We start from the raw sequence: 72,089 nt of genomic DNA on the forward strand, positions 1-72,089 counted from the left end.
ACTGGTTAACACCACCTAAATTTGTATGGGTTTTTTAACCAAATGCCCTCTCTTGCTTATAGCTTTGGATAGTCACTAGGTCTTTATGAGGCATGCTGTTCTGTTGGCGAGAGTGGATACCGTGAAGGAGAGGGAGTCTGAAGGTGGATGGAGCTGACTTGATGGTAGTGTGTGTAGAGTTTTGCTATGTGTTCATTTATGAGCAAACTACGGCAATTGTGCAAGGCCTGTCAATCCCTCCCCTGCACAAGTGCACTTTGACAGAGAACTTTAACTTAATTGCACTTTACGTCAAGCACATATACTAGTGTGTGTGTGTGTCTGTGTGTCTCTGTGTGTGTGAGTGAGAGAGAGAGAGAGAGAGAGAGAAAGAAAGAGAGAGAGAGAGAGAGAGAGAGAGAGGGAGGGGTTTGGAAATCATGGCTTGAACAAGGATTCCAATTAAGATGAGGATTTCTTTGGTTAGAAATTAATAGGCTTTGCACTTTCATTTCTGATGTAATGGGTGTGGGGCATATACCTCTGTTAACAAAGTTGCTATTACAAAAAGACAAAAGTGAAGAATACATTACTGTTAGAAATTCTTCTCTTGGCAATAATTTCTTTTGTGACCCCCCACCACATGAATGAAAAAAATGGCATTTCCGGGGGTAATAGTCTCTTGATGTCGTCTGGCCATAGGGGAAAACAAAAAACAAAAACCTGACTTCTCCTCAGGCACAGCTACTGTCACAAGGGTTCGATGGTTTAGTTCTTGTTTGTGTGTGCATGTTTCTGTTCTTCCCTCCCTTGCTCCTCACGTCTGGTGAGCTGCTGATTGTTTCAGGTGTGAGAATGTGCCAAGGTGCCAGCTGATTGGAAGAACAGAACATAAAGCAGCAACCAAGAATGTCGGGGGGTGGAGACATCGGAGAGACACGGGTGATGGTGGTAGCTGCCTAACTAACCTGAGGGTCCAGACTTTTGCAGTGACGACGAGGAGCCGGCGTTGTGAACAATGTGCGCACGCTATTTTTTTGTGCTGAGTACCGGCAATTTGTGGAACGTGTGCTCATGTGTAGTTAATGTGTGCTATTATTACCTGTACTTTTGTTTCTGTTCAATCGTGTCAAGCTGCCCAGGGGAGGAGGTCTCCCCCCACCCCCCAAACCAACGGAAGTTGGGTGTGCAGCAGACGTCCCCTTGGCCTGAGTGATTCTGCCTCGTATATCCCCTAGAATTCTTCAGACTCACGGACGACCGGCCATGATTGCATCCCCACCGCAAACTCGGGGTGACTGCAGGAAAAGTCCACGCTTTCTTCGGCTGGGACAGTGAAAGTTTGTTCCAGAATCACCTTGGATTTGAATTACATTCCCCAGACTCTCATGCACACCATTTGGTTTGTAACCGTGGATGCCAGCTGAAATTCGGATCCACAACCACGGTGACCTTTTTTTTTCTCCTTTTAATGTTGGTTAAATGTATGGGCATTCACTGGGTTTTTTTTGTCTCTAGAAAGGGGGGCTGGTCGGGACATTAGCTGTAAATTCTGCTCCTCAGGGTGGAGTGCTGTGAATATTCCGCTTGCTGTATAAAACTTGCCTTTAGCTAGGAAGCTTTCTTGTGTTTTGGGGGCAGGTCTGAGTGCACTGTTTATACTTTTGATTGGGGAACATTTAATTATTCCGCTTAAACCTCATCCTGAGACTTTTAGGCCCTGTTCACACCTGGCATTAACATGCGTCTTGGATGATCCATTCACAAACGGACAGCGCTAAGTACAGGTGTGAACACACCCAAGATGCATTGAGGACGCATTGAGATCCAATCTCTCAGACCACATTCGGAGGTGGTCTGGGCCGCATATGGCCACATTCTTTTAGCAGTGTGACTGCGAATAGAGTACCGAAGTGGATACATCATCACTGGTTCTTCGCTGGTGTCAGAAGTAAATTCCCTATGAAAAATTACGAAAAATTACTATTACTAAACACTATCCATCTTTACTCAGATTCATTTCAGGAGCTAGGAATTTCCTGAATTGACCTGTTCAGTGTGAGGACAAATTTGGACTCACCAAATGTTTTGATATTTTCCGAAAATGTTAAGATTTAAGACTTGCAGTTTGTTTTGTAGTCCACTTTTCAAACGATATATCCAATACAGCAATGTCCTGACAAATCACATACCACCCTCTCATCCGGGCATTCTGGGATCTTTGGTTTAGAAAACCGTTGGCTCCGAACCCGGCTAGGTTTGCTAGTGGAAGACACAGTAGCAAAGATGACGACAGTTGGTAGTTAGCTAGCTAATAAACAACCGTAATCGTTATAAAATGTTTATTCAATGCTTTGTCCCGGACTGCAGCCACCATAATTATGTGAATGACTGCAAATTTTTCAGGTTTCCAAAATTCCCCACAGCATAGTTTTACCTCATGGAAACCAAATATAGCTACCTGAATGTGCATTTTCACTCAAGTCGAGTGCCCAAATCTACATGCGTAAGCAGAATTATCTTTTTGCTTAAACATCAAGGTGTTTCTGACTCTGCAGATATGTCTCAAAGGCTTCGGGTGTTTTTCATGATTCAAAATCGTGGGCTAACAATCGGTCCACTTAGCTAGCTCGATGGATGATGATGCGGTCATAGGCACCAATTCCATGAGTGCTCCGGGGCCGTTTGAAAAGTGGACTACAAAACTACATCTTAAATCTTAACATTTTCTGAAAATATCGAAACATTTGGTGAGTCTAAATAATCCTCACACCAAACAGGTTAATTCAGGAAATTCCCAGCTCCTGAAATGAATCCGAACTTGAGTAAAGATGGATAGTGTGCGTAGCCCATTGTAATTTTCCATAGGGAATTTCAATCCGACACCAAGGAAGAACCAGTGATGACATACCCACCTTGGTACTCTATGGCTGTTTATCAATCTGCGTTTTTGTCTGTTCTTGCGTTCTCATGAACTCGTTTGACGTCATCTGTCATGGCCCAAGTACGGTTCCAATATGAAGAACGCAAGAAATCAAGACCGCTTAAAATTGTATGTATTCTTGATCCTTGATTCTTTTATCGAGGATGCATCGGTTGGTGACTTGGCCAGCGAGAACGCATCTGATATCCCAGACGTCATTGCAAGAATGATGGCAGGAGAGGCGAACGAGAAACTGCTCACCTGTAAGTTTTTACTTTTCTTATTTCAAGTAAATGGTACCTGTAAATCAGCCTCTGAAAAAAAATGTGACGGGAAACGGACAGTATAGTTGCAGAATATGTGCTTATTTTATATAAGAAATGGTTAATTTGTAAGTTTGCTCCGACTTTCATGGGGAGTAGGCTTCGGTTAGCTAGCATTATTCAGTTCAGTGGAGGTAACGTTAGTTAAGTTACAATGGGCTACAGAAAACGTAACTTGAGGGACCGCTTTTTAACTTTATAGTTTATCACACTTTTCAAATGTCATTGTAGTCTCCATACAGCTATAGTCTCCATACAGCCTTCTACCAGTCATCTTCACATAAATATTTTATTCAGGCACTGCTGAGGAGATTTTTTTTTTCAGAGGCTGATTCACAGGTACTGTATATTTGAAATAAGAAAAGTAACATCATAACACTTGTGATGTTAAATAACATTTTAGTACTCATCCTACCACATGAGTGAAATGACAAACATGAGTTTTGAGTTTGTCTTTAACTTTATTATATGAACAAAGTAGCAGCCTATACTATGGCAAAACCCAAATGTAATTCACAAACACAATAAAACAAAAGTTCATCAAATGTTGCGCTGATAATGCTAGTGTTGTCATATCACTGCTTAGATGAGCTGGGCCCAGGGTATTGCGCAATAGCAAGTACACATAGCATCTCAATCTCTGATAGGTGCGTTCTCCGTCCTCACAATCTTGCAAGACCGTTATCGGCAAGGACGCTTGGCAAGAACGTTCTTCGCAAGAACACAAGTATGTTCTTGCGTTCTTGGAATTGATCAACAGCCTATGTGTCCTGGGCCACACTGAAGTACCGCTTACGCAGAGGATGTCAGTTGAGTATGTATGTACTCATTCTAAAACGCTTAACACGTTAAGTCTTTTCCTTATAATGGGCGTCAATGGAGAGGAAAACACTTAGATAACATCCATACTCATTTGACTTCGGTTTTGATTTTTTTGACATGTGGAAGGGTTTATGACGAGATGTCCGAGAGAAATTTGGTGATCATTGGTCGCTGTTTTGGAACATTAAGCCACGTTAAGCCTTTTCACGTTAAGCGTTTTAGAATGTTCCTTCTTCCATAACAAGCACGCTTCAGTTTTAGAAAAGTAATTCATAAATGCATTCACAAAACTAGGAAACCAGCAAACACCCTTTGGTATTAAAGTACATTATGAAACATTTTCAATACAATGAATAATGTTAGAAACTTTGGATACATAATGTCTTGCTTAGCCTATTTAATTGTACCATACTGGCAAGGTGCCAGACAAATACAGCTCAATACAAAGTTCACAATGTTCTAATGTAGCATTTCTGCTTTTTCCAAAGATAAACAGAATTTAACAAAAGATCAGCTGCATCTGACTTTGGGGTATTTAATTTCAGTGATGAACGGAATATAGCTTGCTAGTCAACTAGGTTTTCATTTACAGATATAACACATATTATTTTATTGTGACAGTCATAACAAGATTCGTTCAAACAGACCTTTAAATGATGTGTAAACTTACATTTGCAATTGCACGGAAATGATGTATGTGGTTATTTGCGTATAGAGCGGGGAAGTGAGATCCGATCACAAGTGGTCACTCAAGATGCATGTGGAGACGCATTTTAATGCCAGGTGTGAACAGATGTACTTATCACCCAAGATGCATGTTAATTCCAGGTGTGAACAGGGCCTCTGACCTACCAGTGTTGCCTTTTAGTGTTTTATAGTGACGTATTTGTAATAAAGTCCTGTTTCACTGTTTGCTGTGTGTTGTCTGGGGTCCTTACTGCGTGGGGAGGCAGGGGGGTTTAGAGGCTGGGGATACTATTTATGTCGCCACTGAAGGGATCTGGCCAAGACACCCTCCCCCTCCCTGTGACACTACTTCACTTGTGCATTTGGGAATGGTGAGGATTTCGGCCTGGTCTTGATTGATTAAAGAGTCCTCTCAAACAGGCAGTGCTTTTCAAGACTGAATTGACAGAACAAGAACTCATTTCTGTCAAGCTTATCTGTCAGCAGTGACAGGTTACCAACTAAAGGTAGTTCATTTGTAACACTGTTTTGGTACATTTCAGTTCATTTGGCCTTTGGACTTGAATTTGACTTCCATTCTCACATCTCTTATCAATGTGTTCATATAATGGCTCACCAGGACATGAGCAGAGGAAAAAAGTCTGATCCAAGAAAAGAAAACAGTAACTTTATAATTCAGTTTAGTGTCACAAGATTTTGCAACACACTCATTAATCCTCAGTTTTTTGTGTGTTTTTTTTTAACTTTCAGGTAGTTGATTTTTTTCTCACCGGTCCGGTGTCCTGAAAGAATTTATTTTACCAGACAAATTTGAAACTTACCGGTCACGTTTCAATAAGTCTACCGTATGTTACAAATGCAAATATAATGTACACCTAGGCTGCTGAAAGAATGACAACACCCTCAAATCAGTTTGACTATTTAATGAACAGTAACAATTAAGCAAAATGAACAGTAATGATTGAGCAAAACCTCAACATTACCCGCTAAAATGTAGGCTATTACGAAAAAAGGCTAGGCCTACATGGCATCAAATGTAGTCTATAGGCTACCAGGTAACATTTTTTCTCTTTTTCCATTGTGGCAAAGTCCTCTGTTGCCAACTTCAAATCAAACGTGTCCAATGTGTCTTTGCAGCTTGCAATGCGTATAAGCTGCGTCACTCTCTCCTCCTCCTCCAGATGACTTTGCAGTGCCATCTTAATTCCATTTTGCAGAGAGAAACCCCTCTCTGCTGGCCTGGTAGCAAGTATCCAGAAGCAGATGGGCTCTCCCTCTGAGCTGGGTTCTGCTCAAGGTTTCTTCCCGTTAATTGGGGAGTTTTTCCTTGCCACCGTTGCCTCAGGCTTGCTCTCAGGGGGTCTCAGGCCTGCGATCAATGTAAAGCTGCTCTGTGACAACTTGTGTTGTAAAAAGCGGTATACAAATAAAATTGAATTGAATTGAATTGAATCGCATACTGTAGGCTGTTATTAGGCTGTTTCGATGTCAAAACACAAATGTCCTGTTTAGGGATGGCCTTCGTTATAGCTATGTTTTATATGAGCATTATTACCGGACATTCTGACCGGCAAGTTTTTAAGTTATCATTTTTTTAATAAATTTTACCAGGTAAAAATCGGTAATTAACGGAAACCCATATATATATATATATATATATATATATATATATATATATATATATATATATATATATATACATATATGGCAACATTCCATACAAGTAAATGAGGTTCTTACCTTACCTTTATCTGACATTTACCAATTTACATCATGTACATCAGGAGTTGTCCAAAGTGGAGATATATATTCATACTGTCAAGCCAAAAAAAGGCCCAATAAAAATGGCATGGTAGTCATAATTAATGGATGATGTGTTATCACAAGCCCCACACAGGGGAGGTAGGTAGCAAAAATCATATCTGATTCCACTACAGGTGAAGCCTGGGGGGATTAATTCTGAATCTGTCCTTTAGTCCACGGATTTCAAATCCTCCTCAAGCCTCCCTCTCAGACAGGCTTCCAATTTTGCCAACTTGAGTCTCGCTGATAATGAAACACATTTTTCTCCCCCGCCTGCTCGAGACAGCACTTTGACAGGAAAAAAAAGACGATGTGATTAGGCTTGTGGCTAGTCGTGTAATATAAATTGCACAGGTAAACTCTTAAAACAGGGCAGAAGTTGTTCTTTTTGGTTGATCCCGTGCCCTGGGGTGAGTCAGCCCATGGAGAACAGGCCTCGCCACTCAGGGAAAAGGCTTGTGCGTCCCTCCAGCAGTTTGCATTTGTACACACATCAAGGCTAAACTGATTGTCCTCACTGTATTTAATTGTTTATTTTGAAATGAGTGAGGAAATCCTTTCTGCAACATACAGTACATACAATACAAGGTAAAATGTGAAGGTAAAATGAGAGCGAAGTAGGATTTTTTATGAGGATATTGATGGCTTCTCCTCAGCTGACAGGAGTGAGAGGACGTGAGGAGGGAGAAGTGGTCGATGATGAAATCCCATCATTCCTGGGGTGCAGACTTGCTTCTTCACACAACTGACAGTGAAGTGAGACCCTGTGATTTAATGCCACAGATAAGCACGAGAATACAGCCATGTAATCCGCACTTTGTCTCTGTTGAGGGTGGCTGCAGGGAGTCTGGGAAGAATGTGGTTAAATCTGGGGGAATTGTAAAATGAGCACATCCGGATATTTCAAAGAATGTGCTTCCGCTAAGGTTTATCCCTCCCATTCAGAATAGTAAGGTGACAGGTGTTTGTCTTAAAGGGTAATGGAAGGCGTGATCACATGACAAACAATCATGTAGGCATCTTGGGTGACAACATCTTAACTTCTATGGTTTGAGCAAGCTAGCACTTCCATTTCAGCCAGCTGTGGTTTAACCTAATCCATAGACATCCATCATCTACACCATTAGATATTAGATATTAGATAGATAGAGTTCTTCAATATCTTTAAAATTTAAGTGATTCAGTGAAATGCATTACATGACAAGATGGCATAAACAAATGCTTTTTTCTTAGGGTGATGGAATTAGCCAATTAAAACACACCTGGCTGCCCTCTCCAGTATAAATCTGTCCCTCTTTATCTGCAACCCTGAAGAGAAATCAGTGTTTTGTTTCCACTGACTCATCTGAGTTGTACGTCAGCTAACCCTGAGGCGATCCAGACTGGGCCGACAGTATGTTGGCCAACTCCATATGCAATAGCAGGTTGGCATGCAGCCCAGGTGAGCCAAGCAGAGAATATTTGTCCTCTGTAGAACATCATGACCTTAAAGCATTACTGGTCTTGTTCTCATATCATAAATAGTTCATGCTAGAAAACAAACATTTTCCCCCTGGAAAAGTAAGCCAGATCCACATGTAATCATTTGTCTCAGTCTTTTTTGCTGTGATCTCTTTGCAACGGGGTAACAAAACCAAGGTACATCTCGTTTCCTCCCTCACAATCTGGCTGGCAACTGCACAGATTCAGTGAGGGATCTGGCCCATATTTTTGGTGGGAGTGTGTGTTAGCACTAGAGATGTTAAGTGCAAAAAAGATATTCTGGGATCAGCAGCTCTTCAGCAGTGGGTAAGACTCAATCAGCTGAAAATGTAATCTGCCATTTTGACTGAAAGTATAGTGAGGCGCATACAGCATACAGATGCAAGGCAGGTCAGTGAAAATCAGACTGACACCACTGATAGAGGTGTGTGATCCTCAAAAGCTTGATGTTAACAACCCAACAGTCATATTAATCATCATGAAAACCATCACAGCCTTAAAATGTTCTGCTGTCAAACATAAACAATCAGACTTAACCACACAGCCAATATGTTGTGAAATAATAAGACAGCTTCAGTTCAGTGGTGTACTTGATTATAAACGGTCATGGCTTGGAACTCGATGGGTGATCTTCGTAGTGGTGCGACTTTTGGCCCATTGGCTCATTTTTGGGTACAGTGAAGCTTCTGCTGCTGACTGAGCACAAATGGCTCTAATGCTCAGTAAAGCAGCTGGGGGTTTTAAAGCTGGCCCTGACAGAGAGAAATCAAATCTGTGCTGTTATCAGACCCTCAGGGAGTCTGGGCAGATGAGAGTTCCTCAGTGCCATGGCAATCAGACTGAATGGGTATACCGAAAAGCAGTGCACCTGCAAGTGTACCTGAGACACTAATAACAGCATGACCGGGTCCCGTTTGTCAGCCCTGAAGGGCATCTCACTCAGTCAGCGGCATCTTCTTCTGTTCAACAGAAATATGAGTGGCTTTGTACCAGAGCCGTGATGAAGCAGGTTAGAAGAGGGAAAAAAAATAATGTAGGGAGTTTTGTGATAACGTTAGTGATCCTGCACTGTGTTTTGTTGATCTCTCAGTATGTCAGCTATGGATGATAGCTACTGGTCTCTGGGGTCACAACCAGGATATGCACCTCAGAAAAGACTGCTGACCAGTCGAATTTGATACGGGAATGTCACTGTAGGAAGAACCCCATGTCCCTAGGATAGGGGGGACTATGGGATCTCCTTCCTCTTGTGCTGTGATTAAATCTTTAGCCATGACATCCATAGACATTGCAATTTCCAAACATTTTATAGCATGCACAGGCCTTTAATGGTTCCTCAGCAGTATGGTGTTCTAAAGATCTTTAGTGTCATTGCTCCTCCCCTTTGCCAGTGTTATCTCTCCTCCTCTGGGCCTCATGCCCCAACCAGGGCCACAGCCCCACCAAATGCCACAACCAGTAACCACATGCAATAAATCAAGCTAATTAAAAACAAGCGCGCCTTCCACTCATCTGTGACTCTGTAGAGTTATATATACCTGAAAAATGTGTGTGGTATGATATACGGGCACTGTCAGAGGGTTTTTATAGGGCCAGATTAAAGGGTTGCTGGGCCTGAGGTAAAGGGATCATTTTACCGCCTCAGCCTAAGAGCTGTTTTTGATGCAGGTACTAATTGCAGGCAACATATGTAATATATTGCATGTTAATGCAAAATGCTTGCAGAGGTGGATAGCTACCAGGGTAGTAGTTATTCACAAGTACAAATGTGCAAATAAAATGTGTATGCACCATTAACTTCGTACTGAGATGCAATGCTAGAAATGCTGCAGTGCATATTGCCTGTTGTTGTCTGTCATTAGCATACTGAGGCATGGTTGGACCCCACATCATCCATTTTAGGGGTGCTCAAGTACACCTAAATTTCATCTGAGCACCCCTAAATAAATAATAATAATATATATATATATAGCTGCAAGCAGCAATGAAGGGGCCAAGCACATCAGGGCCACCAGGTAGACAACTACTCAGATCAACCCCTGAACAAGACACCAGTCCATCACAGGGTGAACAGTCACATTGACACCCACTCTTACACTCACACCTATGGGCTAATTTTGATGAGTCAAAACTCATCAAAATTAGGCTGTTTCATGTCCACTTTAAATAAAATTTGATTTCAGGATATGTTGAATTCATGTTAAATGACGACCGCAAGCACAGTAAACCCATTAAACAGGTTTTTATTTTTGAAGATAACTCAGGGCTCCCGGTCGTTGACACAGCAGATTAACTGGGACGACCCAGCTAGTTACAACAGTCGTTTAAAAAGCACTGGGCTAAAAAAAAAACATTGAGTTCATGAAGTAACCGCCTTTGCAAATCAAGGACATAGGAAGTACTCTGGGCTACTCAGCGCACGTTATTTTTGGTATCAAATTGTCTATAGCCTACTACTGAACAGTATTCTGTTTGAGTATATCGAAATTTTTATATATAATGTTAGCTTGTTACTTATTTCGCTGATCATTAATGAACAAGCTAATGTTATCTTATAGATATGAGATGACCCACTTCCTGTTTTGGTGTCTTGACCATGGAATTTTATTGGATGACAGCGGCCGTATCATTTGCCCTAGTAAAATTCTTTGAACAACTTTTGGTCAGAACCCTCTGTAGATAATACGTACCAAATTTGGTAGTGATAGGATGCACGGTCTAGGACTAGTTCACAAAAGTAGGTTTTTTCGAAAAATTGAAAATATGAATTTTTTCCAAAATCCATTACAGTGGATTAGTCTATTCAATTCATCATGACCCAGGGATTCGGGAGAAATAAGGATCACAACTCTAGGACTAACAGTTCAAAGGTTATAAGCAAAAATGTACTCTGAAATTTGGCCTGTTGGTGGCGCTACAGGGATTGATGGATTGACTCCAAATTTGGTGCCTCAATACCTTGGACTGTCCTAAATGTGCCAAATTTCATAAAAATCTACCAAGGGCTTCTATGGGCTGCTATAGACTCCCATTGCGGAAAGTATAATAATAAATATAGCTGCAAGCAGTAATGAAGGGGCCAAGCACATCAGGGCCACCAGGTAGACAACTAATGAGAACAACCCCTGACCAAGACACCAATCCATCACAGGCTGAACAGACACATTGACACCCACTCTTACACTCACACCAATGGGCAATATAGCATGTCCAATTGACATTAGCTGAATGTGTTTGGACTGAGGTAGAAAAACCAGAATACCCAGAGGAAAGCCACATGAACACTGGGACAAGGTACAAACTGAATGTAGACGCACCCCGTACTAGAAACCTCCATAATGTTAGGCAGTACTGCTACCCATTTGCACCACCGCACTGCCCCCCACTACATATATGTCAAGCATAAACACAGTGCCATAAAATGCAGTGTGCCTTCTTGGGACATTGCAATGAGAAGTGCCAATGCTGTTGGAGGAGTGCAATTTTTGGGTATTTGAAAAAATCCAAAATCATGGGAAAAATGGCAGAGAACATACCATATAAGCTGAATATGAAAAACGTTCCTGATTAGAGAAGGACTCCTCATTTTTTAACACCTTTTTTGGCAAAAGACTTTTTGAAGATCAAATCTTATTTATTTAAAGAAATCATTTAAAGAAACCCCCCATGTCTAGAACTAGTTTGCAAAAGTAGGTTTTTCCAAAAATTCAAAATCCAAAATCCAAAATCCAATACAGTGGATTCAGTCAGTACAGCCTATTCAATTCATAATGATCCAGGGATTCAGGGGAAATGAGGGTCATAACTCTAGGACAAACGATTCAAAAGTTATAAGCAAAAATGTACCTTGAAGTTTAGCCTGTTGCTGGTGTTAGAGATGGATGGATTGACCCCAAATTTGAGGCTTGGATACCTTGGACTGTGCTCTTATGTGGGTGCCAGATTCCACCAACATCCACTACCAGTCATATAACATAGATCCTTCATATACCTTAGTAACCATCTAGCAATGCCCTAGTAACCACCTAGCAACACCCTAGCAACCACCTTATATACCTTAGCAACCACCTAGGAACACCCTAGCAACCACCTAGTAATGCTCTGGCAACCACCAAACAACAGCCTAGCAACCATCCAGCAACAACCTAGAAACTGCTTAGCAACATCCTAGCAACCACCTAGCAACCACCTAGCCACTGCCTGGCAACCACTTAGCCACTTCCTAGCAATTGTCTCATATACGTTACCACGTTTTCGCTGCCGGGTTGCAAGCACACTCTGCATTTTCTTCAGGAAATTCACTTTTCTAGTTCTTCTTCTTGACCGTGGAACAAAAAGCGTAACAATCTTAAGAGTGTTGCACTTCTGCAAACCATGTCTCCATTGCTGGTTGACCCTGTAGCACAAGGGTGCGATACCGGTTACGACCCTTTTCTGTGTCTCTCACCAGTGATGAAATGGAGAGAAAACCTGTCACTATTTTGAGAGATACGGGTGCAGCACAATCTTTTATTCATAACAGTGTGCTGCCCTTTTCTGATGTGTCGTTTTGTGGGTCACGTGTTAGCGCGGGGAATTGAGCTGGGTTGTGTCAAGGTTCCTCTCCATAGCATATACCTTGAGTCAGGGCTAGTGTCAGGTTCGGTAAAAATTGGAGTGTGTACACAGTTGCCCATGAATGGGGTGTCTCTCATCCTTAGCAATGATCTGGCTGGAGGTAAGGTATTTCCCCTGCCCAAGGTACTGTAACTGACCAGCCTGATGTAAACTCCGATGGGTTGGCTGAAAAGTTTCCCTCTGTATTTCCTGCATTTGTTGTGATGCGTGCTCAAACGCATAAATTTGGTAAGGATGTGGACCTTACCGATACTTTTATGAACATGTCCAATGTGCCCATGGAAGGTAATGGACCTGATCCTGGTAGGTCCCCAACTGAATTGCTGTTGTCTGTGACTGACGCTGACGGAGCGACGCCGCTGGGAATTGGAAGAGAGCAACTCATTGCCGCTCAGAAGGCCGATCCTTCCTTGGCCGGCTGTTTTTCCGTGGCTGTTAGTAGAAGTGAGTTGCCACAAAAAAAGGTGGCTTATTTCTCTGATGGGGGTGTGTTGATGCGCAAGTGGACGCCATCAACACAAGATGACCTGGGTTGGAATTCCTTTTACCAACTCGTAGTTCCCTTGGGTTATCGAACACCAGTTTTAACACTGGCACATGATACTGCATTGTCTGTTCATTTGGGGGTCAGAAAAACAGTTTATCATGTTTCACGTTATTTCTTTTGGCCAGGTTTAAAATCCTCTGTTGTCAAACACTGCCGTTCCTGTCATGTATGCCAGCTGGTGGGCAAACCTAACCAGGTAGTTCCCCAAGCTCCCCTCCATCTTATCCCAGTTATTGGAGGGCCATTCGAGCGCTTCATCCTCGACTGTGTGGGTCCTTTACAAAAAACAAAATCTGGTAATCAATATATTTTGACGGTGATGTGTGCTGCTACACGCTACCCTGAGGCAGTTCCAGTGTGCATTCTCAAGGCCAGGGCAGTAGTGAAAGCCTTGGTGAAATTTTTCTCGACCCACAGGTTGCCTAAAGTGATACAAACCTACGAAGGTACTAATTTCACCTCAAAATTGTTTGCTCAGGTCTTGTGACAACTGTCACAGACACATATTGCCTTGAGTCTGGCAGTGAGTGGGATGAGGGGCTTCCTCCGGTGTTGTTTGCTGCACGGGAGATGGTGCAAGAATCCCTTGGTTTCAGTCACATTGAATTGGTGTTCGGGTACACGATTTGTGGACCATTGAAACTGCTCTGGGAAACTAGTGTCCGATAAAACCAGTTGTGAGTTTAATGTGTTAGACTATATGCGCTCTTTTCGCGAACGCCTTCACAGGGCTTGCGCTGCCGTGTAAGAGTGTTTGGGGTTATCTCAGTCTAAAATGGAAGCCCACTTCGACAGAAGGGCTGCGCACCGAGATTTTGCTCCGGGTGCGCGAGTGCTTGTATTACTTCCAGTTCCCGGGTCGGCTTTGCAGTTCTCTGGTCCTTATGTAATCGCGTCAAAGCTCAGCGACACTGATTATATGATTGAGACACCAGACAGAAAGTGCAAAACTCGTGTGTGTCACATCAACATGTTGAAGCCTAATGTTGACCGCAGTGCTGATGAAAAAAACGTTTCTTTGCCTGTGAACTCTGAGGTGAAGGGTGTGGCCTCTGTTTCCCTAGTGCAGCCTTTCCCAAACCTCTCCTGGAGGACCACTTGTCCTGCATGTTTTAGATCTCTCCCTGCTCCAACACAGATGATTTAAATGATCAGTTTGTTATTAAGCAGCTTCAGGAGTTCATAATGAGTTGACCATTTGAATCCCTGCTTTGTAACACACCTGTGCTTGCTGCTCCTGATTTCACCCCAGCCGTTTAAAGTAGAGGTGGATGCAAGTGCTACTGGCGCTGGTGCCATTTTGCTGCAGGAGGATTCCTCTGGCATTGACCACCCTGTTAGTTTCTATTCTAAAAAGTTCAACAAACACAAAATCAATTATAGCACCATTCAGAAGGAAACCTTGGCCCTCCTGCTGGCGCTGCAGCAGTTTGAAGTATATCTTGGGTCAAGTACTCTCCCCATTGTGATTTACACAGACCACAACCTGCTGGTGTTTTTGAGCCGTATGTGCAACTCCAACCAGAGACTGATGAGATGGTCGTTGCTAGCGCAATCATTCCCATTTGAGATTCAACACAAAAAAGGTGGCAGGAGTCGGAGGACATCAGGTTTATGTTCACCCCACACTAGACGGGGTCGTAACACATATATAGAAAAATATTAATGTATTAATTGTTGTCCAGTGAAATGAGTGATTTAGCAGGGGATTGAACACTTTTGCAAGATACTGTATGCATGTCACATTCTCATTAGGGGCTGAGCCCCCCTTAAGGTCTGATCCTAGAATCACCCCTGGCTGAACCTGTGAAGTCCATACCACTTCAAGGTACAAAATATGTAATATGTGCATATAATAAGGTCACATGAACAGCTGTATACAGAATATTACTAATCACATCAGAACATGTGCCAGCTGTAATTAGCTGAGGTTCCATTTTTGTATATATAGCAGCTTCGTCAGGTATGGCAGTTCAAGTCCCCTGGTTCCTTGTTTTAACTTGTTTTAACTTAGGTCTGTGCTGCGAGATGCCGAGTAAGCACAGTATCGATCACGTTAATCGGAAGGCACGTAGAGTTAAAATTAAACTATGCTTGCCTTTTCCTGTATGTGTAGCTCATGGCAATTGGGAGTAATATGTGTGTTATGTACGTATATTGCCAATATGTGAATTTACAACTGTGGTTAATATTGTTTGACCTCTTTAGGAAGATTTGTCATTGCTGCTTTGCCTCCTATAAATTTAGCTTAGTTTTTGCCGTGCTGGGTTTTCTTTAATATATAAGTGGCCTGAATTTGTGTGATGACTGGCCACCTTTTGGTGTGGTTTTTAATTGTGGACAGACCATTGGCATGGTAGTGGCTGCCCCAGTGTTTTCTTCCTTTGTCTTGTTGCTTTTACTGTGACTTGCCCAGTATTCCCATTTATGAAGTTTATATTCAGTCCTTGACCAGATGGTTGGGGCTCAAATTATTTTCCCCTCTTTTCCCTCCTCCATAGAGTTAACACAGAGTGTTGCAGCTGTTCTGCGGGGCAGGTCGCAGGATCTGGGTACCCTCCTTCGCGCACTGCATGCGGTGTTTGTAGTGGTAAAGTGCACTTCACCATTTACTGTGGTCACCTTTTGCAGTACATTTGTATATGCATGTGTGTATGTGTAAACAGGCACCAGGATCAAGGGCACGCGTGGTGTATCAGTCTCTCTCCTCTCCCAGCAAAGGTAACCTCCCCAGCGGTCAGCCTACTCATCCCTTGCCAATTTCATTCCCTTTATTGTCTCTGGTGACACCCTCTTGCGGCATTGCTCGCCCCCCCCCCCCCCCCCCCCCCCCCGTACAGTCTAACCTGTTTTTTACTTCTTCTATTTTACTGAATTTATTTGTTCATGAAATTGTGTATCCAAACTGAAATACTATGTCTCTATCGTCACTTCTAAATTACCTGCGGGTGAGAACCCTCTTGTCTGTGCGCAAGATTTTCAGGGTCTAAATTAAAAGCATTTCTTGGGGTGAAAATCCCCAGATGACATAGTAGAGTACCCTAGAGCCAAGACCTTTACTATACGTCCTCCAGGTCACACATGCCAACTTCAACTCCAACCAAAGTCTCCAGGCCTGGATAGTACACTGAGTGAATAGAGCTCACCAGCCCACCAGCAAACTGGACTACATTAAACTCACCCTAGGGCAGACGAACAGAGCCAACTGCTCCGGTACATAAAATAAAAAAGTGATGGAATTGCTCTTTGTCACAGTATATGTAGTATAACTCTCTGAAGAGAATCTGACTAAATATATGTTGCTTGTGTAAAAATGAACCAGCATTTATCTTGTTTGAATGTTAGTTTGGTGGCAACAACCTGCTGCTTGAAATTCATCTATGGTTTCATCAAAAGAAAGCAGTCATGATGGCTCAAAGATCACAAATGCCATGTTGCTCTGTCTATTGAAATAACTGCTATCTTGCTACTGATAAATTGATATTATTTGGAATAACATCAGATTCCCATGAGTTGAGTTATGAAATTACGGTTAATTGTTCCATTAGTTTATTAGAACACCAAATGTGTATGTCTAATATTTGCCGGTCATATTGCTGTTTAATATTGTTGAAACCATTTCACCCGTCCACTAGGTTCAGGAGAATGTTGCTGTTGCAGTGGTGTGCTGGTCAGAACATAGGAGTCAAGATTCCAGTTCAGAGCTTTATTGAAGGGGTTACGTGTGTTTGGGACAACACAACAATCTGTCCCCAAGAGTTTGGTCTCCCCAGTTCTTCACCCCTCAAGAACTTGTGCAGCACTGAAGTGGGGAAGGTCACCACAACCTTTATATTGTCCAAACTCTTTGGCCCTGTTGGGGTTTCTATTGTGGCCAATGGATACAGACAGGTTAGAGGGAAAATGGTGGCCTGGGGGCTGTCCCTGTGCCTCAGGTTACCTGTGGGGGTGCTGCTGATAAGGGGAGCAGCAGGATCAGTTTGAGCAGGTTTCAGCTGGTTTTAAAACAAGAGTCTGTGAGAGGCGGGGGTGATGTGCACAAACAAAGACAAATGCATGTGGCCCTTAACAATTGTCTTATTTGGAACCCCTGAAGGTGGCTGGACCTAAATGGTAATCTGTTGTATATGACAGTATATTACTGCATTACGATAGTGTTATGGACAGGCCATTTCCTGTGAGATCTAAAATGACCCTTGAGAGTGCCAGGAGATCTTATTAGTCCCCAGATGAGCCTGTTATTATTATTGATACATGTTTTGTCAGATTTATGAGTACATTTCATTGTTAGTATTAGTGGGTCCCTAAAACACTTCGGCTTGCTTGGTATAATATGAAAAGAGGGTTGGCGTTGCTTAATTAATGAGTGGTTTGACCCTGTGACCCAGGGCGATACGTGGAATGAGGCTATTTCCGGTGGGGTTGCGCATGCACCGGTGTGGCTGCCACTGTGGATCGATGTGGACTGCTGAAGCTGGCCTCCCGCAGGAAAACTGAATACCCTACTGCAGTTTATGACCGGCCACTCTACCGCAACGTTGTTTTGCGTGATTTCCTTTTCTTTGTGTTAAGTCCTGGGAAGGCGACCAACCGAAGAGCGTCAACAAGCATAGCGCAACAGAAGTGAACGGGGACCTTTTAGATATTAAAACTGAACGATGCAAATGCAAGAAAGCCAGCGAACGCTACTCTCTCTTCGCTATGCCAAGGCCAGGCTGTCCGTCGCGGGGCGACTGATGCGGGCTGGCCACGGAAAGGGCGAAGAGAGAGTGGCGTCCTTGTCCCAAAACTGTAGGTAACGTCAATCTTTCATTTCTTTCTGTTGTATTTAAGCAAGCCGAATGTGTACTAGCTGCACGCCGTCCTGAGAGGTTTCGGGGATAGCGTGATAATCCCTTAAGACATCCCTTACGACATTGCCTGGCGTATCTGTAGGAAGGTAGACCGCCAAGGCTGACAGGCTTGCAATATCCCTGCTCAGGGAGGGCGTGACAATAGAGGAAAGTTATATTGACTCATGTTTTTTTGAGTGAGGTGATTGCTGGCATTCAGCTAATGGAGAGAGGGCTCATTGGTGTGCTTACAACATCAAGGACAAAATGATTGGCATGAGGGAAATACAAACATACTGTTTTATGCAACGGATTTATGTAACTGGTATCACCCTTTTTGAGAAATCTGATGCAAGTATAAAGTGAAAAACTCATGTTTAAACGACAATATGTGTTATGGACTTGTCGATGCAGAACCTTGCAAAGAGGCAAACTCCTCTCTGCTCAGAGGACAAAATAATTCTCTGTAAGGTGCACTAGTTCAACCTCCACATTATCTTGAGTGAAAACATTGTGACTCATGGCCGGATCTAGAGGTGGGCAGGGGTGGGCATTGCCCACCCAAATTTTAGCATTGCCCACCCAAATTTTCTGGCCAGAAGCATGTGTAGGCTATATCTGTCAGAGCAGTTACGCTCGTTTGGAATCCTGTAGACGAATCACTTTTTTCTGCCCCCCCCAGTGTCAGTATCATTGGCTAGCTGAGCGATTTCAAAATGTTCCAATTTCTGATTGGTTGGATGGACACTACAAAACTTGGTGACGGAAAAATTAACTGACAGTTCTACAGTGCATGGCTCTTGATAGAAGACTAGATCATAGCGACATTTTTCTCATATATGTAATTTAAAATTGACATTAAAAAAAATCATTGTACATTTATTTTTTGACAGTTTTACTATTATTGGTTTTGTGTTGTGCAGTATAAGGGGCGTTTCTGGTGGGGTTTAGGACATTGGCGACACCTAATTTAGGACACCTAAATTTCATCACAGCACCCCTAAATAACAATAATAATAATAATAACAATATAACTTATTAGTACTTTCTGAAATTATTTTTAGCCCTTTAACGTTAGATTTTGTGAACTTGTCTGTAGAGACGGGACACACAGTTGCAGGTTCAAATGGCTTTATTTAAACAGGTTTATACCACGGCTTGGTTAAATACTTGTTGCTGATTGGCTGGAGGGGTGTGCATTATTCCCTTCCCCATTATTTCACTTCAGGGTGGTTAACAGCCCCTTGGCCCTATGGGGCTGCATCACACCACCCCGTCGTGGTTTATATTCATAGAACTGCACCGCCAGTCGTGCTTTATTCCTTACTTAGAAAGTGTCTGGTTATATTTCCAAGGTGTGAATAGTGTCAAAGAACATTATCTGACGTAGTTCGCCAGAGATTATTGCCTAATGTTAGCTTTCTGAGTTAGTCTGCTTTCAATTTAAATAATTTCTTACCTGGCTAAATTACGTGGAGGACTTCTGATATCCTGCATAGTTACAGTCGAACAGCCAAGCAGCGATTTCTGGTTCCTATTAAACAACTTTCTGCTAATGCAGCGGCGGCTGCTCCAGAATCAAAGGCACTGGGTCCGACGCCTTCGCATGAAGTGCTGAGTTCAAGTAGTGCATTTTCTGTGCCCACTCCACATTGACACATGATGTTCATAGTTTATGTATCTATAGTTAGTTCATAATTACTTCAGGTAGCCTGGTATTTACAGTTTTTCTCAATTGCTCTGGCTAATGATATAATATTTTCAAAACAAGTGCAAAACTCACTTTTTGAAGGTTATGCCAAAGTAATTGTGAAAAACTGTAATAACACATCGACATTCCAACATTTTTTAATTTCTAAATGATTGGCTGTAGCAGATGACCTATCATCAACAAATATTGGCAGACAAGCCATGTTCAAACACCCTCAGTAGGATGCAACATGAAGCGGGATTTGAACCAGAAATCATTCAATTCCCTATTTGAGATACTACCACCCCTTATATCTTACATTTCTGTCAGGTTATAGGCTGTTGGTAGCCTATAGGCTGTACTATGCATTTTGATATGCTGTAAAAAGAAAATTATGCATTGGTGAATAAAAATTGCCCACCCTAAAATTATGCATTGGTCAATAAAAATTGCCCCCCCCCCCCGATTGGGGAAATCTAGAACCGGGCCTGTTGTGACTTGCGGAATTTTAGTCAAACCAATGACAGTAATCATTAAATACCAGTGAATACCCAGTGAAGAATAGTGGTGATTATTTAGTGATCATTATATCAGTAGACTGATTAGTTTGGTAGAATTAGTATGCGCAGTGTATAATGTGACTGTGTAGTTTTTAGGCTGCTCACAGAGTTGTGACCTGTGGCCTACATTCCAAGAGATGCTGCCATGTTGAACTAATCATGCACACAGGCATACTGAAAGTGTGTACGTGGCACAAGGCCGTCCCAACAGTGAGGCCTATGATTTCGAGCACTCATATAGCTGTAGTTCAGTATTAGGTTAGTCACGTCATATTTAACCATTTGGGATGATCAGCACAACCAAGATACCTCAGTTCTTAGAAGCTTCTTATAACTTATAATAAAGGTTTTGTTCTTAGGTGATATAGGGGTTCTCTACCCAGCTGAACTTTCTCCCACTCTGCCTCCCTTGTCAGTGTCTGTGACAAAGGGGAGTTGGGTCAGTGTGTACTCCTTATCAATCTAGAGATACCTTTTGAAGCAATGTTTTTCCAATTAGGCGCCAGACTCTAGGCAATGCAAGGACAGTTATAATTAACCATTCTGGACAGCTCAGGGATGGTATAAGATGTTCTTTGTTCTGCACGGCACAGCACAGCGCGGAGCAGAGTCGAGTCGTGTACGTGTGTACAGGTGCGGGTGCGAGAGTCACCTAGCCGCAGCAGAGACAGTGAGGATGAGTGTGTAAGGCGTAAAACTCTAAGTGAGACTTAGTGCGTGTAACATCTGAAGCTGACCATCGTGTGTGAAGCCTTGCTGTATTGAAGACCATCAATAAACCTGTTTCTACCTCATCTTCGACCACGCTCCAGACTGAAGTTCTTTGTGTAACAGTTTATTAGTTAGCCTGCGAGAGAATCAATTCACCGAAAGCCAACACCAGAATCACCACATTTATTCTCAGAAACAGCACCAACAATCAAGGTCTAATCAAGAGCGAGCACTGATCCTAATACCTTCCTTAATTAGATCGATAATAGTTGCAATAATGCATTCGGTACATGGTGCTAATTGCTGTTTAAAGGGCGTTGAACCATTCAGTTATTTTTAGACTTTGTTTTCTGTTAAATGACCCTCGGATTTCAGTCCCTAGCGCATCCTTTTTTAGCTGTTAGCAGCTGCTTACAGACGTCCAGATGAGTTGGGATTTTGACCTGAGCCGCTGGCTTCCTGTTTTTGTCTGTTTCAGCGGAGTGAGAGAGAGAGAGAGAGAGAGAGGGAGAGAGAGAGAGAGACTAACGCAGCAGGTGGAATTCAAATTCTATGCAAAGCACGATAATAAGTCTCATCCCTGACATTTCAGAAACGTCGCGTCAGAGATGAACGCGGTGTGTGTATTTCACAGAGCCATTGCGGCAAGCATCGCTATCTCCCCTAGAGAGTACGTCAAGCTATTTATGAAGAGCCAGCGGTCATACCTCAAAAAGGAACCCAGAGAATACTTGAGGGGGGGTCTCTGCGCAGGGACACATCTGCAGCACTACAAAAGCATATTTGCATGCCTTTTTTAAAAATGTTTTGCTTACTCCTGAATGTCATGCATAAACCATGAGACAGGCAGATGAAAACTTGGTAAGGCAATGTGAGATTAGTTAGGCCTAATTTTGACAGATTATGTCTGCTGCTAATTTATAACAATGTTTCACAGACTTACTATACCCTACTCTTCATCCTGACCCTTAACACTTGCTCTGTTTGTTGTAATGTGTGGAATTAAAATCAAGGGAAAGGGTTTGGCAGTACAGAGTTGCGTGCCTTTGTAAACATAGTCTTAAAAGGGTAGTTGGCAGGACCGACGACTAGTCACTTTCCATGTTTTGCTCAAGCATTTTTGAAAATAGACAGTCATTAGAGGTGGATATTTAAATCCAGTTATAAGGTAAACTACATGTTTGTGTGTCATTTAAACAGAAAGAACTCTAAGCCTAACCCTAATGTCAACAGCTAGAAGAACAGATGTGTCCTTACATTTACATTTATTCATTTGGCAGACACTTTTATCCAAAGCGACTTACAAGTGAGTTACAATACAACACAAGCGAAAAACCATACGGAGTCAACAGTATTAGAAGCACTGCACGACCAGGTTTCAATGGTTGGCCAGGCAAGGTACAAATTAGCAGGTAAAGCTAAGGAGTGCATTAAAGCATTAGATTACATTTTTTATATACTTTAGTAGGAGACAGTTTGAGAAATGAGAAGCTCCTTTAGGGGGTAGTGTTTCAGGTGCTCAGGTAGGAGTGGAAGAACTGTGTCTTCAGATGTTTCTTGAAGACAGAGAAGGACTCGGCACAGCGGATGAAGTCTGGAAGTTCATTCCACCATCGGGGGACAACAGCAGAGAAAGCCCTGGATGGTGATTTCACGCCATGATACGACGGAACCACCAGACACCGTTCGTTAGCAGAGCATAGTGGTCGGGAGGGAACATAGTGTTGAAGCAGTGAGTTCAGGTAGGTAGGTGCAGCTTTGTTGTTCACCCTGTATGCAAGCATCAAGACCTTGAACATGATGCGGGCAGCTACAGGGAGCCAGTGGAGCGAGACCAAGAGAGGTGTAATGTGAGCCCTTTTTAGTTGGTTGAAAATCAGATGTGCAGCCTGGAGGCAGCTCTCACCGCCCACAGGATGTCAACAACAGACAGGAGGGCCATTTCAGTGGAGTGGCTGGTTTTGAATCCAGATTGATTGGTGTCCAACAGGTCATTCTGGGAGAGAAGCACAGAAACCTGGGTGAAAACAACTCGTTTGAGGATTTTAGATAGGAGTGGGAGGAGAGAGACAGGTCTGTAGTTTTCTATTTGGGAGGGGCTAAGTGTAGGTTTTTTGACAAGTGGGGTTACCCGAGCCTGCTTAAACGTGGTGGGGAAGGTGCCAGTGGTGAGTGATGTGTTAATGATGTGTGCAAGTGTAGGTAAGAGTGTGGGAGAGAGAGCCTGTAGGAGATGGGAGTGGATTGAGCCCAGGGGGCAGGTAGTGGGTCAGTTGATAGGAGAGAATATGCACAATAGTGTGCTGCATGTGGATGGAGACTGGCTGTGAATGTGTGGAGTGGAGAACTGACTGCTGATGGCTTCCACCTTTCCAGTGAAAAAAGTGGCAAAGTTATCAGCAGCCAGAAAGGTGGGGGTGGAAGTGGTGGAGGGCAGAGGAGACTGGTGAATGTCATGAACAGTTTGCAAGTGTCTGAGGTGCTGTTGATTTTGTCCTGGTAGTAAACAGCCTTGGCAGTAGAGATGTGTGAGGAGAAAGAGGAGAGGAGAGATTGATACTTGGTCAGATCAGCGGGGTCTCTGGATTTTATGCTGTTTCATCTCAACCGTCCTAAGCCTGGTCCAGTATGCCCCTTTTCCACCAAGAAAGGAAAACTGGTTTGAGAGCAGCACCAATACTTTGCTGGTCTAGAACAAAGAACCTCTATGTCATGGGCTGGGGCGGGATTATCGTGACCAATAAGACCAACCAAAACTTTGTGACCGCCATTTAAAAAAAAAAAAAAAAAAAAAAACAGCTAGTGTAGTGTCTAGTCTGCCTAAAAAGAAGAAAAACCAGTTTTATTTTTCAAATGTTTCGCCTTGCTGCCAGCCAGCTATGTATTTCTTAGCTGTTTAGCGAGCTACTAAGTTCTCACATCTGTAGAGCTGCCCGTAGAGCTCTCACTCGAACACACCAATGACGGAAGTGCCCGAGTGGCGAGGATGGCGTGCCATCTTACCTTTGGCAGTTCGGGAACAGAATTCATTAAATATAAATGTTTTAATACATCTGACTCCAATTTTGTTATTGTTAACGTATTTTAATTCAGTAACCTGATTACTCCAATGCCTCTCTGCTAATCGCTAAAACAGAATACTTATATATGCAACCGAGGGACTGTAGCCTCTGGGCTCGCGTAGTGTTGCTCTATACGAGTTGCAGTTGCAGGCATACATGCCTGTGGCCTGAGCTCGACCTAAAATGACACTAGTTGTATAGGCGAGGGACTACGGAGTATACCAATAGCATAATGTTTCTATAAGTGCGTAAATAGCAGTTCTCTTACCGTACAGTGATCAGCTGCAGCAAGTAAGACGGACGATGAGCATCGAGTTACGATAAATGAATTTATTGTTACAATGTATGGTTATCGAAAAAAACAAACACTAGGCAATGTAATGGAAAGAACAGAGTACAACGGAGAGGCAAAAATAATGAATGGGCAACACACGAAAGTGCGCAGGAGGTCGTGCTAACGAGTCTCCCCGAACTATGCCAGTTTCCCCCTTATATAACTGAGGTATCCAGATAACTATTGCACCCTCCTGACCTCCTGCAAGCCCAGAGGTAAACACTTGCATTCCTTTGGGGGGTTTTGCAGGAGATGTGGTCCTGTATATTGCCCTACACACATTGATGGATAGCTCGCTGGTCAGCTAACATTACCCAAGCAAGCATAGCTACTAATTTCTCACATCAATGTTACATTTGACGTTCGTATCATTGATGTGAGAAATTAGTAGCTGTGCTTGCTTGGGTAATGTTAGCTGACCAACAGCTAGCTAGCCAGCTACCGTAACCTTGGTAACAGTAACGTTAGCATGCTACTTTCTAACATTGCCATTGACTCACCTACCAATTTCACTTTATATTTGGCTTCACAAAAGGCTAACACTGTATAGTAAGTGTGGTGGACAAGTCTGTTTTTTAAAGCACTGTTCTCTTGTTTTTGTTGTTGTTTGTTCCCACTAGCTTGCAGCTCGGGAAACTTGTCCAGCATGAGATTGTTTAATTAACAAGGATGGCAATTGACTAATTAAATGGCAAGTAATCCCAAAGCTTTCTCTAAAATGTGTCACATTATACCTTTCTTGTGTTACAAAATTCAAATTACAGAATGGAGCTAAATTTAGTTAAATCAATTTAAATTACTGAGAATAAACTTTTCGGTTAGGTTGAGTGCAATGAACAATAACGTTTAGAACACGGTTCTCACAAAAGCTGTGATGTGTCATGAGCATTTAACGTAATTTAAATCGATAAATACCTTCCTTGTTAAACAATCTCACGTTGTAGCTTTCGCAAGCACACAAATTACAGACAATCTACGGTGTTTCGCAAGCATAACCATTTACTCAATTTACGCAATTGGTGTCAATTATTCTGTGAATTATTTGTTTTATTGTTAATCAAGGAAGATAAAGGGGAACAGGTTGAAAGGAGTGATAGATTTAAAGGTAGTGTTTGGGCTTCCCCTGTTTCCAGCTCATCAGTCACCACTGCTAGCTTGGCGCTGGCGGGAAAGCGGAGACGTATACAATGACGTGGCTCTATGGTGGCTCTCTAGCCTGTGGAAAAGCAAACCAGTTCTTAGAAAGTTTGCAAGTTGAATCATCTCCAAACTGGCACTAGCACCAGCCCAGAACTAGCACCTAGTTCGCATTGGTGGAAAAGAGGCCATAGTCATGGAGTACCTCAGAGAGCCAGGGGTTTGAGCTTGTCGCGCATGCAGGCCTGGAGGAGAGAGGGCAGATGTCGTTAAGACAGGTGGTTAGGGTGGAGCAGAGAGTGTCAGTGGCATCATTTACATTAAGTGAGGTGAAGTGGTTGGGAGAGGGCAGAGGGGAGGATGGTGGACATGGAGGGAGACACAGTGTGAACTGAACTAAGTAGTGATCAGATATGTGCAGTGGCGTGACAAGGAGGTTGTTAGTGTTACAGTTATGTCAGGATGAGGTCCAGCTGGTTGCCTGCTTTGTGAGTAGTGGACACATTTCAGGTCAAACAAGGCCAAAAGAGTGAGAAGGTCTGCAGTTTAAGGTTTATCCGTAGATTTGTCTTTTTAGATTTATGACTTAATGCTGCTGTTACACTTTTTTAAATACAAACACAATTTTTTCTTTCATTTTGTTGATGGCCAAACTTGCAGCACTGTGTTAATGTATTAAAAATAATATTGAGGGCAGATGTCGATTTAATCCATGGTTACATGCTGAAAAATTATCATATAAACATCTTACCAATGTATATCATGTGCATTGTTTTACATTTAATTAGTGTACAGTCAAGACTTTGGAATCATTATCTTCTTTCAACTCAGTTTTATTTTTACACCATTATGACTACAAACAAGGTATAGATATATCTACAAAAGGGGTATAGGTATCTATACTTTATTTGTAGATATATCTACAAATATATCATGTTTAATGTTTAGCAGGGTACACAGGCTTGTGCAGGCTCAGGGATAAAAATCTAGAAACACATAGGCTTGAATAGCACTGAGAAATATGACACATCATCCCTAATTTATAGAGAGGCTCTATCAGCTATTAAACACCAAGCTGTAACTAGAAAAATGCATTTCCTGAAGAAAATGCAGAGTGTGATTGCGACCTGGCAGCGAAAACGTGCTAACGTATATGACATGATCGCTAGGATGTGGCTAAGTGATTTCTAGGGTGTTGCTTGGTCGTTGCCAGGGTGTTACTAGGTGGTTGCTTGGCTGTTGCTAGGTCATTGCTAAGGTATATAAGGTGGTTGCTATGGTGTTGCTAGGTGGTTGCTAGGGTGTTGCTAGGGTATATGTGGTGGGTGCTAGGGTGTTGTTGGGTGGTTGCCAGGGTGTTGCTAAGTGGTTGCTAGGTGGTTGCTAGGATGTTGCTTGGCGATTGCTAGGGTGTTGCTAAGTGGTTGCTAGGATAAACAATATGGTTGCTAGGGACACACCCACCTTTGGTGAGTGTTGGGTCACATGACCCAAAGCAGCATATCAGGTCCCGTGGCTATTGGTCAAATGGTGACTGAGTGGTTAGACTTTGAAAAATGAATTGAAGTGAATGGGAGGATGGAGGGATAAATAAACAAGTAAAAGACGAGTGTGGGTCAGTATGGGTTTCAGTGACTGTTGGGTGGCATGACCTGAGCCAGCATATGAGGTACTATGACTGTAGGCTGAAAGGTGACTGAGTGGTAAGACTCAGTTCATTTGATAAATGAATTGAAGTCAATGGGAGGATGGAGGGATGAGTGAACAACAAAAAGATGAGTGCGGGTCAGTATGTCTTAATAAATGTTTTTTGAACAAAATGGTGATGTTTAAATGAAGAGCACAGCAGTGCCTAAATGTCAAGTGAAGTGATAACTATCATCAGCCTGTGCTTTTTTTAACCATAAAGCAAGATATCTTGGCAAACTAAAATTGATCATTTAAGGAGCAATGGGTTTTGTCCAGCCACTATGATTGGTAGCCCCTGGTTACAGCCTATCCCAGTAGTTTTTTTTCATTTCTCAGTTACAGTAAGAGAGTGTCAGAAAGAATACTGTATACTTTAACATTACAGTTAAGCTTGAATTAAACAATTGAGTCTGCTCGTTACCTCTCTCACCTCTATGATAGAGCAGAAAAGTATATTAAATCACCAGATTCCATTTATTTTCTCTATGATTCCCCTCTAATGACATTGTGTCAGTTTTATTATTCATTTGCTTGACTTCTGCATCCAAGGAAATGTAGGGAGGATTTTGCACACAAGGAAGAATAAGGTTATTAAAATGTAACACACTGTGAAAATATTAATAAAATAAATACAAAATTCACAGATTTCAGTGTTTGATCTCTTGCAAAAACAAAAATGTTGATTACCTCCGATATAATTTTTTGTGTAGCAAATGTTACCCATGTATTCATAGTGGTAAATGTCAGATCATCCTGACATCAAGAAAGTTGTCGTAATGTCATGAGATCATCTAGTCAGTACACACATATATATATTTGTCACATGATTTGTGACCATTTTTGCGAGGCCAATCAGTGACCTATACCTATATTCTGTTTGAGACTGGTTGGCAACTGTGGGAAAAAGAACCTGAAAGCCTCCTCATCATCTTCTGAGGTAAATTTAATTAACAAAATTATATCTTTATTTTTAATTGTATTTGTAACACTGAAGAGATTTTTCATTTAAAGATTAGCTAGGGAAATGTTTCTAGTTTAACTTGCCTTTTTTGCCATGAGGGTGAGGTGGGGTTAAAGCCAGTGTCACATCCCTGTAAGAGACCCGCCCTGTGAAGGCACAGCAGAACTGTGGTGCTGCTCTTTTTTAACCTTCATCACATGCCCTTCTGGTGCTTCCCTTCCGCCGTTAGTGTGCATGGATTCTCAGTTGTGCAGAAAGGGTAGGACAGACTTAGCTCCATTTGAATTCTCTACCCCACCTACCCAACATTCCGTGATCAACACCTCATCTCCCTCATGGGCAACATATCCCCACGCTACAGTGCTTTTGATGTCCTCCCAAATGCTGCGCATCCTGGAGCCCCCTCTATTTGCATCACGTATGGCGACACCCACTCTGTTTAAGGGCTTTTCTCTCAATGTGGAAAATGAATGAATGCATAGATTATCAAAACTGTTTTAGCAGAATAATGAAATCACTGAGCCCCCTGCCTTCACTACAAAGTTTGTTTGTTTTGTTGAAAAGAAATTTTAGTTTGGAAGATAAGTTCAGGAAAATTACTTTGTGTTTGCCATCTCATTTGGGAAGAGCTGGTAGGTGGACCACAGTATAGGAGGACCAGACTGGCATTCAAAGGAAGAATGTTAAATTCATTGTAAAAGACAAATTGGATGGCTGCTACAGTAGATAGATTCAGAGCCATGATATTGACAGTATAAACCTGTGAAGAGCACTAAAGCTAAGTGCTTGAATAATGTAATGGACGTAGGGGTTTCTGATATTTACTGCCAGTTTTGTTTTAAATGGGGCCTTTCAGAGCTGCAGAAACAAGGAATGTGCAGAAAAACATTTCCCTTAAAACCATTATAAGCACTACAGACACAAATAAGCAAGCTGTATTTCACTGTGAAGTAAATTCCATTTTTCTGCACTAAAAGGAGATTCTGTTTAATGTGAAACAACAGACTGCAAATGTGACTAGCCTAACCCTCCTGAGTCATCAGTGGGTGCAGAGCTAAATGGATTAAATCAAGGCTTAAGGCAGAGGAAAGCTACCTGCTTGCTTTCATGCCTGAGTTGAAAGAGAGTGTTTTTCCCCCTGATTATCACACATATCCCCATGGTAGGCCATGTGGAAATTTCAGTGCACACCGATTATGCTCAGATTGCTCTATGGGGAAATATGCAGTACAGCAGAGGACAAAGAGTCCTGCAGCAGGGAGGCGCTGTTTTGAGTGGTTTAATATGTGGAGTTCAACAACACTGATAGACAAGTCCTTTCCTTTTATTTAAGCTTAAGTTTGTTGTCTAGACTGTTGCTTCTCAAATATATGGTTTACTATCATGCTGTAACTGCAGAAAAAATATGAAACTTCTGCCATATTTAAAAGGTGAGACAAGAATTGTCCTCATTATGCCCTCTCCTCTACCAAGCTTTGAGTTTATCATTTTACTTTCATATTGTCACGCCCTCCCTGAGCAGGGATATTGCAAGCCTGTCAGCCTTGGCGGTCTACCATCCTACAGATACGCCAGGCAATGTCGTAAGGGATGTCTTAAGGGATTATCACGCTATCCCCGAAACCTCTCAGGGCGGCGTGCAGCTAGTACACATTCGGCTTGCTTAAATACAACAGAAAGAAATATAAGATTGACGTTACCTACAGTTTCGGACACGGACGCCAAAGCTTCGCCCTTTCCGTGGCCAGCTCGCACCAGTAGCCCCGCGACGGACAGCCCGGCCTTGGTGTAGCGAAGAGAGAGTAGCGTTCGCTGGCTTTCTTGCGTTTGCGTCGTTCAGTTTTAATATCTAAAAGGTCCCAGTTCACTTCTGTTGCGCTATGCTTGTTAGCGTTCTTCGGTTGGTCGCCTTCCCAGGACTTAACACATAGAAAAGGAAATCGCGCAAAAACGTTGCGGTAGATTGGTCGGTCATAAATTGCAGTAGGGTATTCAGTTTTCCCACGGGAGGCCAGCTTCAGCAGTCCACATTGGTCCACAGTGGCAGCCACACCGGTGCATGCGCAACCCCACCGGAAATAGCCTCATTCCACGTATCGCCCCGGGTGATAGGGTCAAACCACTCATTAATTAAGCAACGCCAACCCTCTTTTCATATTGTACCAAGCAAGCCGAAGTGTTTTAGGGACCCACTAATACTAACAATGAAATGTACTCATAAATCTGACAAAACGGGTATCAATAATAATAACAGGCTCATCTGGGGACTAATAAGATCTCCTGGCACTCTCAAGGGTCATTTTAGATCTCACAGGAAATGGCCTGTCCGTAACAGTACCCCCCCCCCCCCCCCCCCCCATAAGCCAAAAATTATCGAAAAAAACAACTATAATTTTTTTTTTTTCCCTTTTTTTTTTTCCTTTTTTTTCATTTTTGGTAAAATGTAGGACGGACATTTCCATCTACCACCACTTTGAGGAACAAACACAGCACATCTAAGTAATAAAACTACATCTAAACAGTCACTGAAAATCAAGAAAAGTTTGCAGACACCAAATCTGCACATAGGCCCATAGCAGCAAAACCCCAGGCCAACACTGCACCTATTGAGCACCTAGCGGTGACTCACATCAACCAGAGCGGCTAGAAAACCCTAGAGAGGCTGCCATCTCAACTCATATTCCACTCCTGGAGAGAGCGTCCGCAATAACATTATCTCTACCAGCAATATGTTTCACCTTCAGACCATATGGCTGTAAGATCAAACTCCATCTAAAGACTCGCGCATTCGAGCTCTGAAACTTGGCAAGGAATGTGAGTGGATTATGATCGGAATAGACCACCACATCACCCGCTACACTGGACACATACACCTCAAAATGTTGTACCGCCAGTACCAAAGCCAAAGCCTCCTTCTCAATAGTGGAGTAGTTTCGCTGGTGGCGATTCAACTTTTTTGAAAAGTAAGCCACTGGCCTCTCGACACCATCGCTTCCCGCCTGAAGAAGGACACCACCTACTCCTACATCAGAGGCATCCGCCGCAAGGCAGAAAGGCTGGGAGAAATCTGGCGCCACTAGTACTGGTTCACATGAGAGCATGGCCTTCACAGCGTCCAAAGCTGACTGACACTCGGGGGACCACACCCACTTGACTCCCTTCTGCAACAAGTCAGTGAGTGGAGCGGTCACGGTAGCAAAATTAGGAACAAACTTACGGTAAAACCCACACATCCCTAAAATTCTCATTAGTTGTCGGCGATTCTGTGGAGCTGGAAAATCCAAGATAGCCTTAACCTTTGCTGACCGTGGGAGTACCTCACCACGCCCCACCCGGTCGCCTAGGTACGTAACCTGACCCTGGCCAAACTCGCACTTGGGTAGATTTACCACCAAAGAGGCCTCAGCAAGACGGGTAAAGAGCGCTCGAATATGCTCGACATGGCTCTCCCATGAGTCGCTAAACACAACCACATCATCAATATAGGTGACCACGTGGTCCAGGCCCCTGGTCACCTGATTCATTAACCTCTGAAAGGAGGCAGGGGCATTTTTCATGCCAAATGGCAAGACCCAGCATGCATACAAGGCATTGTGGGTAGTGAAAGCAGACACCTCCTTAGCATGTTCAGTAAGGGGCACCTGCCAATAGCCCTTAAGGAGGTCAAATTTGGACACCCACTGAGCCCTACCAATACGGTCGATACAGTCCTCCATTCGAGGAATGGGATATGCATCTGTACGTGTTACAGCGTTGACCTTTCTGTAGTCAATACACAGGCGAGGCACGCCACCTTCCTTCATTACCAAAACAACTGGGGAGCTCCATTCACTCACTGTGGGCTCAATAGCACCAATCTCGGGCATGTAGTCTAGCTCCTGCTGCACCAAAACACGTTTGTGGGGGGCCAGGCGATACGCATGCTGTTTTATTGGGGTAGCCATCCCAGTGTCAATGTCGTGAATTGCCAACTTTGTCAACCCCGGTGTGTCTTTGAACAGCTCCGGGTAAGACTCAACCAAACCCATAACATCCTCTGCTTGGGACACGGTCAAATGAGTTAACTGATTCCGGAGGTCTCGCCGAGCCTCAGTGTTCTGAAGGCGAGCACTAATTGGCTCACGAGGAATGAAGCCTGCCTCCAGATCACTATCTTCCACACCCTGTACCCTGTTAAAACACACTGGAGCCACAGTCTCCCGTCCCACAAATAGTTTGAGCAAATTCACGTGACACAGTCGCGTCTTCACACGGCGATCAGGAGTGCTGATGACGTAACTACAGGGTCCAGCCTGCCTTACAACTGAATAAGGCCCTTCGAATCGTACACCCAGTTTTCCACCCCCTGCTGGCAACAGGACTAACACCCGATCCCCAGCTGCAAAGCTGCGTGGCTGGGCTCGCTTGTCATATTGATGTTTCATTTTGACCTTTGACCCCGCAAGCTTCTGCTGGGCAATCTCGCAAGCAGCCTGGAGCCGGTCAGTAAAATGTGCAACATATGTAAGGGGATCCTCCGGAACACCTTCACCCACTAATCGTTCCTTCAGTAAGCGCAAGGGCCCACGCACCTCATGACCATAAACTAACTGAAAAGGTGTAAAACCGATGGATTCGTTTACGCTATCCCTAACCGCAAACATTAGGAAAGGCATTGCAGTATCCCATTCCCCCGGGAACTGATCACTATACGCCCGCACCATCTCTTTCAGGGTCCGATGGAAGCGCTCGATGGCTCCTTGAGACTGTGGGTGATAAGCTGATGATGTAACTTGCTTAATGCCTAGCTGATTCATAACGCCCTGAAAGACAGTAGAAGTAAAGTTCGACCCTCGATCGGACTGAATTTCCCGAGGAAGGCCATATCTGGAAAAAAACTGCATGAGAGTTTCAATTACCGTCTGAGCCCGGATGTTCCTGAGTGGGACTGCTTCAGGAAACCGGGTAGTAACATCTAGAATCGTTACAAGATACTCATTGCCCTTCTTAGTCTTCGGGAGGGGCCCCACACAGTCAACCATCACCCTTGTGAAGGGGGCAGAGAAAAGGGGGAGTGGCTTAAGAGGTACAGGTGGTGGCATATGCTGAGCCTTACCTGCACGCTGACAGGGTTCACATCACATGACCTGCAATACTCAAGTACACTCTTCCTCATGCCTGGCCACCAAAAATGGCGTCTGATTCGTTCAAATGTTCGATTCACACCAACATGACCAGCCATGGGTCCAGCATGACCCATTTTAAGCACACCCTCTCGATATCCGCAAGGCAACACCACCTGATGCAACACGTTCCATTCCTCGGCAGGCTCCCTTGGTGGCCGCCAACACCTCATAAGGACATCGTCCCGCAAATAATAGCCCTCGGACAACACAGCACCGCCATCTGGTTCCTCCACCAGACGGAAACACGGCGCCAAATCAGGGTCCGCTAACTGGGCCTCCACCAGGGCCTCCCGACCCAGGCGGGGATCCTCCTGTGTTTGCTTTAGGTGGGCCATAAAAGTATCAGACAAATCCACCTGATCATCTGGTTCCTCACAAGGAGTGGGACAAGCACGGGCCTTTGCTTGAGCACGCGTCACCAAACATGCAGTGAATACTTCAGGGAACTCTCTAGCCAACTTTTCAGTATCCACAACATTGCAGGCTTCAGGGGAAAGAACTGGAGGTTCTGTAACTATCACCAGCCAGGTCATTACCTAACAGCAACGACACACCTTGTACAGGGAGAGAGTCAATAACAGCCACCTTCACAGGACCATTAACTAACTCTGACCGCAAGTAGACCTCTCTCAACGGATAGGGCCCAAACTCCCCCCCCAAGCCAGCCAGAAGTACAACTGGACTCCCTGGTGCTGGGGGTGGCAAATCAAGAACACCAGTAGCCAGCAGGGACTGACTCGCTCCTGTATCTCTCAAAATCTGTATAGGAACTTCAGGGCTACTACTGGTCAAAGCTACAGAACCTAGGGAAATAAAACGGGTACAGCCTACCAAAGGCTCTTTTGTGATGCCACCAGGCACCTGATCGTCAGCTCCAAGCCCCTGTGTCCTAGCTGATACCAGAGCAACAACTTGGTCACGGTTTGCTCTGTCTCTGACGGCTGGGCAATTACTTCGAATATGCCCTGGCCGCCGACACTTGTGACAAATAATGTCCTGGCGGGAACCAGGTCCCCCACGACCATTCCCAAAAGAACGCTCAGGGAGCCGCTGGCCACTGACTCCCTGGTGGGCATTACTTCGGGGGGCCCTACCCCCATCAGAACCTCCACCCTGGCCAGGCTGGTCACTACCAAGCCGCTTCACCTCAGGCTTAGAACTCCCAAAAAACTTCCGCCTCTCCTGGCCCCTATCATGGTGTCCCCGCCCAATTCCACCATAATGGATAACCTCTCAAGTGTCTGCAAGCTCAGCCGCCTCCTTCACAGTTTGAACACCACGCTCAGCAATATAAACATCTATGTCACGTGACACGCAGCTTCTAAATTGCTCCATCAGAATGAGCTCTGTCAGGGCCTCCACTGTATCAGCCTTACAGGCAGTTAGCCAACGCGACATAAGGATCTGCTGCCTACGGTACAAGTCAAGGTGAGACTCACCACCCTTACGCCGGTGGGACCGAAACTTCAGACGGTATTCATCGGGAACACTGCCATAGGCGGTTAGCACAGCCTCCTTCACGGCATCATAATTGAGGGCGAGAGAGCCGTCTAACACAGCAAATGCATGTTGTGCCTTACCAATGAGGGCCCGCTGCACCAGCAGCGGCCATTTTGAACGCGGCCAAGCTAACTCAATTGCCACTCGCTCGAAGGCTTCAAAGAACACATCAACCTCCTCCTCATTAAACTGAGGCAGGAGCTTCTCAGCAGAACTGAGGTTAAAACTGGGTTCAGTCAGCACACCCTTTTCCCTAGCTACTCTCTCAACCTCCAATCTCATCTTCTCCAACTCAAACTTCTGCTCACTCTCCCTCCTCTCAAGTTCAAACTGGCGCTCACGCTCCTCCTTTGCCAAACTCTCCTGTCGCTCCTTCTCTTCTTTCTGCTCTGCCCACAGATCCTCCAAACTGAACAACTCCTTCACTAGTGCAACCAACTTTTTTTTGGTACCTCCATGCCATCCCGCTCAGCCAGTGCGGCTAGTTGCGCCCTAGTATAACTCCTAAACTGAGCAACAGTGGGCAGCTCAAACTCACTAACAGGGGATGTACTCCTCCCACTCATTGTACCACCGCTAGACATGGCACTACATCTCTATATAACACTGCCCACAACACCAAACTAGTTACAGCAACAGCCGGAACACAAAGCACTAGAAAAATATATCAAGAATACAGTTTATATTAGATAAGCACATGTGCCAATTGCAATCACCACCAGAGGGCATTCACCTCAAAAAGAAAACAGGAACCACGTGTGCATCCTCTAAAGCACCAGGTTCAAAAACAAGGGGAAGACCCACTCTTCAAGCAGGCTATAAACACCCCAGGGCAGGTTCTGGAGTGCCACCCACAGAACACTGTCACACCGCTCTTACAGAGCATACCACGTGGCTACAACAACTGGCACAGGCATACAATTATCACCAAAACAGTTTGCAAACTACCACATCATCTCACTAGTTAGAAAAAAAAGAAACGTTTAGCCAAGTTATACCTAGCCTAAACATAAGCTACGGCTAGTCTACAATATTACCTTTAACTAAACTAAGCTAAGCTTTACCCAACCTAGCTACCCCACCGGACTCACAATTCTTTGCTGCTCGGAGCGGTACAGCACGACTAATTCGCGCTTGGGTCTACGCACCCATACTAAACTAACTACCTACCCTTGCAATGCGTAGCCCTTTAACAGGCTCAAACAGCCCCGTGTACGTTACCCAGCACAAAGAATTGCTTATCCGAAACTAACTAGGGCACTACAAATCCAACTAGATTTTAATAATGATTTTGCAGACGAACCTTATAAGTACAGCAAACGAACACAAACACGCCAGTTATAATAATAAATCCGAATGTAGCTAGATAACGCTGTACGTAATTCAGCATCCCGAGACGAGCCCCCAATCTGTCACGCCCTCCCTGAGCAGGGATATTGCAAGCCTGTCAGCCTTGGCGGTCTACCTTCCTACAGATACGCCAGGCAATGTCGTAAGGGATGTTTTAAGGGATTATCACGCTATCCCCGAAACCTCTCAGGGCGGCGTGCAGCTAGTACACATTCGGCTTGCTTAAATACAACAGAAAGAAATATAAGATTGACGTTACCTACAGTTTCGGACACGGACGCCAAAGCTTTGCCCTTTCCGTGGCCAGCTCGCACCAGTAGCCCCGCGACGGACAGCCCGGCCTTGGTGTAGCGAAGAGAGAGTAGCGTTCGCTGGCTTTCTTGCGTTTGCGTCGTTCAGTTTTAATATCTAAAAGGTCCCAGTTCATTTCTGTTGCGCTATGCTTGTTAGCGTTCTTCGGTTGGTCGCCTTCCCAGGACTTAACACAAAGAAAAGGAAATCACGCAAAACAACGTTGCGGTAGAGTGGTCGGTCATAAATTGCAGTAGGGTATTCAGTTTTCCCACGGGAGGCCAGCTTCAGCAGTCCACATCGATCCACAGTGGCAGCCACACCGGTGCATGCGCAACCCCACCGGAAATAGCCTCATTCCACGTATCGCCCCGGGTGATAGGGTCAAACCACTCATTAATTAAGCAACGCCAACCCTCTTTTCATATTGTACCAAGCAAGCCGAAGTGTTTTAGGGACCCACTAATACTAACAATGAAATGTACTCATAAATCTGACAAAACGGGTATCAATAATAATAACAGGCTCATCTGGGGACTAATAAGATCTCTTGGCACTCTCAAGGGTCATTTTAGATCTCACAGGAAATGGCCTGTCCGTAACAATATCCAGTGTTGTATATACTATAACACTTTGTGTAATCGTATATCAAAGACTGTGTTAAATGTATTCAGTAATGCTGTATGTTATCCAGATTATGACCGGTCTTTGTTATTTCTTAAACTGTTTTAGGCTTTTTCAGAAATGCTTAGCCCTTTTTCATAATGGATCAAGTCAAATATGAAATGTGTTTCATTTTTTTCTTGAGAATTTCCATGGCAAAGAATAACCACATGAAATGGACTTTTATACTCTGTTTCTAAATTAAGCAATTTTTCCTACTATTCCTATACTATTTCCTACTATTTTAAGAGCAGATCTATCATATTGCTTTTCTTTGTCTTTTCGCTGATTCAAAATCAAGTTTATACTAATTGATTTTGCACACATTTTTACATTGTACATAAGATATCCCTGTGGGCACACATTGTAAACCTGTGTGAATATACTGTAATAACTAGTTATATGCAAACTTGTGAGTAATGAGAAATTCATGTGGAACAACATGTTGTACGGTATGGGGCTAAGTGGATTATGCAAAAACGCATTATCTTATTAACCTCCACCCTGAATCTAACCTGTTGCTCCGGTGACCAGTGAAAAGTGTGTGTATTCCTTCCAGAATGTCACAAAGCATTCAGATTAACACTGGTTTGAATCCAGCCCCTTAACAGAGGTGAATCCTATCAACACTCTCATTTTCCGCATGAACAAAACACAGTACATTGAACTGTAATTTAGCACCAAGCACCACAACTGTCTAATACTGGGTCTCACATATTTACAGGAGCTGATTCTACACATTGTGAGCTCAAATAGCTAATGTCACAGAAAGGGATTCCTTCCCAATACTGCAGAGTCAATTATTTCCTAGTCTTTTGGTAGACTTTTGTTCTAAATATCAACAATTCCCAACTACCCAACTGACTGCCAGTAATAATGATAAAAAAGCTCATAGCCAATTTTTTTGGTGCAGTGCACCAACTGTGAAGTGTTCAGGACGGTACTGTGTTCCTGATAAGTAAATGTACAAAGTGGATAAATAAATGCAAACTCCAATGAACCCAAGATCTCAACGGGAGCTGTCACAGGGGAATACTGGTGACAGGCATAGACATCCCTTTTCCTGTCACTTTTAGCTTATTAGATCATGATTGACTTGCTTTTGTTTGCAAAGATGTTTGGAATCAGATTATTCACAAAATGGATTTTTGTAGAAATACTAAAAATCATTAGCTGAATACATTTCACATTTGGTTTCTTTACTGCATGTTATAGTGTTAACTTACATCGAAAACCCAGGACAGAGTACCCAGATTTCAGCTTTCATTTACCTTATTAACCATTGCACACTCCATTGAGTATAGAATTTCGTGTTCTGAGTGAGCCCAAAATAATTCAACAAGATATGATTTTGTTCTAGTGTTTTTGTGGGCAATATGTAGTTGATTCTAATGCCAGTACTTCTTGAGTTGAGACAGGACGCTGACTATGATGTAAGACTGAGGAAGTGAGAGAGTTGTATTCAGTGATATTCGTGGCCATTCAGAGCTGCTGGTCAGAAGTGGAGATGCCATTGGAGCTTTGATATTCACAGTGAGTTTCCCACCTCATCCGAAAGACAGCTTCTCCTACAGCACAGTGTCCTACTCACTGCACTTAGGAAATGGTTTTGAAAACTTGACGTGTTTCAGCTTGAAGACTGAAGACACTATGGCCCATCACCATTACTATCTAAAGCCACCTTCCAAGGAGGCTACCTTTTGAAGTAGTGTTCAGGCCCAAAACTGCTTGGTTTTAGCTAATTGGCAAGAGAGGAAAAGAGTATTATCTCCAGTGTTATGTAGAACAGTGGGTAAAAAAAAATCCATGGTGTCTCAGATTCTTCTGAAATTTGCCATAATGAAACTTATGAAGTTTTGATGTGACTTTGTGTCAGAAACAGTCGTTGAGAAGAGCATAATTAAAAATTTTAAAATTAAAGTATTAGGTATAATGGAAGTATGAATTTTAATTTTTGAGCTGTGTGTACTACAGACAGAATCTTGGTGTTATTATAATCCCCATTGTATGCTTTAAGATGTGTTATTCTATGCAAGTTTTCCTATTGAACAACATACTTTAGGATTTCTCCATATCTTCCTTTGACATATGGCACAGTCTTCCTGTTGACTTTCTTCCACTTGCCAAATGTGAGAGATTCATGATTCATTGCAAACAGTTGACTGCTGCTTGGAAATAACATCATGTTTCCTCGTGTAAACACATCACCTGTCCTTGAAATATCCATTGCTTGAACGGGATTTCTAAAGTCAAATTCATGTTACTGCCTTGTAATGTTGCTGTCTTGCCACTGCATCCATTACATTCTCCCCAGAGGCATTTTGAAATAGCTGGGCTGAAAAGGATGGAACCAGTGCAGTGATGGTAGTTTTCACCACATACTAAAATATCAAAGTAATTATAATTGCTGTAGAGACTGCAGCACTACAGCAACTTGCAATGCTAACACCATCTGAGTGTGTACCATTCCTTTTGGCAAGACTCCAGCACTCTGCCTTAATTCAGCAGCATGTGAGCCCCTTCCTGTCGATCAAATAAAGATATTGAATCTTTTTCCTGGCATTATTCCGCATCTTCTCATCACTTTGGTGCCCATTTTCCACCATTGTCATTCTGTCATGTGAAATTCCACTGGCCCTTGTGTTTGGGAAAGATGACAACCCATATTTGTTAGTCAGTTCTGTGGCTTTTTCAGCTAAAACTCTCACTGTATATTCCAGATATCTTTCTTTGGCAGAAGAGTCAGTACCTGTATCTTGGCCATTTTCTGGCAGCAACATGTGGGTTTTACTTTTGACTGGGTAATCATTTTGGTGCTACTTTTGATAGTTGATATATTTTCCTTCTCATTGTGTGTTCAATCTTGCTGAACTTCATCTTGCTCTACTTTGCAAAGATTTCCAAAGGGCTTTTTAATTTTTTTTTTTTAACAAAGTGGAGATTCCCCACTGCAAGATAGGCATTTATTTAGCTTTCCTTACCTTTTCCTCCTAATGGCTTGCAGATGGTTCATTTCAGTGTGAAGGTGAATTTCGGAAAAGTTGTGCGGTCCGACCACTACCTGTGGGACATCAGCGCTTCCGAATGACATTTTGTATCATTTTATTTCAGCTAAATGTTATCGAGCTAGCTAGCTAGCTAATTACACTGGCTAATTCTAGCTAATCTAATGTTAGCTAGGCTTGCTAGCTAACGCTCACTGTTACCAAACGCTAAATATAATACTATATTGTATGGTTTACTAATTGACAAAAAATGATTCAGCCTCATAATTCGACAGTTTTGAAAACTAGCGTTACCTGTGCAATGTGGTCCAACAGAGTTACTGTATGTTACTATATCAACTAACTTACAGTATTCAAGGTTAGCTAGCTAAGATTGGCTAGCTACTGTCAGTCACCTTGGGCTGCTGTCTTTTTTAACCCATTCATGTCCATAACAGAAACATCTTTGCTCACAACAAGGGACTAGCCTACTGATTTTACAGAAATGGTTCAAATTGCCCTAAAAGTGCGTTTGTGGTAAGAAAGAATGTTTGCTTAGCCTACATTTTTGGTACACAATAGCCTATTAGAATTATGAATTTTCCTGGGAAAAGTTAAAGTACAAATGTACAGCTATAAAAGAAACCCGCTCTGCTTCTGGACCTCAGTTAAAATTTTGCCCCGGCTACTGCCCATCATGCAAGCACAGTCAGTCAGACTAACATTAGGTTACAGTCCGTGTGAATGATCAAGCATTGACAATAGTCAATAGTACTGGTGGCGCTGTGGCAGTGGGGGGCCCCAAAATCAAAGTCTGCATAGGGCCCCATAAAGGCTTGGCCCGGCCCTGAACTAGAGTTTCAAAAATGGAGGAATGTGCAAAAAAGAGAGAGCTTATTTGCTCCCCAGGCCAACCTATCAACTCACAGTACAAAAGAAGACTTTTGGAGGGCAATTTAGAGATGTCCTACTCTGAAGAGCTGCCAACCTTAGATGCTGTTTTTTGGTGAACTGACACTAATTGAGTTAGTCAGTGCTTTCGTATTGAGTTTAATCAGAACCAGGCTTACTGGCAGGAGAAACACGTTGAAGGTACGGCAAGCTGCTGAGGACCTAATTCCTCGAAGATAATGACACGCATCTGTCATGACAAAAAAATTTTGAAAGAATAATGGCCTCCTAATTGTGTTTCGGAGCAATTGCCTCGAATAAATTGATTCCTTGTGCCCCCACGGGGAATGCAAAATACGACGAAAACTACCCTGTGCTAATAAAGACAAATGACATCATCTGGAGAATATATTTTCCTAAATGGCTCCACATATTGTGAGTGTCAACACCCTGTCCGTTTACTTTTGAGGTCAGCAGCTCGGAGCGGCGACTAATGTTACGCATATTATCGGCAGCAGCAAAAAGGGGGAGATGTGAGCAAGATGGAACAGAAGTGCAGAGATACTGTGACCAGAGCCAAAATGGGCCCCGCAAAGCTGACCTCATCAGTCAAAGACAAGGTGCAGATTGCAACAAATTGCCCCGGGCAAAACAGATAGGAGGGAAATCGATACGGGGACAAACTACAGAGATGATGTATGGCTGCGCGAGAGCTGGGCAATGTGGCCAGGTCAGCGGCGTCCTCATCCGCAGTAATATCCACTCACTCGTCAGTTTAAAGGTGACCATTTAACACTGCTGTCAAAGTAAGTTCTCTGGTCTCCTCTTACAGAGGGAAAAAAATGCCACATCTGTAGGATGAAATTGAATTTGCATTTCAAAGACAGGTACACATCCAGACTGTTAATATTCTGGTATGCTCAGACTAATTAAAAAGCAATGTTTATGTATAAGGCTGGCCTCCATTGTTTTGGACCTTTGAGATAATAAAAACAGGCTGTCTATTACAGGTCTGTCTTGGCAAGAAGCAAACTGGTAAAAGAAAGCGTAAAGCAGGCAAAAGACACTGCAGGAACACTTTCCACCATCTTTGGTTTCAGGTGATTGATGTCTGTGGATTGTTTGACTCTTGAAAAATGAAACACATAAAATCTATTATTTTTTCTTACAACTAAACTTTTTATAATGTGAAACTCATGTTAATATCATTATATAGTGATAGTGTTTGATAACTATGCCCTGGTCTATCAAAACCACTGAGTCATCTAAAGGAAAAATGGTACTCAATGAAAGAAGATAAGGCTTTCCACATTCATATAGCATTATGGCTTTTTCTTTTATGATAGCTGGGAAGCTTTGCTTGAACACAGAGGTCACTGTATTGTAATGCAGATTTATGTGGGATGATTTTTTCTTGATTGAATAGCATTTTCCCTTAAGATATCTTGGCAGTAACTGGTAAAAGATAACTGCTCTTGTGAGGTCAGAAAGATCCTTTTTTACAGGTCAGAACATTTTTAACAATTTCATTTAGTGTTCACAAGATGAGCTAAGAGGGACTGCCAACAACCAATGGAATATGACATTATGAGTAATGTAAAGTGTCAGAAGGTGTGTTGGCACCAGCTGAACCCAAATAATTTTTCAGTTTGCCAAATAAATGTTAATTTTGCCTGTAACCCCACTTCCCGCAGAGCACAGTTCATACGCAGCTTGGGTAACCAAGTGACAGTATCCAGCAGAAATGAACAAAACCGGATTGACTTACTGAAATGGAGAATTTATTCAGGGTTTGGTAGCCGTTTACTACCTGAATCCAACAAAGATTATTGGACTGGAACGTATCCCTTTCTTACAATGTTTTACAATTTGGATTTATTTTATGAAACCTTTTTTCTGTTTTTTTTTCCAGTATAATCATGTATTAAACAAATAATGCACCAAAATAAAGACTTGTTCCACCTACAAAACAAAGTCTTCCTATAGTACCTCTGTTTATATTACACTCCTTTTGTTAAAAAAAAATAGATTCTTGCAAAATTTAAGTTCACGTCCAAATGTTACTTTAAACACTTCAGTTAAACACAAACTCAATTAACAGTTGTGGACAATATTTAAATCAATGTATAAACTTGTTACTTTGGCAACAGATTAAACTAGAAAAGTGCATTTCCTGAAGAAAATACAGAGTGTGATTGCGACTCGACAGCGAAAACGTGCTAACATATATGAGACGATCGCTAGGGTGTGGCTAAGTGGTTGCTAGGGTGTTGCTAGGTGGTTGCTAAGGTATATGAGTTGGTTGCTAGGGCGTTGTTGGGTGGTTGCCAGTGTGTTGCTAAGTGGTTGCTAGGGTGTTGGTAGGCGGTTACTAGGGTGTTGCTAAGTGGTTGCTGGGATGTTGCTAAGTGGTTGCTAGGGCATTGCTAGGGTGTTGCTAGGTGGTTGCCAAGGTAAGCAATATGGTCATTGGGTCATTGCTAGGGCGTTGCTGGGTGGTTGCCTGGGTAAACAATATAGTTGCTCGGCGTTGCTAGGTAGTTGGTAGGGTGTTGCTAAGTGGTTGCTAGGGTAAACAATGTGGTTGCTAGGGACACACCCACCTGTGGTGAGTGTTGGATCACATGACCCAAAGCAGCATATCAGGTCCCGTGGCTAATGGTCAAATGGCGACCGAATGGTAAGACCGTGAAAAAGGAACTGAAGTGAATGGGAGGATGGAGGGATGAATAAACAAGTAAAAGCGTGGGTCAGTATGGCTTTCAATGAGTGTTGGGTGGCATGACCTGAGCCAGCATATGAGATACTGCCACCGTAGGCCAAAAGGTGACTGCACGGTAAGACTTTGAAAAATGAATTAAAATGAAGGGGAGGATGGAGGGATGAGTGAACGACAAAAAGATGAGTGTGGGTCCGTATGGGTTTCAGTGAGCCAGCATATGGGGTACTGTATGATCACTGCAGGCTGAAAGGTAACTGAGCAGTAAGACTTTTAAAAATGAATTGAAGTCAATGGCAGGATGAAGGGATGAATAAATGAGTACAAAAAACTGATGAAAAAAATGACAAAAAGATGAGTGCAGGTCAAGACTTTCTTGGATTAGTGTCGGGTAATTTTCCTGGGGCAACATGTGAGGTATGGTGGCTATGGGGTGAAAAGTGACCAAGTGGGAAGGCCATGAAGTGTGAGGGGGGTGATTTTGAAAATGAATGGGAGTCTATGGGGAAAAAAAGATGAAAAAACGACAAAAACCAGAGAGCGAGTGCGGGTACGGCTTCGCTGTATACAAGCACTCAGGGTCAGACCGGACAGGTTACAGTTGGTTTGGGGTCAATATCTTGAAAATTGTGGGAGGAGAAACAGTACAAAATTTGGCAGAAGAAGAAGAAGAAGATAGACAACCACTATTGCTTCGCATTGCAGTCACACTAATGAGTCCGAATTGTGAGTGTCTTATCACCACATCAAACCAAAACATTTTAGAAATGAGAAAAAAATGGATACCCGAAAAAGTTGTATAGAGCTCTATGTGTATTTTTTTCTCTTTTATACTTATACTCCTTTATACTTTTGTCCCGGTGGGGTGACCAGTACAATTCCTGCTCCTCTCCGCAGCGTGTCCAGCATCCAGGACTACCAGAGACAGACAGTCCGTGTAGCAGGAGAATATTGGACAGTTAATAGATGGTAGTGATGCTCAGGCGAGGACCACAGGACTCCTCAGATCTGCTATTTGCCTTTGCATAGCCCATCTGAATAATTACTCTGTTAACTAGAGTTATTTATAACACTTAGCATAAAGCAACACATAGCTTAATGTGCTTTGAGTAATCAACTCATACTCAATTACCTAAACTTAGAATGCAACGTAATGCAACGTTTTACCATGTTGAAGATACTTTCACATTTTCTGGACGTACACCTTCTAACAAAAATGTATTTATTAGTTAGCTTAAACATTTAACATAAACCGCATGGAAAATGCGTGCTAAAACAATGAGGTAGCTCAAAAACCTGCATAAACGAGTCTGCTTAAAATAGCGACGAGTTAGCAATAGGCAGCCGGTTTAAATTTAGTTTATTATTACAATTCTCACATACTCATGTTCAAAGTTACTATACTTAATACATAGCATATTACACCACACACAAAAATAACCATGTTCACCTAGCAGGAGAATACTGGACAGTTAATAGACGGTAGTGAAGCTCAGGCGAGGACCACAGGACTCCTCAGACCTGCTATCTACCTTCGCATAGCCCATTTGAACCTGCGTGTTCTCCTGCCAATGTATTTGTTTGGGAGCTTCCTAATCTAACCGAAAAGCAGTTGCTACTGCCGTATACGTATATGACCCCATACGTCATTGTGTATTTAAGCAATATCACATGAGGTAGTGCTGATAACAGCACAACCTCGAGTGTGATATTGCTTTCATACAACAGTTCTACAAACAAGGCTGTTTATCAAGTAAGTTTGTTGCATACTTATCCTCCAGTCCTTTTTTAAACTGCATGTTTAAAAAGCATATCAAATTTGATAAATGCCCTGAGAGTGCCACATTATATAAGAAAGAACTAGAGGGGTGTGTCTGTTCAAACCTGTTCTATGGGCATCATGAGGCCCCTTATACTTCGACCTTGGGCCCCTCCTCCTCCAACAAACACTTTTGTTGTGATTCGTTCGAATTCAGCGCTTACCTATAAAGGAATTCAGAGTAACACAATGGTTCATTTGGAAGACATTATATACACTATATGGACAAAAGTGTTTGGCCACACCTGTTTTTCAGGGTTTGGGCTAGGCCCCTTATCTCCAGTGAAGGGCAATCTTAATGCTTCAGCATACCAAGACATTTTGGACAATGCTATGCTTCCAACTTTGTGGCAACAGTTTGGGGAAGGCCCTTTTCTATTCCAACATGACTGTGCCCCAGTGCACAAAGCAAGGACTATAAAGACATGGTTTGAAGAGTTTGGTGTGGAAGAACTTGACTGGCCCGCACAGAGCCCTGACCTCAACTCCATTGAGCACCTTTGGGATGAACTGGAACGGAGATTGCGAGCCAGGCCTTCTCGTCCAACATCAGTGCCTGACCTCATAAATGCTTTACAGAATGAATGGGCACACATTCCCACAGAAACACTCCAAAATCTTGTGGAAAGCCTTCCAAGAAGAGTGGAAGCTGCTATAGCTGCAAAAGGGGGACCAACTCCATATTGAAGTATATGTATTTGAATACATTGATGCCTGACAATGTAATGGTCAGGTGTCCAAATACTTTTGTCCATATAGTGTATAAGTTTAATGTAACTGAATGTTGTGTTTAATTTATGCCTCTTTTGAGCTTTTTAAGAAGTTGGGTATGATAAACAATAGCTACAGGGCCATGCAAAAGTTTGGGCACCCCTGGTCAAAATTTCTGTTTCTGTGAATAGTTAAGTGAGTAGAAGATGAACTGATCTCCAAAAGGCATGAAGTTAAAGATGAAACATTCTTTTCAACATTTTAAGCAAGATTAGTGTATAATTTTTGTTTTGTACAATTTTAGAGTGGAAAAAAGGAAAGGAGCACCATGCAAATGTTTGGGCACCCCAAGAGATTTGAGCTCTCAGATAACTTTTACCAAGGTCTCAGACCTTAATTAGCTTGTTAGGGCTATGGCTTGTTCACAATCATCGCTAGGAAAGGCCAGGTGATGCAAATTTCAAAGCTTTATAAATTATATAAACTCTGACTCCTCAAACCTTGTCCCAACAATCAGCAGCCATGGGTTCCTCTAAGCAGCTGCCTAGCACTCTGAAAATTAAAATAATTGATGCCCACAAAGCAGGAGAAGGCTATGAGAAGATAGCAAAGCGTTTTCAGGTAGCCGTTTCCTGAGTTCGTAATGTAATTAAGAAATGGCAGTTAACAGGATCAGTGGAGGTCAGGTTGAGGTATGGAAGACCGAGAAAACTTTCAGAGAGAACTGCTTGTAGGATTGCTAGAAAGGCAAATCAAAACCACGTTTGACTGCAAAAGACCTTGTGGTGGAAAATTTTTGATAAAGTGTATACCCCATATGTAAATTATGAGTATCGCCACTTTCACCGGATCACAGGATAATGATCCTAAACACACCTCAACATCCACAATGGACTACCTCAAGAGGCACAAGCTGAAGGTTTTGCCATGGCTCTCACAGTCTCCTGACCTAAACATCATCGAAAATCTGTGGATAGACCTCAAAAGAGCAGTGCATGCAAGACAGCCCAAGAATCTCACAGAACTAGAAGCCTTTTGCAAGGAAGAATGGGTGAAAATCCCCCAAACAAGAACTGAAAGACTCAAAAGCTACAAAAAGTGTTTACAAGCTGTGATACTTGCCAAAGGGGGTGTTACTAAGTACTGACCATGCAGGGTGCCCAAACCTGGCCCTTTTCCTTTTTTGTTATTTTGAAACTGTAAAAGATGGAAATAAAAAGTAATTTTGTCATAATAAAAAGAGAAGAGATGTGTCATATTTAACTTTATGTCTTTTGGAAATCTGGTCATCTTTTACTCGCTTAGCTATTCACAGTAACAAAAATTTTGACCAGGGGTGCCCAAACTTTTGCATGGCACTGTATATATAGTATATAATGTGGATCAGAGGTGTAAAGAGTACTAAATAATTTTACTCAAGTAAAAGTACTTTTACTATGGTGAAACTGTACTAAAGTAAAAGTAAAATTACTTGTGTAAAAATCCACTCAAATAAAAGTAACTTATTTAAAATTTACTTTGAGTAAGAGTTACTTAGTTACTTTTTTAAAAAACTATGTGGTTGGCGAGGTGCAGATAGATTGTCCTCTAGGACCTTTCCCAGGCAATGCAGACAGGGCAAAAGCATGTATGTATTTTTAATTTCATATCACCATTATAAAATAAAGTACATTAACAAATTAAATTAAAACTTAAAATAAATATTGTATAAATAAATTTAAAATGAAGTAAAAAATAAAAATGATATAAAATAAAGTGCATTAATAAAAAGTTAAATGAAATAAACATGAAATAAATACAATTAAAAACTGAAATAAAAAATAGACATGACATAAAATACTATACTAACAAATTAAAATCAATTGCCTCCTCAAGGACATTAATTCTTGTCATTGGATTTAAAACGTGTGGCAACAGACAGATGAGACCAGTCATTGAAGTTTCTAAAAGCCTGAGCGAGTCTCCTTGCTCAGCTTCAAAATCCTTCACAGCTACTTGGACCTCTGATAGAACTGACCTTAAAAATGTTAGATTCTGAGGGTCACTGTACATTACATAAAGTATCTCCGCCATGTAGCAACGCTCAGAAGACCAAAGTGCAGCTTCAGTTCATCCCACTGGTTCAGGATGTGGTCAACTGCGGGCTCAATGGACAGCCACCGTGTTGCACACACCTGAGTGATTTGCAGGGGCTTTTCTCCAATGTTTATTGTCTAGACTGCCATGTAAGCATACCTCCATTTAAAAGACACAGAAAACCAATTATATGTCTCCCTCACAGGGTACTCCACACTTCTTGGTATGGTATCATGTGATGCATGGCTGACAGCTAGCTGGAGAGAATGGCACACACATCTAATGAGCGCAAGACTGAACAGGCCGTACTCATCCTGAAGGACTTTGTAAACACCATTATTATTATTATTATTATTATTATTAATTATTATTATTATTATTACTATTTGAAGTGTACCCTCCTTCTCCTGGTTGCATCAAATTGTTTGCGCACTTCCTCACTGTCTATTTTCATTTCAGAATGAATGTTCATAAGGGTAAGTCCAGTGAGTCTGCCGTCTGTCATCGTGGTAGCGGTGACAACAGACCAGACATTGATCACATAGCCTGAAGAGCATTTAGCCGGAGGAGAATACATGAAGTGGACTTGCACATGATATGAGAATATCAGTAAATACTCAGTGGTGGTCACCATGTCATGCCTGGTACTTAAAGTCGCTGTATCACAGTTTGTTGTTTGTTTTATAGCTACTTTCCTCAGTGTGCCGAGAGCTAGCTGCAGGTGACTAGCAAGCTAACTTTAGCTAGCTAATTGATACACCTAGTTAGCAAGCTAATTTCTGCTTTAACAGAAATTGAAAAAAGCACAATAAATGCCAAATGTTAATAAATGCTCATGCTATTACGATCATACAATCCAAAAATAGTCTATATTTAATTCTGTCAGACACAATTGTATCGTCTTTTACATGCAATATTTAGCGTAAAAGCTGTCGCAATAATGCGCCGATCTCTATCAAAGACATTTATAGGACGTTAGTTTCTGTCTTGGCATAGGAGATCACATCATTTCCTGGCACGTAGTTCATGGAGACTTTTTTTTTTTTACTCTGTAACAGAGGCAATTTTATGTGCCTCAACATAAACATACTTAAGTAAAAGTAAAATTACAGTTTTTAAAAAATACTCAAAAAAGTATAAATACACAAAAAATCAACTTTGTTACAGTAACGAAAGTAATTGTTATTCGTTACTTCAATCCCTGATGTGGATACGTTTCGTGTATGATATAAAAGAACCTAGCAAGCCCGCAATTGGGTATGATAAACAATAGCTAGCTAGCAAGCCTACCATATATCTAGCCTGTCCATGTATGCTACAAAGTAGCTCGCTAGCTTGTAGTGGGCTATGATTAAAAGTGGCTTGCTTGTCTACCGTATAGCTAGCCTTTACGTGTAGCCTATGATAAAAAGTAGCTGGCGAGTTATCAGCACTACCACTCATGTGATATTGCTTAAATGCACAATGATGTATGGGGTCAAGGGGTATAATACAGTGCGATTAATCTGCGTTAATTTTTTGGACGCGTTATTTTTTCTATAATTAATTTATCAAAATTAACGCGTCATTTTGACAACCCTAAATATAAAACATCACAAAAAAAACATTTCAAGCTCTCTTGTGGGACATTTCAAGTGCTTGGGGGCCCCATGGTGGCCACGGGGCCCTAAGTAGCCGCTTAGTTCGCTTATGCACCGGGCCAGCCCTGTTTGAATAAATTCACCCCATTTGATAACCCTACATTATTAGTCTATCAATGAGAATTTGAGCATTTACATTCTCAAAACAAGACATTATAGTCATATTCTCTTTCATTCATGAACATTTGACTCAACCAGTGTGATAAATTAATTTTGCTACCCTAAAGCGCTCATTGGTCATACTTGCACACACACGTACATAAATACTTGCAAATAATGTCCTCTTTCATATGGTGTTCTATAAGAACAGACCACCTGTCATGCCCTGTACATGCTACAGTATGTGTTATTGAAGTTAGTGAATCAGGCTTAAAACCTCAGGTTTGCTCTGAAAAGTGTAACAAGCTAGCAAACACAAAAGGAAATAATTTTTTGTTACACATTGCAGTATAATACTGTCATTTAAAAGAGCGGATTGGCATGACACTTCAGACATCTGTTTGACAGCTAGATTCCCTTTGTTTAAATGCAAGCTAGACACTACAAAAAACTGTGAAACAGCTGAAACAGAACAGTCAGAAAATGTCTGTGACCACTTTGCCAGCTTGGTACCTAGTTAGCTATTTGTTACCATAGCTATTTCAACCCCCTCTCTGTGGCAACCGCAAAGGCGGCAGAGATCTGACACAGCTCCATACAGTGAGGGTGAGGTACGATTGAACCCCCAGGCCTCGTTTAGATGGGTTGGCAAAGGGAGTATATCCAGCGATTTGACTGAACAAAGTGGCGATTTATAATGCTGGCTCTATTCCAAAGACTTGGAAATCACATCAATTCACACTGTAGTCCTGGTACACAGTGGTGTTTTTCCTTATTTAAAAATAAAAAAATATATATTTGTTAGCCTGCGGACATTTTAAACCATTTTATGTATAATTATTGCAAAGGTTCTTATTGGTTCCAGAATTGCTTTATCATCTTGGGAGTATCTGCATTTCGCATTTATTCACAGTGCGCAACTTTGTACCACCCATTTTTAAGTGGGTGCTTAAGTCTGAACTCCAAAAACTGAAAAAACATATAAGAGAGGCTGGAAAAAAATCCTTAGCACCCTTAAATCTGAAATGTATCTTGTATGACTGCATAACCATTAATGTTATTATAAGAACTTAAATGGGTGCAAATGTAACAGGTGGGATCTTGCGTGGTGTTTTTTTAATTCGATGTTACGTGGGTCAGCGAGCAAGTGAGTTTTGAACCGAGGTTCTCACTGCTCACTGCCAACCACTTACAGCCAGTGTCGTTGCCAGTTGAGCTAAAGGCAAATTGCCCTTAGCCTGTTGGCAACAATGCTACTTAACCGGGTCTCGGGGTGTCAGGACTCAGGCACGGACTCAGACGCGGACCACGAGTGCTCCAATTAAAGGCGTTAATAGCAGAATCCTCAAACAAGCAGGCAGTCCAAAAACAGGCAGGGTCAAAATACCAGGTAAGCAGTCCAAGGGCAAAACAGGGATCAAAAACAGAAACAGGCAGGGTCAAACCTTGAAGGCAGGCAGATCAGGCAATCAGGACAGAAGGGCAGGCAAAGGGAGTCAAGGAACAGGCGAGGCAAAAACCAGCAAAATCCAAACAGGGTAAACAGGCGGGAAACGAGACAGGCAGAAACACTGAAACGATCTGGCAAACAACACAGAGACAAGCAGGGTAGATATAGGGCTGGGCTGATTAGGAGATGGGAAGCAGGTGTGCAGGCAGGCGGGTGGAGACAATCAGGTGGGCGGAGACAGGGCGGAGAGCGGGGCAGGGCTAGAACACAAGGAAAACAAAGGCACATGGACAGGGAAAAACAAAAACACAACAGCTAGGGGGCGGGAGCCCTGACACGGGGAGTGACGTAGCCGCTGCAACCACTTGGCTACCTGCTACCCGGAACCAAGGCTTTTACGCAGGACTCGCATGAACTATTAACTTCAGCTCTGCCACACAAAGAGCAGCACAATACACAGAATAGTGATTAGTGATGGTTCCTTGAAAGCTTCCAAGTTTTGAACCATGCATGTCTATTAACTTTTCAGAGCCTAAATGCACTCACATGTAATACAACTGAACATCAACATACTGACATTAGACAAAAGACTCAATTGACTGATCATTATGTCTAGCTGATTATTTCTACATATCATCCATCACTTACAGGAAAGCTTAAGCGTGACTTGTTCAAGGCAGTAATGTATTTGGTCCAACTGAGCAAACTTGCACTGCCTCAGCTTTACTCCTGGGCTGTGAGGGGAATAGGGATGGGGGTCATGCACAAGTATTATATGGGAAGGAACCTTAAAGTGAGCTTTGGGTAGTGGCACAATCCTAACGGAGACTGAAGGGTACAAAAAATGGATGCATGCGAGCCCAGTTCTGTGCACTGCTAACATAGCTGTGCAATCATGGGGGACTCGATTGCCTTCTTACATGAGGACTTCAATCAATCAAATAAAAAATTCTGCTCCCAGACAGATTGAAAACCAGACAGGCTGCAACCTTTGAAGATTGGACTTGCCAAAGCTTCCTTTATGGATTGCAGCTCTTTGCCCAGGGGTATGCCTGAGATGATGTTCTTTCATCCAGGAACAGGCAGTGCTCAGCTAAGAATCCTATAGGGCCAACAGCAATGTGATATTTTTGAAACAATATTTAAAGGGCTGTTCCCACTTCCCACATTGTCCACAGCCATAAGTAGAAGTTCAAATAAGGGTGCTTTTTCCACCCGCTGTGAAGAAAACATGAGTTGGGCATTAATGCAGTAAGCCGCCATGTTTTGCAGGGGTTGAGGTTCTCCCAGGTCACCAATTTACTCTCAACTGCATTTAAAAGGATGTTTTTTTCTGTGCAAAGGGGGAATTAAGGGGGAAATATTAAAAATCATTACTAAGGGATAACCCATAATTACATCATTGATGAAAATCTCGCCAGATATAATCACTGTCATGTAAGATTTTTCAATGCAATACAGCCCACCTCGCCACAGAGTTTCTTCCCAATCTACATGTCTTCCAGTCCATTAAAAAAATACATTACCTAACACAATAAACATTATATGAGTCATAGACTCACAGGAGATAGGAAAACTGTAGCATGAAGATGCATTCTAATGCAGTGCTTCCTCCTGTATTTTACCCACTACTTTACATTCCCAGCACCAAAACACCAGCTCCCCCAGGACGGACATCCCAACCGACAGAGTGTGAGCTACAGCAAGTAGAAAGTTTAGCTTTAAATTGAGCATTTCTGCAGACCTCTTTTCAGTAGATTTTGCTTTAAAAAGAAGCATAAAGAAATTGACATGCTAGTAGCCAGCCAGTTCCTATGCTCAAGCGTATCTTGCAGCAGCATTGTTTGGAGCTGCACTGGGCCCATGCTGTTGACAGAAATCAGATAATCTGCATGAACACCACATCATACATGTATGGGAATGCACTGGTTTTCTGAATGGAACTTGTTGGCTAGCTTTTGATTAACTTTGCGCTCAATGTTCATGTGACAGACCATCACACTCCGACTTACGTCTTTGTAGTTAATATACTTATTTTGTTCCATCATAATGTCTTGTTTGCATATTCTAATGTAACTTGAAGAAACAGAATGGTACCACACAACATGCGATTAAGAGCAAGGGGACTACTATGGTATGTGTTGTTTGTCTAATGAGCATGCTTGTTAATTAAGATTAAAAGAGTGAAAACAATATGACAGCAATGAACAGTCTGAAGGTGAGACTTCTGTCCCCAGATTCATGCTCCTGAGCGCTCAATGGTGCACATTGAGGGTGCGACTCTCATCCTCTCTCGAACAGTCAGCCACTATAAGGCAAAGGAAGGGAAGCCCAATAAGCAGGTCCAAATTCTTTATAGTGAGCGGTCTGGCCACGACTCCTTGCTGTTGTTAATCTACCTCCCAGGTCTGAAGACAGGTCAGCTGCCAGTTGCTGAGCCTTAAATAGTATGTAGAGTCAGGTTTATGACCGCGGGTCTCTCAAAAGTGTAGAACTCAGATTGAGGAAAGACACCGTGATCCGCTCACTGACACGCTCTGCCTTTGTGACAACCAGGAAATGTTGATTAAGCTCTTATAGCCCTTCTTATATCCAAAAAACAGAGCTGGATTTATGAGAAAGTGATACTTGCTTAGGATAAAACATCAGGAGCAATTTAGCCACAAAAGGCACTGTGCATAATAAATGTACCGGTGACAAAGTGTGTGTGTGGTGGGGGCTGGGGGGGTTGGGAGAGTAGAATTAATATTGTGCTTAATTCAAAGTGCTTGTCAGTAAGAATCTTCATCTAGTATGAAGACACAAACCCCTGTGTGTACGGTGCATTAGGGAGGTGGCATAAAACAGGAGAAAAGGCAGAGAAGACATTTTGCAGCACTGTGATACAGTAACACAATACATCTTGAAATGCAAACCCTCTCCCAGAAATATATTTCAAAATGGATAAAAGGGTGGTAATTTATTCTTTTGTTACTCTTCACTGTGCAGTGTCAAAGCTGAGCTGACTTTTTTTTTCCCCCCAGAGCGACAATCTCCCTTGAATTGTACTGTTTATTCCCTGTCGACTTCTGTGATCTTGCAGAAACTCATTATTGCGGGGGATTCAGACCAGAACTGAGATCCGACTGTTGGAAATGCAAATGCGACAATTAAATTGTGACTGGGGCGCTGTCTTGGGAAGGGCATCCTGTAAACAGACTGGGAGACTCAGCTGAGGCAGCTGTTTGTGAAGGACAGGACAGGCAGCACAGTGATACTTTACAGCGTGATGTACTGATTAAAGAGTCAGGCTTGAAACCTAAAGGTTGCTGGTTTGATTCCCAGAGAAGACATTGCTCCATTTGTACCCAATATATTTAAATTGACTTGCTTTGGATGTATGAGTGGATTATATATAGAAGTATATGCTATGCAATTCGGCGTTACATATTGTATTTTACGTACTTAAAATACAAAATATGAGTAACTATTTCGTTACAGTTACCATTTAAATTGATGGTAATCAAATTACAGTTACAGTTTAAAAATAGTTAGATTACTGAAGGGATTACATTGCATTTTGTTTTCATTTAATTTCATCTATTTTTTCCATTTAATGTTTATTCAGTTGGAAAATCTATCCAATGATAGGCAACTCCGGGGTGTGTCTCCCATATGCCCCTCACGAAAAAAAGAGAAAAAAGTGCGCAGCCTGCCTGACTCACAAGACAGTAGAATGGAGAGTGAGACAGAAAACAACCAGCACAACACGTTTATGTCATGGAAATACTGCGACGATTTTACTTTCAAATTTGGCAAAGGTCGCAACATAACAGTACAATGCAAGCTGTGTTTGCCAGCAACCAAACTGCTATCCGCTTCAAAAGAGTCGACATCTAACCTGAAGAAGCATCTTGCAGTGAGTTCTCTTTTTCATTATTTAAGCTAATATTGATCACTAGCTAGCTATCTTACATAGTTTGGCTGCACTGGTTTAGCTATTCACCTAGCTAGAAGGCTAGTAGGTATAGTATTAAAGCTAACTAGCTAACGAGTAGGTACAGTGACAAAACAAGTGAAATTTCACGTTCAAAACTGCAGTTGCTCCAACAATTTTACACTATGCATACATGTGTAATGTACAGTTTTTGAATCAACATTTGCAGTTCTGAAGAAACTGCAATGAAATGCCCATAGAGTTAACATGGGGGTGCCAAAATGTTAGCCACAACAATGCTAAGTGAACATTCTAAAAATAAGCGTACAGAACCTTAGTTGGATGAGCATTCTTAAAAAAATCATTAAGGACAGTTTCAATTGACAAAGAAATAATTTGAAAAATGGTACTTCAAATGGCTTATTTCAGTATTGAGAGAAGTTTTATTTAAAAAGTATATGAAAATATTTTGAAAACTACTTTTAATGTACTGTTGTGATCATTTCATGCACCTGTTTGTCTAAATGTGAAAAGTTCAGTAAAATAGACCTTTTAATTAGTCTTTTTACTTCATCATAAAACATATCGGTAATGAGAATTATACAGGTGCACGTCCTTGTAAAACTTTCATAAAATGCTTTAAATGTTTTGTTTTTTCCATGTGAAATGTTATCATAATTTAAAAAATATAGACTGTATTTTATGTATTGCAGTAAAAAAAAATCACTCAAGTTTAGATTTTGACATCACTTGGACATAGTTTGTGAGAATCACCCAACCAGCATATGCCACATTCACACTTTTACTTACATACTTTTAAAAATTAAAAACACAGTGTTCAGCAAGTAATCCAGAGTATTTAGGTTATGCTACTTACCTTGAGTAATCTAACAGAATACGTTACAAATTACATTTTAGGGCAAGTATTCTGTAAATCTGTAGTGGAATACATGTTAAAAGTAACCCTCCCAACCCTGGTAATGAGCAAGGACTTTTTGCTATGAGGAGTCACGACTGGCCCTCAGTCTTATCGTCATCATCATCTTCATTATCATCACCTGCCTTGTGGTGTCCAGTGTATAACTTGAAACATTTAAATGTCCTCTGTCAGGGCTCCCGCCCCCTAGCTGTTGTGTTTTTGTTTTTCCCTGTCCATGTGCCTTTGTTTTCCTTGTGTTCTAGCCCTGCCCCGCTCTCCGCCCTGTCTCCGCCCACCTGATTGTCTCCACCCGCCTGCCTGCACACCTGCTTCCCATCACCTAATCAGCCCAGCCCTATATCTACCCTGCTTGTCTCTGTGTTGTTTGCCAGATCGTTTCAGTGTTTCTGCCTGTCTCGTTTCCCGCCTGTTTACCCTGTTTGGATTTTGCTGGTTTTTGCCTCGCCTGTTCCTCGACTTCGTTTTTTGCCTGCCCTTCTGTCCTGATTGCCTGATCTGCCTGCCTTCAAGGTTTGACCCTGCCTGTTTCGGTTTTTGATCCCTGTTTTGCCCTTGGACTGCTTACCTGGTATTTTGACCCTGCCTGTTTTTGGACTGCCTGCTTGTTTGAGGATTTTGCTTATAAACGCCTGTAATTGGAGCACTCGTGGTCCGCGTCTGAGTCCGTGCCTGAGTCCTGACAGTACGATCTGGCCAGTATGGACTCAGCGGACCTTCCCCAGATGAAGGTGGCATTGGAGCTGCAAGGTGCGTTGCTGGGGAGCCATCAGAGCCAGCTGGAAGCCATCAGCAGTTCCCTGGAGAGCTTCGCTACCAACATGGCTGCTGTCACTGCTCAGCTACAGCAGCTGCAGCTGAGCCAGGAGAACTGCCCCGCACCTCCCGCAGCAGCCTCCTCATCTGTCACACCTGTACCATTGAGCTGGGAACCCCAATTGCCACCCCCTGAATCGTATGCAGGGGATCCAGGAACCTGCAGATCGTTCCTCTCCCAGTGCTCCCTTGTGTTTGAGCTCCAGTCCTCCACGTTTCCCACAGACCGGGCGAAGATCGCATATGTCATCACCCTGCTGACAGGCCGTGCCAGGGAGTGGGGCACCGCGGTCTGGGATGCCCGCGCCCCTTTCTGTCACTCATTCGGAGCCTTCGCCGAGGAGATGAAGAGGGTGTTTGACCGCTCCAGGCACGGTCATGAGGCCGCCAGGGAGATGCTGCTGATCCGCCAGGGGCGCCGGTCGGTCTCCGATCTCGCCATTGATTTCCGCACCCTGGCCGCCACTAGTGGGTGGAGTATGGAGGCGCAATACGACGCTTTCCTCCACAGTCTTTCGGAGCCCATCAAGGATGAGCTGGCCACCCGGGAACTGCCAGCTAGCTTTGACGCCTTGGTGGACCTGGCCATCCGAGTTGATCAGCGCCTGTCGCAGCGACGCCGGGAGAGAGGGGCCAGTGGACCGCTCAGCCTCACCCGAGAACATCCGCCCGCGCCGGCCGCACGGAACCCTGCACGTCCGCCACCTGCCTCCCCAGAGCCGATGCGGGTTGTCCGCACTTGTCTGTCTTCCGCCGAGCGTCAGAGGAGGATCAGCACCCGATCCTGCCTGTACTGCGGACAGCCTGGTCACTTCATCGCAACCTGCCCGGCAAAAGACCAGAACTCACCCACAGCCAGAGGGTTACAGGTGAGCGTCACCCCCTTACACCAGTCCCTTGAAGTCCGTCCTCTGTTCTCGGCCACGCTGCTCATCGGGGGTCAGCCTCACGCAGTCTCCGTCCTGATTGACTCAGGAGCCGACGGAAGCTTCATCGATGCCAACCTGGCGGCCCAGCTGAAACTGCCCCGTGTCCCGCTGCACTCGCCACTGGAAGCCCACGCCATCACTGGGGCCCCGCTGGTCCGGATCACCCACGCCACTCCTCCGGTGAGTTTCCTCGTCTCTGGTAACCATCGCGAGGAGATCGTGTTGCATATTATTAACACCCCACAAGCCTCCGTGGTCCTGGGTCACCCCTGGCTAGCCCAGCACAACCCCCACATTGATTGGATGGGCAATACGATCCTGGGCTGGAGCCCGTACTGCCACTCCCACTGCCTTCGGGATGCCTTGGTTCCTGTATCGCCGGTCTCTCCTGCCCCCGAGGACTTCCCAGACCTGTCGGCGGTGCCTCCTGAATACCTGGACCTGAAACCTGCGTTCAGCAAGTCCCGTGCCACGTCGCTACCTCCGCACCGTCCATACGACTGTGCCATCGACCTCCTGCCCGGCTCGTCACCTCCGAGGGGGCGTCTGTACTCCCTGTCACCCCCGGAGACCGAGGCCATGAACCGGTACATCCGGGAGTCCCTTGCTGCAGGCATCATCCGTCCATCCTCCTCACCCGCAGGGGCTGGGTTCTTCTTCGTGGGTAAGAAGGACGGCTCCCTCCGTCCCTGTATTGATTATCGGGGCCTCAACGCCATAACAGTTAAGAACCGCTACCCCCTGCCGCTTCTGTCCTCTGCGTTTGAGTCGTTACAGGGGGCCACCGTCTTCACCAAACTGGACCTCCGCAACGCTTACCACCTGGTCCGGATTCGTGAGGGAGATGAGTGGAAGACGGCCTTCAACACTCCGTCTGGGCACTATGAATATCTGGTCATGCCGTTCGGTTTGACTAATGCCCCGGCTGTCTTCCAGGCCCTGGTCAACGACATCCTCCGAGACCTGCTCAACCGGTTTGTGTTTGTCTATCTGGATGACATCCTCATCTTCTCACGCTCCCTGCCTGAACACATCCAGCACGTCCGTCGCGTTCTCCAGCGCCTGCTGGAAAACCACCTGTACGTCAAGGCGGAGAAGTGCGAATTCCATCAAAGCACTATCTCCTTCCTGGGCTTTGTCGTCACGGCAGGGAGCATCCAGATGGACCGGCAGAAAGTCCGAGCGGTGGAGGAGTGGTCTCGTCCCACCTCCCGCCGGGAGTTGCAGCGCTTTCTTGGATTCGCCAACTTCTACCGCCGCTTCATCCGGGATTACAGCACGGTAGCAGCTCCCCTCACCGCTCTGACATCGGTCAACAAGGCCTTCTCCTGGTCCCCGGCAGCTGAAGAGGCCTTCCGTGACCTGAAAACCCGCTTCACCTCTGCGCCTATCCTGACTCAGCCAGACCCTGCCCGGCAGTTCGTTGTGGAGGTGGACGCCTCGGACGTGGGAGTGGGGGCCGTCCTGTCACAGCGCTCGGCCACCGACAGCAAACTCCACCCCTGCGCTTACTTTTCCCATCGCCTTTCGCCTACTGAGCGCAATTATGACATCGGCGACCGGGAGCTGCTAGCTGTCAAGCTGGCGCTGGAGGAGTGGAGGCACTGGCTGGAGGGGGCGAGCATGCCGTTCCTGGTGTGGACCGACCATAAGAACTTGGAATACCTCAGGTCGGCCAAACGTCTGAACCCTAGACAAGCCCGCTGGTCATTGTTCTTCTCCCGGTTTAATTTCACCTTGTCCTACCGCCCGGGAACCAAGAACGGTAAGCCGGATGCCCTCTCTCGCCAGTTCGTACCCGCCGGGGACACCCAGGAGCCCAGCACCATCCTGCCCACTCGATGCGTTGTCGCAGCGGCGCGCTGGGACATCGAGACGACCGTCCGCACCGCCCTCCAGGCCGAGCCGGGCCCGAGCTCCTGCCCCCCTAACCGTCTTTTTGTTCCCCAGTCTGTTCGTTCCCAGGTCCTGCAGTGGGGGCACTCATCCAGACTCTCCTGCCATCCCGGTGCCCGTCGCACAGTGGCGTTCATCCGCCAGCGGTTCTGGTGGCCCACCATGGAGGACGATGTCCGGAAGTTCGTCACCGCCTGCTCGGTCTGTGCCCAGAACAAGACGTCCAACCAACCGCCCGCCGGCCTGCTGCAACCCCTGCCTGTTCCCAGACGACCCTGGTCCCACATAGCCCTGGACTTTGTCACCGGCCTGCCCCTGTCTGATGGTAACACCACCATCCTTACCATTGTGGATCGGTTTTCGAAGTCAGTACATGTCATACCGCTGCCCAAGTTACCCTCCGCCAAGGAGACTGCCCAGCTGCTCATACATCATGTGTTCCGGCTGCATGGTCTGCCCATCGACGTGGTGTCCGACCGGGGGCCGCAGTTTACCTCTCATTTCTGGAGGGCGTTTTGCAGGCTACTGGGTGCCACCGTCAACCTGTCGTCCGGTTTCCATCCTCAGTCCAACGGCCAGACCGAGCGGGCGAACCAGCAGTTGGAGACGGTGCTGCGATGCCTGACGTCCCAGGAACCGTCAGCGTGGAGCCAGCACCTTCCCTGGGTGGAGTATGCCGTTAACTCCTTGCCCTCTGCATCTACAGGGCTTTCCCCGTTCCAGTGTTGTGTGGGTTACCAACCTCCCCTGTTCCCGGCCCAGGAGGAGGAAGTCGGCGTACCCTCAGCGGCGGCATTTATCCGACGCTGCCGCCGCACCTGGAGACGCGCTCGGCACACGCTGCTGCGCTCTGTGGCTCAGGCTAAACGGTTTGCCGACCGCCACCGCTCCAAGGCCCCTCGCTATCGCCAGGGTCAGCGAGTGTGGCTCTCCACCCGCGACCTGCCCCTTAAGGTGGACTCCCGCAAGCTGGCTCCCCGCTTCATTGGTCCCTTTCCCATCGCTAAGGTGATCAGCCCCACAGCGGTCCGGCTGAAACTCCCGCTCTCTCTTCGCCGCATCCACCCGACCTTCCACGTCTCCAGGATCAAGCCCGTCGTCCGCAGCCCTCTCTGCCCAGCTCCCCGGACTCCTCCGCCTCCCCGCCTGATCGATGGAGCCCCAGCCTACACTGTACGCCGTCTGCTGGGGGTTCGGCGTCGAGGGCGCGGTCTCCAGTACCTGGTGGACTGGGAGGGCTACGGACCCGAGGAGAGATGCTGGGTCCCAGCCAGGGACATCCTGGACCCCGCCTTGATCCGGGACTTCCACCGCCGGAACCCAGGCTCGCCTGCTGTGACGCCCGGTGGCGTCCGTAGGGGGGGGGGGGGTACTGTCAGGGCTCCCGCCCCCTAGCTGTTGTGTTTTTGTTTTTCCCTGTCCATGTGCCTTTGTTTTCCTTGTGTTCTAGCCCTGCCCCGCTCTCCGCCCTGTCTCCGCCCACCTGATTGTCTCCACCCGCCTGCCTGCACACCTGCTTCCCATCACCTAATCAGCCCAGCCCTATATCTACCCTGCTTGTCTCTGTGTTGTTTGCCAGATCGTTTCAGTGTTTCTGCCTGTCTCGTTTCCCGCCTGTTTACCCTGTTTGGATTTTGCTGGTTTTTGCCTCGCCTGTTCCTCGACTTCGTTTTTTGCCTGCCCTTCTGTCCTGATTGCCTGATCTGCCTGCCTTCAAGGTTTGACCCTGCCTGTTTCGGTTTTTGATCCCTGTTTTGCCCTTGGACTGCTTACCTGGTATTTTGACCCTGCCTGTTTTTGGACTGCCTGCTTGTTTGAGGATTTTGCTTATAAACGCCTGTAATTGGAGCACTCGTGGTCCGCGTCTGAGTCCGTGCCTGAGTCCTGACATCCTCTGCTTCTGAAATGGTCTATTTCACTTTTGTACACAAACCAGGTAAGTCTGTGGTTAAGCCTTACAGATGTGTAAATAAGGAGAACACTGGTCTGTTTAATAAACTGTGTTTTTTGTCCTCATTACTTTTAAATTCATTTTACAGCATGGACCACTTCAAGTGGTCTTTAGCTGAAAAACAAGAGTGGCTGTATGTCCTCTGCTTTGCCCAGCTTGGTATATTTGCAAAGAGTGGAAGAGCATGCAATCTCTTACATCCCAAACACACTATTTTACAGAAATACACGTACACATATACAACCACACATATAACATATAACAGCACACATGCAAACACATGCAACAACATGGTTGATCACTTAAATGTCAGGTTTGTGTGTTGTTTTTGTGTGTTGTTTGTGCAGTGTGTGTGTGTGTGTGTATTTTCTGTGTGCAGTGAATCTCAATTTCAATGAGACTATGACCATGTCACCATTGTGAATATTTTTTTCCTTAGGTGCAAGTATGTGACCATTATTTGAGATGTCATGGCCAGATAGACGTTAAGGTCATGGACCAAACGTACTTTGATGTTTTAGAGGATTATTGTGGTGGATATCCCCCTGGTCTGGGCCAAATGGACAGAGGGTCTTCCTCCACATTTTGATGCCTTCCAGAAAATAATAAGTCCTCACAGAGTCTGATGTAATCATGGTTGTTTGGTTTATTGCATATGGTGATCAATCACATACAGTAAACCGGGTTGGTCCACGGAGCAACAGGTGTATATGCGGTGTGTATACATTCACAAACACTCCCCAATCACTCCCCCCAATCACTTCAGCCTACATCCATCCTTTATGCCTTTTCTCACTCCTCCTATCCCAGACCACAACTTCCAACTCCTCCCAGGCTCCTCCTTCAAGATCATCCCATTTTCCATTTTAATACAGAGTTCATTTTATTTTTAAGCATATATATGCCTGGAATATCACCATTATTTGTATTTATTTAAGGGTCAAATAACTCAGTTAGCCAGACAGCGGTGCTGCAGACTGTAAAAAAGGCACACAGATATCTATGTGCCATAAGCTACAAGGTTAGGCCTTAAAACAAAGGGTTAATGTAAGAACTAGGCCCCGTCTGGACACGGCCCAGGAGATGGGCCAGAAGAACTAAACCGTGCAAAGGGGGGCCATTAGCTCAGCACTACTATGATGGGCAACTATGACAAATTGCAGTAAATCCACATACAGTTTGCAAGCATTTTGTCAGTAGATGTCAGCTAGGCCAATGCAGGCAATCAGCTGTTATTTTCTAGCTGTATAACTCATAAAAGAAAATATAAAACTAAAATGGGATGCATATGTTAAAGGGGCAAAAACAGGCTGACGTGCTGTAGGGGCATGTCAAGGGGAGGAGATACAATAAGCGAAGGTGGCATGACTATGAGTCAGAGGAAAAAGATACAATAAGCGTAGACCGTAAACCAATAGGAGAAGAGAAGGGAAAAAAGATACAATAAGCGTAGACTAGGAACCAATAGGAGAAGAGAAGGGAAAAAAGATACAGTAAGCGTAGACTAGGAACCAATAGGAGAAGAGAAGGCATGACTATGAAACAACAACATAGCACACAAAGGTTCTGGGGTGACTTCCAGGGAGGGCCAATGCTGAAGCCAGTGTTCCTTCTCCGAGGTCACCCACTGTCCTGTAATAACCCCAAGATTACCCCCCTAGCGGTGTCTTACAATGGCCTACATGCAATTTTTATGACCTAGGGTAACCCCCAGCATTATTTAGGCATAGAATCACATCATATTACTTTTCAGTAGTAGTGCTTAATGCAAACAATATTTTCCACCATACGAAGTATAATAGAATACATATTATTTAAGGCTAACATATTAGATTGTCTGGTTTCCTTATACACTTCCAGACCTCCACATGTACAGTAAAGATAAAATAAATATCTAATGTAATATATCAATAACTTCAGTTAATATGTCAATAACTGTGGTTAAAATCAAAATCTAACATCTGTTGGCAATGCTTATGATGTTTGCTGGCAATAACTTATTTCCACCATGTAACAAGCTTAATCGTACCACGTCAAGCTCCGCTTTTCTCTGGGGGGAGGGTGAAAGTGGCAATACTCATAATTTACATATGGGGTATACACTTTATCAAAAATTTTCCACCACATTATATTGGAAGAGCATAAATGGTGTTGTGAAACACTGTCCTCTGTGTGAACAGTGTAACCTCTGTGTAACACAGTGTGTCCACAGCACTTCAGGATTGTCCTGCCTTATGTGCGTGATGAGGCCTTTGACATGGCCTGTTATTGATGCTGCTGCGTCGGTACACACACTGGTACAGGATTCCCAGCTGATTACATTTTCTGAGAAAAACAAACTAACGATGTTGAAAATATCCTGTCCTATTGTTTTCCCCTCCAGAGTTTTGCAAAAAAGTATGTGTTCGCAAATGTCGTTGTATCCACATATGTTGAAAAAGCAAGGAGTTGCGCCTGTACACTGATATCAACCGATTCATCCAATTGAAGTGAAAATGACTCACCAGCCCTGAGTTTATCCACCAGTTGCTCAACAATATCAGTCCCCATCTTGTCAATTCTACGCAAAACAGTGTCATTTGACAGCAGTACAGTTTTGATCTTGTCTGCTGCTGTTTTCTCCACCATGGTCTCAGCAAGCACGGCTGCAGCAGGAATTATCAGTTCCTCAGCTAGGTTAAATTGCTTTTTAGCTTTAGCCAAAAGTAAAGAAATGGCATACAACGCTTCATGTGCTTTTGCTGATGTACTTGTGGCCTTTTTCCCCTTCTCTTGGCATGATTTGAATTCATGAAGTTTTCTTCTGAACAACTGCAGTGAGTTCCTGACCTGAGATGGGTGTTTAGTCCGGAGATGCCGTTGAAGATGAGATAGCTTCATGGCACTGTTAGCTAGCAGCTCACTGCATAAAAAGCACAGTGCTGAGGGTTGGGGTCATGTGAAGTAGATATAAATCTCATCCCTAAGTATTCATCACAAAACTGGCAGTATTTCTGAGGCTCTGGTTTGGTTTTCTTTTTAGCATGTTCGTTTTCTGTCGGAGGAGCTTGTCCTTGTTTAAGAAGCCACCTGTCCATTTTGTGTCCCAACCTCTCCTACACTATTTCTTGCGCAGACACTGAATGCGTTCTATCCTGACGCCAGATCCGGTGCTCAATTAATATCTCTATTTAATAAATTGAAATTCATTTTTAATTTATCTGTGTGTAGTCCTAATTTTATTTAAAAAGTGTAATAGCCTATTTTCATGATTTATTCTTAAATGTCAGTTTCCATTTTCTCTCATATACCCCCTGCAGTACCCCCAAGTACCCCTAGAGGTACGCATACCCCTATTTGAGAAACACTGCCATAGAGAATGTGTAAAGCCATTTATGGTAATAATTTTGAAGAGTTTAGACCTTATTACCTTACATGGAGAGAAAGGATTTTCTTAGGCAATTTAGCCAATCAAATGGGACCAGGAGTATGATGGACAGATTGAGAGGAGCAGATGAGCTGAATATGGATAGAACTCTGAGGAGCACCTCATGTGTTTGTGATACAGTTTAGGTACTACGAGATCTTTAATGGCCAGTGTGTCAGGACCTCAGTTTGACATCTCTCCCAAAACACAAGATTTCATATCTGTGATCTCTAATTAAACTCTTGTTCAATTTTCAGTCAGGCATGTAAGATCAGCTAAACGATTTCATTGTTACCAGACATCAAACGTTCCTCATCGTTGGCTGCTGATGAGGCTTCTGCATCAGCATGCATACTGTTGTGGTTAGTCTTTTTTTTTTTTTCATTTGACTTTCACTCTTGCATGGAACCCCAAAGACCTCCTTCCCAGTCAAGCACCAATGATGTCGCATGCAAACCTCAGTTCAGGTTTCTATGGCAACAGGCAATGCTCACAGTGTGCTCTGACACAAACCATGAGAGAGCCTGGACACTAAGGTCCTGGTCTGCCTGATGAGCCTTCCTGTACCTGTCCGCTGTCACCTGTGGAGTGTTTACTGAGGATATTGCCACAGATTCATTTATACATGGACTATAGATAACGGGCTACACATGCCTCGCACTTCATGCCGGCTACTATGGAAACCCATGATGAACATAAAAAGACATTTTTCATGTGTCAGCACACAAAGTAAAATAGTATGCAGAGTCAGGTTTGTGACCATGGGTCTCAAAAGTATAGAACGCAGAGCAAGGATGTTGCTTTAAAAAATAATGAACAAGGTCAAAAACATACCTAAATTGGTCTCATATTTTATTGAGTTGTTTATCACTGCTAATAGTATGAGGCTAGAGTCTCACAAATCACAGCTAATCTAATGCTAAGTAAACACACTGCACATTCAAAACAGTTACATAACATTGTTGCGCAAGTGACTATTTGGTTGTTGACTTCCTCCATCAAGCCATCTGAAACGTAAAAATTCAATTTTTAACAATCTGTCAAAGCTGGCAAAGTTCACTCATCTGAAAAGAACACTATCCCATGCCTGATGATTACAAAATTTGGTTCATTTCACTAGAGGTACAGTGAAAGATTGAGGAAAATGTTGCTTGTTAGCCATCTTTTAAATGTTTAAATGTTCAGTATGAGCATGAAGGGTGTGCTGTGTGTTACCGGCATGCTGCAAAATATGGGGGGGTCTCAGGGGGTCCGGTTTTGAAAGCACAGCAAATTTCTGCATTGTATCCAACATAGGGCTGACATTACACCCCACTTTGTATGAAAAATAAACACAAAATAATGTATTTTCTTTTCATTGCAATGATTCAAAAGTTGTCAAAAGACGTACGCAGTTTTTTATAAAATAAAGCACATTGCATGGCAAACTTTATTATGAATAGGCCTAATTGTCATATACGGATCCATAAGTTTTGTATGTTTGTCTGACATTACCCAAGTTGCCAGATCGTCTATGAAACACAATCTACACACACACAATACACACTACAATTATTTATTTAGTATCCCCCGCCGAAAAAACCTCCTGTATTTGGAAACCAAAATGTTGGCAGGTATGGGTAGGGGGGACCCCCCGATTGCCACCGGGTATTTCACACACTGGTTACCGGTATGCATGGGAAGCAGTTGAGTTCCACTGATTTATCCTATCTCCTCAGCAGGGAATCCATGAAGTATTTTCAATTTGCTTTTCCCTGGCTATCTGTACACTCAGATTGACAGCGATGAATTGCCATTGGTTTGTTAACTCTTGACAGATACTCTTTTCAAGCTGTATGGGGAAGCCTTCCAAAGTTATGTTCCAGAGGAGGGTGTCACTAATGTGACAACAGATGCAGAACAGGCAAATGTGTCTATCATGTCACTTGAGGGGAGCCCTTATATTTTGCATGCACTGACATGATTTGGACCTGGCATTTTGGATAGTATTTGCCACTCACATAGGTTAAGTTAGAAGTTATAAACAGTACTTAATATAAACATCTTATTGCTATTCCTTAAGTTTTAGCATGTGGTGATTTATAGTGGATGCTTATGACATTTTGTGATTTTGAGCTTTGAAGAAATATCACTAAAATTAGATCAAGCAGTCATTTACCTTAGACATTTTCTTCTTGTATTAAAAATAAACATTTCTATTCAGAACAGCAACTAAAACAACACTACTTGTTGCTGAGGGTTCAATTAAAAGGCTGTTTGAATCAGTGTTGCAATATTTACAGATGATCAAATCATGGCATAGTATTACTTGGAGTTTATTATGAACTGACAAAATTGGATAAAACCATCTCTCAGGTTAAAATTCCCTTCACAATTTGTTTATTTCATTATTTATTTAATAACATTATATTTTCAATTTAATTCTCAGTACAAGGATTAGTACTATGTTTTAGAGGTGCTGATGGGAAATGTAGCTCATTTAGAGATTGTGGAAGCTATTTAAACTGTATCTAGACTACAACTCCCATCAACTATGTTTGCCTATTGAGGTTAACCCCACTTCAGCCAAACAGGAGAATAGGGATGGAAGAGGTGAAACTGATTCTTTCTGTGTGATCCAATTACCCTAAGGAGGCTGCTTGGGTAATTAGCACATAGCTCTGTTCCTGTTCATTGCATACATATTAATTCGGCTCATTGGATAGGAAAGCATAATAAGAAGCCATTGTAAACATTGTCCCTCCACAGTTATCTGTACAATTGGGAATTGTGATTCATCAGATCTTATCTGATTTGTTTTGACCTGCACGACTAAACACAGGCAACATGGCACATAATTACAAAAGACTCAGAGAAGTATAATCCCTTAAATCTGTTTGTTTGAATTATATGCACTAAAGAAGACACATTTCCATAAATCAATAACAATTTCAGACCCTGTAATGAGATTACTTTCAAACACAAATTGGAACAATATGTTCGAGTGACTCGCTATTAAGAAACATGCTCACTGTTTAAAAACTAATGCATGGACATATCTATCTCTCTGTGGCATGTTTTATTGAAGAACACTGTTGTATCCAGCAGTCTGCTGCTCTGATGAAGGCTCTGTTTAGTCATGCAGTACATTTGTTTGCTTACTGAATGTAGTACCCCTGGGAAATTCATTGCTTTTATTTTTGAATAAAATTATTTACAAATAGAGAACAAGGTAAAGGTGTATTTGCAATGGGCTAGTTGCCATGTTTACAAGTGGTTCCGTTTCATATGTGTTCATTACGATGTCAGTACGATGTGGGGAAAAAATATGATTGGTTAAGTACTAGCCAATCGGATTACTGTTGCTATGTACGTTGGGATTGTGCCTGGTTAACGAGGGTAGAGAGAGTTCGAGTTGTGTGGGAAAAAAGAAAAGTTTTATTGGCGTTAAGCAGAAGATTCTGGGGGAAATACAACTTACGAACTGTTTGTGTGTGTCATTATTTTTATTTGTGGGTTACACTTTGCTGGGGATTTTGAGGTGTACTCAGTAGTGGCGAAGAGTAAGAATTCCTGTGCTTGATCGCCATTTTGTGGATTAGCCGTTAGCTGCACGGGACATTTAGCCGTTTCAGACCGTTGCGAGTGAGTCAACGGAGGGCAGCGACGAGTCCTTTTTTTCGCGATTGCTGCGAGGAGACGGCGAGGGAAAAAGGACTGTTCATCAGAGCCTGAGGTGATTGTGTGAGGACAACGCATTGGATACCATCTCACGGAGTAGGCCGCTTTGTTCTTCAGATCGCGGATGTCCGTGAAGTTTTCCTTGGTCTGCAGACGAACGGTTCCGTGAGTAAGAAAACCACGTCTTTGTCCGGCATTATGAGCTCCACTATGCGCGCCAACTGAAGGGTACCCCAGACTGTGTGTGTGTGTGTATACAACGCGAGTGTTTTTTTAATTATTTATTTTATTTGACGCTGTCTGTATTTTGCTGTGCACTTATCTGGGTACATGTCTGTTCCATTTCTCAAACCGTAATTGCACTTCTTGGATAAATAAATATCATCTGCAGCTAAAGTAATTGATGCATAAGAGTTTTGATGTTAATGAGCATTCAGCTATCATTTAGAGAGTCCGCTATTTTAGTGGTGTTGCAGTCCGATTATTTGTAATTCGTGGGATACATTGTTTACAATTCAATCTTTGAAGATTAACTCAAAGTGGGGGCTCACACTGTTATTAGTAGTTAATGCAAGGGAGGTCAGTTATCCAGCATCTAACTATAGCCATTCCCATAGGCTATCTCAGGCCTCTTAGACACCCTGTGTGAGACAGTAACCCTAGACCTATATCCTGCCTGGTGCATTCCACTTAAGCTCCTCCCTTGTTGTGTATTATTCACGTGTTCATGGTAGTGGGGCACAATAATACATGTATGTAAAAATCAGCTTAGTGGGAGGGTTACATGAATATCATTAAGAGATTTTTATGAGAGCTTTCACTATTAGGCTATTTCATCTAGAAACCGGAGGAGGGATTGTGGTGGAAAATTTTTGACTAAGTGTATACCCCATATGTAGATCATAAGCATTATTGCCAATATATGTTAGTTTTTTATTTTAACCACTTTATTTTTACTATGCACAGATAAATAAACTTCTTGCTTTGTTTGCGTGTGAGTAAAAATTAAAAGGAAGGGTCAGAAGAGTACAGAAGACTGCGGGAGGGGTGAGCAGATGTGAGATACCTGTGTGCTGTAAGTTAAAAAGTAATGCCTGTGTGCAGGAGACTGTGGGAAGGTATGCAGTAGTGAGATATTATGACGTAGAGCAGAGAGGGAGTAGAGAAGAAAACAATTCTATATGTGTGTCGTAAGTTACAAAGTAAGGCCTGTTGTTGTGGGAATTAGACACTGTCTGGACATTGCCCAGGAGATGGACCATGAGAGTAGGATAAAGAAGAATTGGACTCTGTGAGGGGGGGTTGCAAACATTGGGGTTCTTTGTTTGTTCAATGCTATTGTGGTGGGGAAACGTGACAAGTTGTATATCCATGTGCAGTAAATCCATGTGTAGTTCATAAGCATTGCCAGTAGATGTCAGTTATGCTAAAGCAGGTAATCAGTTATTTTTAAGGTGTGTGAACCCTGGGAATAATGTAAAATTAAGGTGGGATATATATTTTAAAAAAGAAAGAAATGTGCTGGTGGACCACAGAGGCATACTAGAGGGGGGAGAAATAACAAGAGAATGTGGTGTGACCGTGAAGAAGCAACAGTAGTGTGCAGAGGAGATGGGGTGACTGTAAGGGAGGAGTTTGAGTTTCATAAGCAAGCATTGCCAGTGGGTTACTTTAGGTTAAGGTTATTCTAGGTTAAAGTGGATAGTCAGTTATTTTTTTAAGCATGTTTTAATATGCTAGAAATGTGTGGCCAGCCAAGGTAGATATGGAGCGGGAACAAAATGTATTGAGACTGAGCTAGGGTGCATGTGACAGAGAAGCCAAAATAATGTTGCTTCTCTTGGTGCGGGTGCATATCTTCACCTGACCTTCACTTCTCCTGATGTCTTGTGTTGGGGATACGCCTGATGCCCCCTCCCCTTGCCTCTGACCACTGTGGGAAAGTCTTCCCGTTTCTTTATCTTGTTTAGCAATGATGTATGTGTTTACTAAGAGGAGCTAAGGAAAAAGCATGAGAGAGAAGTGCTTTGGGTTTTTCGGAATGCTTGGGGAGAGTGAATGTGTGTGTTGCTCTGCGCGGACACGCCCAGTTTACTGTATGTGATTTGCGCACATATACAATAAACCTATTGCATCAGACTCTGAAGATTATTTTCTGTACTTATTTTCTGTGATTATTTTATAACATTGTTTAATTCAGAATTGTTACAGCCTCCAGGGACTGGAGGGAGCCTCCAATCCGATTGGCCTAGACTGAGAGAGATTGTCCGCCACAGGATTGTGCCTACATCTTAACGAGAGAAAAGAGAGAAATTTATCCATGAGGGGCAAGCTATTTAATAGCAGACCCAAATGATGATTTGTTGGGCTTTACTTTTGGGCAACACCTTTTCAATCCTCATTGTTATTTTGCCTCTCACATTTGAACATCTCAACAACCAAGGCTATTACTTCTACTTTTCTGCAAAGAAAAAAAAAAAAACAGGACAGGTGGCAGAGACTAAATGGCAGGTGGAAAAATCCATTTTACACAAATGAGGACAAATGAATGGTCTGTGCTTGGCCTCTATGGCGATGAGGAGCAAAGGAAGTTTCCTTGTTAATTGCAGAACAGTGGTAAAATGAGAAACACACAACACCACTCACTGACCGGAGAGCTGAGAAGAAGTCTACAAGCACAAGTACTGTCCAGGTTGTCTTTAAACAGATTTTCAGATGCCAAAAGCAGTTTTTTTAGTGTTTTTATTTTTTCATTTTTCTCCGCTTTTCAGTCCTGACCTTGAAGATTAAAGTTTCCACACAGAGGACAGTGTTTCACACCATTTATGCTCTTCCAAGATAATCCTCTAATCCATCAAAGTCCATTTGGTCCATGGCCTTAACATCTATCTGGCCATGACATCTCAAATGGTCACGTACTTGCACCTAAGGAAAAAAATATTCACACTGGTGACATGGTCATAGTCTCATTGAAGTTGAGATTCAGTGCACACAGAAAATACACACACACACACACACACACTGCACAAACAACACACAAAAACAACACACAAACCTGACA

This window comes from Megalops cyprinoides, chromosome 20 (genome assembly GCF_013368585.1).
Source record: "Megalops cyprinoides isolate fMegCyp1 chromosome 20, fMegCyp1.pri, whole genome shotgun sequence".
NCBI classification, from domain to species: domain Eukaryota; kingdom Metazoa; phylum Chordata; class Actinopteri; order Elopiformes; family Megalopidae; genus Megalops; species Megalops cyprinoides.